Source organism: Sarcophilus harrisii, chromosome 6, assembly GCF_902635505.1.
Source record: "Sarcophilus harrisii chromosome 6, mSarHar1.11, whole genome shotgun sequence".
NCBI lineage: Eukaryota > Metazoa > Chordata > Mammalia > Dasyuromorphia > Dasyuridae > Sarcophilus > Sarcophilus harrisii.
Genome location: NC_045431.1, coordinates 51,574,533 through 51,636,183, shown reverse-complemented (window position 1 = coordinate 51,636,183; position 61,651 = coordinate 51,574,533). Strand labels below are relative to the sequence as shown.

Here is a 61,651-nt window from a genome sequence, read left to right as displayed (position 1 = left end):
GAAAACAAACTTCGACTGAACTTTACCCTTCAATATCAAAGCTAAATTCTTTGAGCCTTTGATAAGGAGCGAGATCTCCCCACACTGCCCAGGTCCTCCCAAGGGGTGTGTACAAGTATCTTATTTCCTCCTGCCTGAAAGCTGCCCTTCACTTTTGAAATTGTTCTTTTTGATTCTTAATTTCTTGCCAGCCTGCCAGTTTGGGTTCAGCCATCCACGCGGAACCAGTCTGCCTGGTTACCACTGGCAAGTGTCCGGTACTTTTTCCAGGACAACCGGAGGACACCTTGAAGGTAGCCATCTTGAGATGCAAGGCAAAGAGGTTTAAGATAATTAATTTATTTCAGAATAAAATCTGCATGTCTTTAAAGAATGAAATAGTATTAATATCTATATAGTGTTGATATTTAAAGTAGAGAAATTAAACTCTTCTATGATGTCTGGTTAAATTACTAAAAAACAATAAGGCTATTAGACTTTGTGCAAATGGGAGACTTTAATACCAGCTAAAGCTATGCCATATATTCATTGACTCCTTCTCTAGTCAAGGCTTCCTTATAACCTATCTTGAAACTAAAGGTTCCTTATTTGGATAAGGAATTTAGAGATATAAATTAAATTTTGAGCTCCTTATTGGTTATAAACAATATAACCAGGGATTCATATTGGAAAGAGATTAGTAGTTTGTAAAGCAGAAATAATCATGAGGTCTGGAGTGGTTTCAGCCTTTGCCGAAAGGTTTGCTTTAGCTGTTTTTGGCAAGGTCCTGGTATGCCAATGGGTATTATGGATAATTAAACCATCTTGGATGGCCCCAGAGGGGCCATGGGTGACGTGGCACCTTCAGCTACTATTTTGTTGATCCCTAATTCACCAGGTTTCAATTGAAATTTTCCCGTGAAATAAACTTTGGTTTTTCTTTTACACTTTGGACTTAAAGGAAAATTTCATTATTAATTATGGTGCAGCATGCAAGACTTTGTTTCAAGACCAAATAGAAACCCAGGTGAGAACGTCGCTGAAAAAAGACTTGGAGAAATTGAAAAGGAGATATGAAGTGGTTATTTCTGATGTTTTGTCTTTTGAGCCCAAGCAGAGTCTTAAATACCCTTCACATAGTCGCCCACATGGAATTACTAGAAAATACTGTGGAGGACCCACCCTCCTTCCTAGACCGTCCCCCAAGATTGACTGACAGATGACCTTTATGGAGAGGGTGAAAAAAGTTTTCTTTACTTTGACTTTTACTTCGGTTTTGATGGGGGATTGGGACCAGTTTTAAGCATGGGTAACCTGTGGTTTTTTATTGGTTTTTCGTCAAACCCTTAATAATGTCCTGAATCCTTAGCATCTCAGGTGAATGGGTAGAACTTTAATTTGAAAAAAATAGTTTTTTTTCAAACAGATATGGTGTTTTGTGACAAAATTATTCACTTGTCAAAGTATTATTAAAGGAATTAAAAGTTATAAATAATTAAGTTTGAACTAAGTGAAAAAGAAAAAGCCAAATAAAAGAAAGGGAAATCAATGAACCACATAAAAACTTTGAAGACATTGTATGTGCAAAACCGTCGGTTCTGGGAAATAGAAAAGCAACCCTTTTTTTTAATATATCAATAAAAATAACATAGTAAGTTTTGATTTGGGGCTTTGGGGAAGAAGGAAAAGAAATGAATTTATCCTTTAATGTTATTCAGATAAAAAATAAATTCATATTTTATATTAAACAATCTGATAGGACTTTGGGGATGAGATCTTATTTTTTGAGGTCCTCAGTAATTGTGACTCTTGAGGAGGCAGGGATTATTACTCTTTTGAAAGCAGTTCCTAGATTTATTGCTTACTCTTTACTTCATGTCCAACTCTTTGAGACCCCAGTTGGGATTTTCTTGGCAAAAATATCAAAATGGTTTGCTTTTTCCTTGTTCAGTTCATTTTACAGATGAGGAAACTGAGGTAAACAAAGTTAAGTGGCTTACCCAGGGTCCCACAGGTAGTAAGAGTCTGAGGCTAGATACTTCCCTTCTCTTCCTTTGCTTCCCTTCCTTTCCCTTCCCTTGTTTTTCCTTGGATAATGAAAAGAGATATCTTAATATTTAATGATCTTTAAAATAATCTGATCTGATTTGTTCATTCTAGTCATATTGAGTTGTAGATTCATAATGCAAACCCAGAATGCAAACTCTCTAATCTAAATTAGCATTCTGTTCACTGTACCTCATGAGCTCCAAGAAAGAGTATAATTTGAAAAACTTCAAGCAGTGGCTGGTGAGGGTTCCATATATACTGCTACATCCCAGCAACAATAGGATAAAAATGGATCAGTCAAGAGAGGTTTGAAAAGGTATATTTTTCAAGGTCAAAGAAGACAAAAAGAGCCTTCAGCTTATTAGGTTTGGCAAAAAGGAGGTCAGTGGACAGGGAGACTTTTTTCACTTCAGAAGTGAGCGGTAAGGAAGTTGCTATCAGGCAGAGTTAGGCCATGTTATACTAATCATCTGTGGAGACATATATGTTGTTCATGAAGTACCTTATATTCTTACTGATAGAGAGAAACTGGCCAGGCTATCCTAAACTACCCCAGATTACAGAATTCCTATTTCAAGTATTTCTTTAGATAGACCCTAAATGCTTTCCTAGAAACTGGCAGTAACTTCATAACAAACTGGGAAGTTTTAACCCTTCTTAGTACCTGAACATCCAAAAAGAAATGATGAAGAAATTGTTTTACAGGCTAAAAAACCTTTTGAGTCATATCAAACCTACATTCCCAAAACGTGTCCAAGTCAGAGAACACTTGGTGCTAGTCAGAGCCGTAAGGCTTTGTTATATGATACAGAGGAGTACAAAAGATTATTGCCAAGCTCAAAGCACGGACTGCCTGCTGGGCCTTGAATCTGGAAAACAGGATATCTCCTAATATTTTTAGAGTTCTGTGCAAAATTACTTACCAAACAGATGGGAAAAGATAAGGATTATTGAAGAACATGAAACTAGGAGAGATTCCTTATCCAGTAAAATTAGGTTGCCCAATTTTTCTATCTCAAGAAAGATAGATCAGTATTTTGGAGCAAGAATCCATCATCAAACAAATTCATCATTCCTCTATCCTCTAGAAGAAATGATTTAGATTAAGAAATCCATAAATTTTGATGCAGGTCATGTCAGCTGACAACCCATACCAAAGTTATGAAAAATAGGGCTTTATATGTCATCTCTTTGAATATCTGTTGCAGATCTTCAGATTATTTGTGTTATTATACTTCTATCATCTACAGACACAATATGGCTAGTAGAATGGGTCAATTGAATTCTCAAGACCATTCTGTGTGAGCATGCATTATTAGTAGATGCTTTTTGTGAATTTTTTAAAGACTCCTTGGCATTTTAAAGTATCTGGAAACATCACCTTAAATTTTTAGGCATACAACCCTAAACCCTAAAGGGGTTCTGGACTTCAGGGTAGGGGTAAATACAGTAGAATAAGAAATGTCAGCCAATATGATCATTTCCAACAGTATAAGTACCATTGAAAAGTATCTGAAAACTCAGTAACATTAAGCTAAATTGTAGAAATTTCTGCCAGAATATCAATTACTGCTAGAAGAAGAGATTATTGTTAATGAGATCATTTGGGATGTTCAGAAGAGCCTGTTCCTCTTTCTTTCAGTCATGGAAACTATTATATCCCAGGTCACAGTCAGTTGTCATAAACTCAAGACCATGGGCAGCATGATAATCACTAGGAAGAATATCAGACTCTGATTTGAAAAGTCACAAGAATTAGAGAGGTTTAGGAAGTTCTTCCAATGGAAACTCCTCAAATAGGATCTGAAATTGGACTCCTTGTGATCCCTACCACACAACTCAGCAAAACCAGCTGAGGGATGACCTGATGTTAAGATATTAAGAGATAGTCTGTTTTCCAGACCTAAGACCCAACAAGCAGTCCCTGTCCTGGGACTGGTATAACAACACTCCTTTGCATTCACCCTCAAAATGATCTTAAGTTCTGGGAAAATCAGATAATTATTGTATGACTTTGACTAGTACTAAGTGTTCTCTTAGCTTGGACAAGTTCTGGGGATGAAGCCTTGATACAACTCAAACTTGTCAGACTGTAACTGTTACCCCTCAATATCAAAGCTACAATTCATTGAGCAACCATTGAAATTGAAAAGTTGGGTCCCCAAATGATGAGGTTCGGCACAGGGTCCTCTCGATTCCCCTAGGATTTGGCACAGGGTAGGGAGTTGTGGGAAACCCTTTGGTTGGCGCAGAGGTCTTTTGCAAAGGAATTTCTGAACCTGAAAAGCTAGACTGGTTAAAAGAAGTTTATTATTGGCCTTGGGAAGTCAGCCTTTGCTGGAAAGACTCGGTGACAAGATCCCGACAGAGGGATATAATGTTTTTAGCAGAAAAATCCTATCCTAGCAGAGAAGTGAATAAGGTCTTATTAGAGAAATAGAGAGATAAAGATAAAGAGAGAATAACACTGAGAGAAAATATCATTTCAGCAGGCAGAGGGTTGCAGCTTATGCCAAGGGAAAAGAGAGGTTCCTTGGCATGGCACGTTAGATCCTGTGTGAGGAGTGAGTCCCATGTTGCCTCTTTTTATGATTGAAACCTTGGCTAGAAGCTAGGAGCAGCTATTGATGGGAGCTGGAAGCAGTTTGAACTGGAATCAGAATAGAAAATATTGGAATGGAATGAATGTCTCTGGGCTAATTTCCAACTCACTAGGGTTAGGAGAGGTCCCACCGAGATAACAGAATGAAAACTACTTTATCTTGATTCTCTGGAGCGGGTCTCTCAGGAGAGAGCTTAGTGTTCTCTCTTAAAATCAGAGAGAGACAAAGAGAAAGAGTTTCAGAGCTCCCCTTCTCAATATGAGTACAGAGATCTCCCCACACTGCCTCAGGTCCTCCCACAAGGGGCAGGGCTGTGGTACAAGTATCTTATTTCCCTCCTTGCCTGAAAGCTGTTTCCTTCACTTTGAAATTAAGCTTCTTTTTGATTCCTGACTGTTCTTGTCTCTAGCCTGCTCAGTTTGGGTTCAGCCATCCACAAGCTGGAGACCAGTCTGCTCTGGTTACCACTGGCAATTAGTCACTGAGTCACTTTTCCAGCGACAACTGGGAGGACACTGCTTGTAAGGTAGCTCATCTTGAAATGCAATGGAAAAGAGGTTTAAGATACATTGAATTTATTTCAGAATAAAATCTGCATGTCTTTAAAGAATGAAATAATATTAACATCTATATAGTGTTGATATTTAAAGCAGAGCAATTAAAGTCTTCTATGATCTCAAGTTAAATTACCAATAAAAAATAAGGCTATTAGACTTTGTGCAAATGGGAGATGTTAATACCAGCTAAAGCTCTGCCATAAATTCATTGACTCCTTACCTACTCAAGAGCTCCTTATATCCTATCTTGAAACTAAGGGTTCCTTTTTTTGATAATGAATTTAGAGAAATAAGTTAAAATTTAACCTCCTTATTGGTTATAAACAATATAACTGGGGATTCATACAGGAAAGAGACTAGTAGTTTGTAAAGCAGGAATAACCATGAGGTCTGAGAAGTGGGTTTCAGCTCTTTGGCTGCTGCAGCTGTCTTGCTTTAGCTCTGGGTTTTGTGGCAAGGTCCTGGTATGGCCAATGGAGTATAGTCACTGGATCAATCTAAAGGCCATCTTGGATGAGCTCCTAGAGAGGGGCCATGAGGTGACTGTGCTGACACCCTCAGCTACTGTTTTTGTTGATCCCAGTAATTCATCCAGGTTCCATGCTGAGGTTTTCCCTGTGAGGATAAATCAAGAGGATTTGGCAAAATTTTTTGAAAACTTTATCACACTTTGGACTTATGAATGGCAAAAACTTCCACCACTGGAGTATGGTGCAGCCATGCAAGACATGTTTTCCAGTATTCAAGGCTGATGAAACAGCAGTGTGAGAACGTCGTTCTGAACAAAGACCTTATGGAGAAATTGAAGAAAGGCAGATATGAAGTGGTTATTTCTGATGCTGTTTGTCTTTGTGCTGAGCTCATAGCAGAGATACTTGGAATACCCTTCATCTATAGTCTGCGCTTCAGCATGGGCAATTACTATGAAACATACTGTGGAGGACTCCCATCCCCTCCTTCCTATGTACCTGTCCCCATGACAAAATTGACTGACAAGATGACCTTTATGGAGAGGGTGAAAAATATGCTTTTCTACATTTACTTTGACTTTTGCTTCCAGAGTTTTGATGGGAAGGATTGGGACCAGTTTTACAGCGATGTGCTAGGTAAGCCTGTGGTTTCTTCATTGGTTTTCATGTCAAACCCGTTCAATAATGCCCTGACATCCTTATGCATCTTGGTGTGAATGGGCAGGACTTTAATGTCATGAAAAAAAAATCAGTTTGTTTTTATTGCAATCAGATATGGAATGTTTTGTGACAAAATTATTCACTTGTCCAAAGTATTATTAAAGTGACATCTAAAAGTTACTAAATAATCTTAAGTTTGAATCCTAAGTGAAAATAGAAAAGCCAAATAACAAGAATAGGAAATCAATGAACCAGCATAAAAACACTTGTGAAGCACATTGTATGTGCAAAACACCGTGCTGTGTTCTGGGGTATAAGTAGAAAAGTAATACCACTTTTTTCTTAATAGGAGCATATCTATGGGGGAAACAACACACATAGTAAGTTTTGATTGAGTGGGATTGAGGGTTAAGGAGGATAGTGACAAAGCAAATGATAATTTATCCTCTTTAATGTCATTGCTACTAATAAAAAAAATAAATTCATAACTCACATTAAACAAACTGATAGGACTTTGGGGATGAGATCTTATTTTTTGAGGTCCTTAGTAACTGTGACTCTTGAGGAGGCAGAGATTATAACTCTTCTGGAAGCAGTTCCTAGGTTTGTTGTTTAATCATTTCATTCATGTCCATCTCTTTGAGACCCCAGTTGGGATTTTCTTGGCAAAGATATCAAAGTGCTTTTTCCTTCCTCATTTTATAGATGAGGAAACTGAGGTAAACAGGGTTAAGTGATTTACCCAGAATCCTACAGTTAGTAAGTGTCTGAGGCTAAACACTTCCTTCCCTTCCCTTCCTTTTTTTTTCTCTTTCCTTCCTTTCCCTTCTCTTTTCTTGGATAATAAAAAGAGAGATCTTAATATTTGATAGTCTTTAAAATAATCAGATTTGATTTGCTCATTCCAGTCATATTGAGTTCTAGATTCAGAATGCAAACTCTCTAATCTAATTTAGGTTCTGTTCACTGCACCTCATGGGCTCCAAGAGAGAGTATAATTTGAAAAACTTCAAGCAGTCGCTGGTGAGGGTTCCAAATATGCTGCTGCAATCCAGCAACAATAGGATAAAAATGGATCAGTCAAGAGAAGTTTGAAAAGGCATATTTTTCAAAGTCAAAGAAGACAAAAAGAGCCTTCAGCTTAATATATGTGGCAAAAAGAAGGTCAGTAGACAGGAAGACCCTATTACTTTAGAAATGAGCAGTAAGTATAATACCAGAGAAACTGAGGCAGAAAAAGATTGATTTTTAAAAAATCTTTAATGTGAAGAGTTTAGGCTAGCCAAACACATGGGACTCTTGTTCAGAGCATTCAGTACAGATAAACTGAGGCAGGGAAGTTTGATAAGGTGTTAGCTAACTAGGGTTTGCAAACAGAATCCATAATCTGAGTATATAATCTTATAGGGGAAACAAAGGCAGATGCGGGGGCAAGAACAGTGGGGGGACAGAAAAGCCATAATTCCAAGAAAGGATCATAATTTACTCCTGACAGTCAAGATAAGAAGGTCAAGGGCAGGAGATGGTGAGAACAGAGGCAATACTCAAAAAGAGGGGGAATTATCCTAGCAAGGATCAAGATAGTACACCAGGAGTTTGTGATACAATGGTATGTAAAGTGGTTAAAGCTTCCAGATTTTTCCTGGGCTCTTTTCTTTCTTTTTTTCTTTTTTACTTAATTTCCAGTCCTAATGGCAAGAAAAGTGGGGGGGAGGGGTATGATTTTTTTTTTATTCAGGGTTCAACATAAGGAGATTGCTATCAGATAGAGCTAGACCACATTATACTAATCATCTGTGGAGATGTATGCGTATCTTATATTTCTACTGACAGAGAAGAAACTGCTCAGGCTGTCCCAAATTACCCCAGATTATAGAATTCCTGTTTCAAGAACTTCTTTAGATAGACCCTAAATGCTTTCACAAAAACTGGCAATTTCACTACACAATGGGGAGTTTTGACATACTTAGTACCTGAAAAAAAAAAAAAAATGATGAGGAAATTGGATTATGGGCTAAAAAACCATTTGAGTCATATCAAGGCTACATTCCCAGAACTTGTCCAAGGTTAGAGAACACTTGGTGCTAGTCAAAGCAATATAAGAGTTGTATGGTTTTCCCAGTGGTAAGATCATGCCAAGCTCAAAGTACCGACTGCTGGGTCTTAACTCTGGAAAAGAGGATATCTCCTAATATTTTAGAATTCTGTGCAAAATTACCTACCAAACAGATGAAAAACATAAGGGTTATTGAAGAAATGAAGCTAGGAGAGATTCCATATCCAGTAAAATTTGGTTACTCAACTTTCCTATCTCAAGAAAGAGATATCAGGATTTTGGAGTAAGAATCCATCATCAAACAAATCCATCATTCTTCTATCCCCTGGAAGAAGTGATTTAGATTAAGGAGTCCATACATTTTAACTCAGGTCATGTCAGCTGAGAACCCAGACCAAAGTAATCAAAAATAGGACTTTATATTCCACCTCTCTGAGTATCTATTGCAGATCTTCAGACTCGTTGTGTTATTATACTTCCATCTACCATCCACTGATACAAGCTGGCTAGTAGAATGTTTTAATTGCATTGTTAAGACCATTCTATGTGGGCATGCATTAGTAGAATGTTTTTGTGAGTTTTTTAAAGACTCCTTGTCATTTTGTAGAGCCTAGAAACATCATTTCAAGTCTTTAGGCATACAACCCTAAACCTAGATTTCAGAGTTGGGGTAAACACCAGAGAACTGTAATGCCGGAGAAACTGAGGCAAGATAGAGATCAGAGAGAGTTTTTAATATTTTATTTGAAAGGGAGAGATTTATTGGAACCAAATGGATCCACGGTTTGGTCCCAGGGCTGAATGAGACTATTGTCTCCAAGAATCCAGCAGCCAGCAGCCAATGTGAGTTCTTCGTGAATATTCATACACAGTAGCTAAACAAAGGCAGTGAGGTGGAGGAATTTCCTGGCAGGGACCATTAATCCAGTTCTGACAGATTGTGGGGGGGAAAGGGTGGGACCATAAATTCTTAGTAAGGGGGAGGTAAGGAAATGTCTGGCTACAGACAGAAAGTCTGGACTCCCCCTTTTTGAATTTACACATTGACAATTTATAACCTCTGAGTTATACCAGTCTTAATGAACCGGAGAGGGTGGGTGGGTTTGCAACTAAGGGGATTGAGGCAGAACAATTAAGGAAACTGAGGCAGGACCAATTAGGGGAAATGAGGCAGAAAATTTAGGGAAACTGAGTTAGGACAATAAAAGGGAACTGTGGCACAACAGAACAAGAAATGTGAGCCAATATGATCATTTCCAACAATATGAGTGCTTTGAAAAGTATCTGAAAACTCAGTAATAATAAGCTAAATTGTAGAAATTTCTAGGAGAATATCAATTACTACTGCTAGGACAAGAGATTATTGTTAATGAGATCATTTGGGTTATTCAGAAAAGCCTGTTCCTCTTTCATGCAGTCATGGAACCTATTATATGCTAAGTCATAGTCAATTGTCCATGAACTCAAGACCATGGTCCACATGATAATCACTAGGAAGAATATCAGATCCTTATCTGAAAAGCCACAAGATTTGGAGAGATTTAGGAAGTTCTTCCAACAGGAACTCCTCAAATAGGATCAGAAATTGGACTCCTTGTGATCCCTACCACACAACTCAAGACCAGCTGAGGGGTGACCTGATGTCAGGATATTAGGAGATAGTCTGTTTTCCAGACCTAAGGTCCAACAAGCAGTCCCTGTCCTGGGACTGGTATAACAACACTCCTTTGCATTCATCCTCAAAATGATCTTATGCTCTAAGAAAATCATATAATTATTGTATGACTTTGACTAGTACTAAGTGTTTCCTTAGCCTGGACAAGTTCTGGGGATAAAGCCTTGATACAATTCAAACTTGTCATGCTGTAGCTGTTACCCCTCAATATTAAGACTACATTTCACTGAGCAACCACTGATATGAGTATGGAGAGCTCCCCAACTGCCTCAGGTCCTCCCACAAGGGGCAGGGATGTGGTACAAGTGTATAATTTCCCTCCTTGCTGCTTCCTTCATTTTCAAATTAAGCTTCTTTTTGATTCCTGATTGTTCTTGTCTCTAGCCTGCTCAGTTTGGGTTCATCCATCCATAAATTGGAGACCTGTTTGCTCTGGTTACCACTGGCAATTAGTCACTGACTCACTTTTTCAGCTACTTCTTGGAGGACACTATTTGTAAGGTAGCTCATCTTGAGCTACCATTACATAATGGAAAAGAGGATTAAGATACATTGAATTTATTTCCAGAATAAAATCTGCATGTCTTTAAAGAATGCAATAGTATTAACAGCTATATAGTGTTAATACTTAAAGCAGAGAAATTAAAGTCTCCTATGATCTTTGATTAAATTACCAATAAACAATAAGGCTATTAGACTTTGTGCAAATGGGAGACTTTAATACCAGCTAAAACTATGTCATGTATTCATTGACTCCTTACCTACTCAAGACCTCCTTATACTCTGTCTTAAAACTAAAGATTCCTTATTTGGGTAAGGAATTTAGAGGTATAAGTTAAAATTTAACCTCCTTCTTGGTTATAAACAATATAACCAGGACTCATGCTGGAAAAAGACTAATAATTTGTAAAGCAGGAATAACCATGAGGTCTGAGAAGTGGGTTTCAGCTCTTTGGCTGCTGCAGCTGTCTTACTTTAGCTGTGGGTTTTGTGGCAAGATCCTGGTATGGCCAATGGAGTATAGTCACTGGATGAATCTAAAGGCCATCTTGGATGAGCTCCTAGAGAGGGGCCATGAGGTGACTGTGCTGACACCCTCAGCTACTATTCTTGTTGATGCCAGTAATTCATCCAGGCTCCATGCTGAGGTTTTCCCTGTGAAGATAAATCGAGAGGATTTGGCAACCTTTTTTGAAACCCTTATCACACTTTGGACTTATGAATGGCGAAAACTTTCACTACTGGAGTATGGTGCAGCCATGCAAGACATATTTTTCCAGTATTCAAGGCTGGTGAAACAGCAGTGTGAGAGTGTTGTTCTGAACAAAGACCTGATGGAGAAATTGAAGAAAGGCAGATATGAAGTGGTTATTTCTGATGCTATGTATCCTTGTGGTGAGCTCATAGCAGAGATACTTGGAATACCCTTCATCTATAGTTTACGCATCAGCATAGGCAATTACTATGAAACATATTGTGGAGGACTCTCATCCCCTCCTTCTTATGTGTCTATCCCCATGACAATATTGACTGACAAGATGACCTTTATGGAGAGGGTGAAAAATATGGTTTTCTACATTTACTTTGACTTTTGGTTCCGTACTTTTGATGAGAAGGATTGGGACCACTTTTTCAGTGATGTGCTAGGTAATGTGGTTTCTTCCTTGGTTTTCATGTCAAACCTGTTCAATAATTCCCTGACATCCTTATGCACCTCAGTGTGAATGGGCAGGAGCTTAATGTCTTGAGGAAATCATGTTGGTCAGCAGTCAATAGGATAAGAAAAAAAATTGTCAAAATGGCTTAATTTTCCATGAAATATATGTCACTGAGGTATATTTTTGCTCTATGATCTTAAACTTGAATCAATACAAAATAAGAGTGGGGGGAAGCAGATTTACAGGAAGTATATGGGGAAGGGTTTCTTAAGTATGAGTTCCTCTTGTTCTGGATGATGTTTCCAGAATCTACTTAATCTCCTTAGGCTGATTTTTATAGAAATTGCTTGTTTAAAGGCTGTTGGTTTTATTTTGTATGTGTATGTGTTTTTTTTAAAGGAGAATATTGACGCTGTTTTGTGTATCTGTGTGTAAATAAACTTATTAATCAATATGATTGCAAATCTTTTTGCTTACTAGTCCCTGACTAGTACAAATTCATTGCATGGTGATTTTTAGTAGATCTATGGAGATGACTAGCAGTAACAGAATGCATTGAATCCAATAATGACAGTTCTGTCAGTTAAGGTTCTGTTAGGCACCATGATACTTATCCCTTTTAGCTCTTTCTTATGATTAATTTGGAGGTTTAAAAAAAGTCTTTGAAAAAGGGAAATAACTCCTGGTGCCCATATTAGTTTCTAATGTTAACCAGCAATTACTATGTAAATTAGAGAGTTGTAATCAAGTGTGTGTATGTGTGTGTGTGTGCACGTGTGTGTGATGGATTCTTTAAAAACCTGGTAAAAATCACAGACTCCTTAGAATGATGTTGTTTCTGTTTTTAAATGTATAATTGAAGGAAATGATAAATTTCAATTAGAGGTTGAGGAAATAGAGATGTATTTTTCTCTGTCAAAGTTCACAAATCACCCTTCCCCTCCTCAAATCTGTTTCTGGAACCATGGTGGTCATGTATACCAAGTTAAGAAACCTTACTTTAAATAAATGATTTTAAGGCAGCTAGGTGGTAGAGGGGCTAGATCCCTCAGTCAAGTCATGAAAACCTAAATTCAAATATGACCTGAGATACTAAGCAGAAACTTAACCTCTGTCTGCCTCAGTTTCCTCAACTGAAAAACAAAGCTAATAATATCACCTACCCTGAAGAATCCTGTAAGAATCAAGTGAGATAATAATATTTGTATAGCTCTTAACAAGATGTTTAGCACATAACAGTGATATTGATGTTTTTTCCACATATTCTGACCATACCAAGGCGTAATAGTAATAATAAATAAATAAATATTTATATGGCATCAACTATATGTCAAGTACTGTACTAAATGCTTTACAGATACTATCTCATTTTTTCTTCACAATGACCCTGGGACATAGGTGCTACTATTACACCCATTTAATAGATGAAGAAACTGAGGTAGCTTGAGGTTAAGTGACTTGGCCAAGTTTATACAATTAGCAATTTTCTGAGACTTCATTTGATTGTAAATCTTTTGACCTCAGTTCTGTGCCTAAAGAAATAAAGACATTACAAGCACAGAATTTCACATTACTTAATAAGAATTTTTGAAAGATTTTTTTTTTTTTTGCAATAAGCAGAGCTCTTAGAGAAGAAGATATAATGTGAATTGTTCCTCCAGGCTCATTTCAGTTTGGCTCTCTACAACAGCTATCTGGATACAGCAAAAACTTATGGCCTCGCTCAGAACAGCTAGTGAGCAATGATAAATCTATGATGGACAATGAGTTTGAAATCTTGAAGATGGCTCCCCAAGCCTCTCATTTTACACAGAAAAGGTTCCGTTTTGGATAAATATCAGAAATATTTAGATTTTCTTGTGCCCAGACATTCAAGTTCAGTTATTAACCAAATGGTAGAACTACTGTAGAATCCTATACCTGATTTTTCTCTCTCTGCTTAGGATGCATAAAACTTGTTATCTATAGGAATGAGAGTCATTACAAAAAAAAAAAAAAGACATTTTCATTGAGGCTGAGATGATTATAATTATCATTTTGGAAAAAATACTTTACCAACAGTTTATGGGCATAACATAAAACAATATTGAAACTGCCAAAAAAAACTGTATGGGTAATGGGGGGGCATGGTTGGAGAGAAGACAAACTATCCTAGGATTATCATGGAAAATGGTTTAAGGCATTCATCCTAGAGTACAATAACCATTTTCCAGATTAACCCTAACCAAGTTGAAGAGAAAGCCAAGAAATTCAGTATATAAAAATTAGAGGGGAAAGACCTCCTCATTATAATACAGCTAGGAGTGGATGTTCTCTTACAACAAGAATTATCCATTCATCTAGATTGACAATGGAAGGAACTTGAACTGAAATTGCAACTAAAAAAATGTAAATAGCAAACATATCCATATATTGATATATGGACACATACATATACATATATCCTGATATGGATATGTTTGCTACTTAGGAAATATATGTATATGTTTATATACAGGCTGTTCTGAAAGTCTCAGTGAAATTTTAAGCTATTAAAATTTTCAACTTGCTTTAAACTATCAAAGCTTAATCTTACACTAAGATTTTTGAAATATTGTATACATAGATATATTTGTTATCTAGGAAACCTGTGTGTATATATATACATATGAATGTATACAGGTATATGTCTGCTACTTAGAATTTTAGGAGATATATACATATATTTACAAATGTGTAAAAGATGAGTATATATATATATATATATTTAAAAAAAACATGTGCATGTGTGTATATATACATAGACTATATTTTTATGTGTATATTGGGTATAAAATTATATATCAGATATTATGGAGATATAATATAGAAGAGGAAGTTTATTTCAATCATGTTGTTGAGTATTCATTTTCTGGAAATTTAATTCTTAGAAATATTTCTTTGTTTAAGGTCATAGAGTTAATTAATAAAATATCTCTATTATCTCCATCCCATATTCCTTCTACTTTTTTTTTCCATTTCCTATTACATTCTCAGGAGTAGTTTATTTATGATTTATCAGATGTCCTGATTTACAGGACATCTATGAAGGTATAGCATGTTTGTGAAGTTTCATATGTATTCTGGGGGGGAAAGAATAGCCCAAGCCAGAGAATACTTCCATTTAAAGGTTATCCTTTAAAATGTATTAAAGATATTTCCTGGCTGTATATGAATAATGGATGGACACAGTGGCAGGAACTGTGACTTCATTAGTGTAGGAAACTCCTGGAAACCCCCTCCATCAATGCCCCTTCTCTAGAACCTAAAGAGTTAAAGTCACCTATAATAAAGTGACTTTCAGGCTGAAGCAACCTGAAATGTGCAGCCTGTTTGTACCAGAGGAAGAGCTTGAGCCTTGGTCTTCCTATTTTCAAGGCTGACTCTCTCCATACCATGTAACTGCCTACACGATAAACTAGAAAAAGTTGATACTTGGTTCAAAAACCAAGAGAGAAAATAAGAATATGGGATGAAGATAGTAGGGATATTTATTCTACAAGTTATAGGATCAAATCGTCTTGGTTATTATGGGTTGTTCTTGGTTATTATTTTGCAAAGATACCTCCCAACCAGTTGGGAAAGTATGAAGGTTGTTGAAGACCACAAAACTAAAACAGATTGCTTCCTTGGGAGAAGTTGGGAGACTGGTAGCTTTCTCACCTGAAAGAATAGATTGGCATTTGGATTAAGAGTCACCATCAAAGAGAAAAAAAAAAAAAACTACTTCTTGGTGGGAGGAGTATGTACTCAGAATTTGCAGGGCATATTAATTGATAACCCAGAGCATGGTTCTCAAAGATGGAACTTCTTTTTTTTTTAATTTCACCTCTTTAAGCATTTATTGTAGATCTTCAATTTTTGGTATTGCCATAATTCCATCTACAATTCCCAAACAGAGGCTGTGGAATGATTCAACCAATTATTCAAGGCCATTCTGTGTATGCATGCATTAATAGAATGTATTTTTCAAACTCCCTGTCATATTGTAGCTCCTATATTACCCTTTACTCAACAATGCAACTCAAAAGGAGTGCATGAATTATTAGTTCCAGTGAAGGGGATGGATAGATCCAATGGAACAAGAAATATGAGCTAGTAATGAATGTTTCCAACAATGTGAGGAATAACTACAGAGACCATCCTATGTGTGAGGTCAAATCATACATGGAATCATGAAAAACTATTGGAAAGTCCAGTAACAGAAAGCCAAATTGCAAATCACTTTTGGCAGAATATCTAGTAATGCTAGAACAAGAGATTATAATTAATAAAATCATTTTTTGGAAGAGGCTGTTCCCAGTTTTTTTAGTCATTGAATTTATTATATGCCAGGTCACATTCCATGAACTCAAAAACATGATAATCACAGGAAGACTATCAGACCTAAATTTTAAAGGCCACAGAGATTGAAGTAATAGAGAGTTTCCAACAAGAACCTCCTCCCCCCAATAGGATCAGAAATTGGCCTTCACTGTGTCCCTTCCCCTCTAACTTAATAAGAACTACAAACGGATGTCTTTAAAATTCATCAGCAATTTTTCTCTGGCATACAGGGAGCCAATGCTAGTCCATCTGGACATTCAAGGACACAGAGAATCAAAACACATTCATCATTTATGCCCTTTCACTTTTTCTCCTGAAAAAAACAAAGTGAAGTTATTTTTTAAAGCCTTCGTAATTGAAACCATTCCAGTCCCTAAAGAAGCCTCTTGATTAGTGTGACAACAAAGAAAGTAATGTTCAACTTTGTTTGGACCAAAACCTTTTGTGAAACTAGCTAAATGTCCTCCCTTGACACTAAAGTCCATGAACTACCTTGACCTCATGCCATATCAGCCTACTGCCTAATTTTTTTTTTTTTACCACAAACAACTATGACTAAGTTTTTGTTTTTTTTTTTTGATAAGGACTTGACATATCTCAATTACACTTTAACTTCTTTATCAATACCTTTCATGATATAAATCATAACACATCATAAGAGGTAGCTAGTGGTTTTAAAATGAACAACCATGAGATCTGAAAAGTGGATTACAACTCTTTTGTTGCTGCAGCTGTGCTGCTTCAACTATGGATTCTGTAGGAAGGTCCTGGTATGGCCTATGGAATATAGTCACTGGATCAATTTAAAGACCATCCTGGATGGACTCATAGAGAGGGGCCATGAGGTGACTGCTGACATCTACAGCTTCCATTCTTATTGGTCCTGCCAAACCATCTGCTCTCAAATTTGAGATTTATCCTGTGTCATTGACTAAAGAAGATGTTGTTGCTTATTTTAACAAATGGATTGAGGAATGGGTGTATGAGTTGTCAAGACTTTCACCTTGGAAGTATGCTAAAAAGATGCAGGCCATATTTTTTGAATATTCAAAGGTTATCAAACAGTTTTGTGAGAGTGTTGTTTTGAACAAGAAGCTTATGAAAACATTGAGGGAAGCCAAATATGACGTTGTTATTTCAGATGCTTTAGCTCCTGGTGGTGAGCTCATAGCTGAGATGCTTGGAATACCTGTTGTCTATACTCTTAGCTTCACTGTTGGCAATGCATATGAAAAATACTGTGGAGGACTCCCTTCCCCCACTTCCTATGTGCCTGTGGTCTTGACAGAATTGACTGATAAAATGACATTCATGGAAAGAGTGAAAAATATGGTTTTCTTCCTCTGTTTTGACTTTTGGTTTCAGAATTTTGATGTGAAGGATTGGGATCAGTTTTACACTAATATGTTGGGTAAGCCTATAGTTCCTTTATGGCTTATTTATCAGGAATATATAGCCACTCCATAATTTTTTGTATATTTCAAGATAAATGGGTCAAGATAAAGTTATATCTCAAGATAAGTTATGAGGATCCTTGTTTAATTATTTCTGATGAGGCATGGAATTTGTTTAAACAATATGACTTAGTTAACTAAAATATCTGTAACTTCTATATAGCTGATACTTTATGAGCTAAATCTTTAGATATGGCATGAGGTCAAGGTAGTTCATGGACTTTAACGTCAAGGGAGGACATTTAGCTAGTTTCACAAAAGGTTTTGGTCCAAACAAAGTTGAACATTACTTTCTTTGCTGTCACACTAATCAAGAGGCTTATTTAGGAGACTGGAATGGTTTCAATTATGAAGGCTTTAAGAGCTAAATCTTTTAGGACCTAAAATAGGTTCATAAAAGTAAGAACTAACTAACATGATTTGGGGGAGAGCAACATTGTTTTTTTTTAATTTGATATTGAATATTCTTATGATATATGAATATTCAGTGGTAAACTGACATGGCCTCTCATGAGTCAGAGCCTTGGTTGATTGACAGAGAAGCTTTGTTTCTAATCTGAGCCAGTTCATCTTCCTCAAGTAGCCTGTGTCCCTTATTCCCTCTCAATCATAGAGACTCACCATATTGATGCTAGACTTAGTGAGGACACATAATCAGCTCTGGCCCAATTTTATCTCAGAATTCCTAAACTGAATTAATCCACCAGCCTCAACCTCCCCAGTAACAAGGACTACAGATATGTACCACTATACCTGGCTCACATATCTTGGGGTTTACAGGCTAGACTTTTTTCTTAAAGATAATGTCTTAAACTAAAACCAATCTGATTTTCACTGGCTACAACAGGTCCTAGGTCAAACCCCATTTGGTCATTGTTTGGGTCCTGTTTGACTCAGATTGAATGTAAATAGCAGTCATTTCTGTTTTGGCAAGAAATTCTGAGGGTTTTCCCCTCTCAGATTCATTCACTCATTCACTCATGAATGAGGGGGAGAGGGGAGTTTGGACTAGAAGTGGAGATTCTTTGTCTTAATTGCTATTTACTCTTAATCACTGAATGGATGCTGCTTCAGTCAAACTGAGACCTGTTGAAGATCTTAGTGTAAAAAAGGCCAAGATCTCCCATTTTATTCAGAGCTATCTCTAGTTATCTTGATCTATATCTTGCCATTAGACCCAGATGGCTCTGGACAGGAAAGTGAGACAGGTATCTTGCCCAGCTCTTCCTCACTTAAATCCAATTCACTTGCATGTCACAGCATCACCTCCTTGATGTCATGAAGGACAAACAATAATAACTACAATCTTCTACATTCCCCAAGTCAAGGTCACAGAAAGTGTTAGGAAAATAAGGATTGAGAAAAACCAATGGCCTATGGATTTGGAAACTACAGAATCATTAGTAACTTCACAGAAGGCAGACTTGGTGAAATTAACAAAAATTGGAAGCCAGATTATAAAGATAAGAAGAGAACAATGGAGAGAATGGAAGAATCTATTGTGAAAGGTACATTTTTAAGGAGTTTAGGTCCAAAAAAGAGAGAAGAGATACTGGATGATGGAACAAATGGAAAGATTAAAAGAAGGTTTTTTGAGAATGAGACATAAGTAGCTTGATATGCAAAAGAGAGTAAGTCAGTAGAGAAGTAGAGATTGAAAATAAGTGAAAGAATTAAGAAATCATGCAAGGGTTGATCTGTTAGGGTAGGTGGGATGACCTGGGATCAGTTGAACAAGTAGAGACATTAGCCTTGGTATGAGTAATAAGACTTCATCAAGTCAAATAAGGGTGAAAGAGAAGAGAGTGGTAGAAGATATTTGAGATAAAGAAGACAAGAGGGAGCCCATGGCAAATGGCCTTGACTTTTTCTGTAAAATATGAGATAAGGTAATCAGCTGAGGGAGTGGGGAGGAGAATCCATAAGTTTGAGAAGGAATGAAAATTTTGGGAAAATCACTGTGGAAAGAGGTATAGTGATTTAATAAGGGAGGATTGTCTAGCAGTATTGAGGCCCCAATTGAAGTTTTGTAATACATATTTGTAGAGCACCCAGTCAGAATGGGTTATGTGATTTTCTCCATCTTTGTTGAATAGAAGTAAAGATGACAAGTATAAGTAATCCAAGGCTGAGATATGACTGAGAGAAATCAGTGTTATGAAAAGAGAATAGAGGAATTAAAGACAGGAAGATAATGTAGAGTTTAATTGGTTCATTAAGGAGTTAAAAGGGGAAGGATAGAGTTTCTAGCATAGGGAATACAGCCTAGGCAATTATTGAAAGGTCATATGATTGAACATCAGTGTGTGAATGAAGAGTAGAATTTTGTAAGGGAAGGTAGAGGAAGAGGTAGAAAGCCATTAGACAAGGTCAGAGGAGAAGATTTTGAACTTCTTGAAAATAGAGGTGGTAAATTTGTGGCTGATGTCAAGGTTAAGCACATGACCTTTTTTTTGTATAACTGAGGTAGTCATGGGAAATGAGTAGTAGGTTGATGAACTAAATGGTTAGGGTGTTTAAGAGGAGTCAGAATGTGTGTCAAGTGCCCTATTTTGAGGGAAGGAGTTCAGAAGAAGAGAAAAGTTATGCACAATATATAGAACTAATTGAGGAAAAAAGGGTAGCGACCTGGGGATTTGTAGATAATAGCAACCAGAATTTTCATTGGGTGATAGATATGAACCTCAAAGGAAAAGGTATTACTGAATGATAAAGGTAGGGATGAGAGCCTGAAAGTAGCAATGGGGACGAAGGAGTATTTCAACTCTTCCACTTTGACCAGCAAACCAAGAAAAATGGGGATACAGCCATTACTAAAAAAAAAAAAAAAAAAAAAAAAAAAAGGGCCACAGAGACTGTCATCAGGGAAAAGCAGGTTTCAATAAGAGGTAGTAGATGGAAGAAGTAGGGAAGGAAATTATTTAAGATAAAGGGAAGTTTATTATCTGTGGAACAAGCATTCTAGAGGATAAATGGAAGAGCTGGGTGAAGTTGTTATAAAACTTTGTGGTAGAAGGGTTCAGGAAGAATGAGAATGAGGAACCAAAAAGGGAGTAAAGAATTTGAGTGATGATCCACAGGAATTCAGAGTATTGGAGTATAGAGGCTAGCTGTAAGAATATCCTGGAGGCCAAATAGAAAAAAATCTTGTCCAATGAACTTAATAAAAATCCCTAGAATCAGTCATTAGTATATATTTAGTTTAAGATGTCTATAAGACATCCATTTTGAAATGTCCAAGAGTAATTGGAGATAAGAGACTAGCAGTAGAGAGGGAGGTTAGGATTGCACAAATAGATGCAAGAATAGAACTATGAATCATCTGAATAAAGATGATAACCAAATTCATGGAAACTGATAAAATTACTGAGTGATACTGTATAGCAGAAGAAGAAAAGAGGGACCAAGACTGAGCTTTGGTTTAAAAGTCATAACCTGAATAAAGACCTACCCAAGAAGACAGAAGAAACAGTCAGATATGTAAAAGGAATACCCATCCATGTACCTAATTTTTTGATCATTGGCTATAGAAGCAAAATATGGACATCAGGAATTAGAGAAAAATAAAAGAGATGGAGGCCAGAAAATTGATTGTGCTAAGAAGAATCCAGGCTGCTGATGCCCAATTGCAGACAGGCTCCCTCCCCCCCAACCCCCACCCCCGGGTTTTGATCATTTTTTTGGTCATGTTATAAGAACTTTGGAGTTCAATAGTGTCAAACTCAAATAGAAATGGATTCCATTGATAACTTAGAAAATCACAAATTAGCATTATCTATGCTGTATAGTCTTTTTGTTTGTTTTGTTAAACCTTTCCCAATTACTTTTCATTTGATTTAACCCCACTCAGGAGATCTGTGAACTATAAATTTGATCAGATGGATTAGATTATTTGATGTTAGATTGATCAGATCATTTTCAAATATATGTGCTTTTCTACCAAAACAGGTAGTAGCAAATAACTGAAGAATTAAAGAATAATTTCAAGATAACTTAAAGGAAGTGCCTTATATTTGTTGCTGGATGACAAATACCTAGAGGATCTAATAAAAGGGGATGATAACTATGGAAAAGAACTAATCATGTTAGGCTACATGAGAGAAAACATTTCTTAATTGGACTTAAGTAGAATTGTAGCATGAATATTGATGGAAAATAGGGAACTGGACTAATTACTTAGGTCTGAGCCCTATCCTTGACATTTATAGACTGATTGCCTTGTGCTAACCATTTAGATTCATCAATAAATTGAGTATAAAAATGTTTGTACTACCTACTCTACCAAATTATTTTAAATATACAACAGCATCAATAAGGAGCTTAATTATCTCATAGAATCATTGTCCAATCCTCCTACTTCTCCAACTTCAGGAGAGTTGACATCTCTCCGGGTCTTAGTTTCCTCATCTGTAATTGGATAAAATAGCTTCTGAAGTGCCGCTCTCTCTAGAGCATAAAGGATGATCCTATTATTCCTAGATGACAGGAATAGCATGAATGAAAACTCAAAGATGAACAATGAGTGCATGAGGCAAATACTTCAGAGGAACAAAATCTGCTAAAGCAGAAGGTTAAAAAAGAAATATTTTGAGATGAATTAGGAAAGTTAAGGCAGAGACAATTAATTGAAGAGCTTGAATAATATGTGAGAATTATCTATAAGTTGACATGATTCCAATAGTTTGAGGTGAAAAAAATGTAGATTTATTTCAATAGTGACTATACATATTGATTTGGATTTTGCTACTTTTTCTTACCTTTTATGCAATATTCTTGCTTTCCATGATCTTAAGGAGCAAAATTATGCATTTTTATTTATGCATATGACCCTGACAAAAATTGCTTGGATGAGTACTTTGTTTCTCCCCTCCCTTACCCCCCCCCCACCAAGTGAAGTCAGTAAACACTTATGAAGGGTCCATATGCCAGCCACTGTGCTAAGGTCTAGAGGTACAAAGAAAGACAAAAACAGTCCCAGTGTTCAAGGAGCTAACAGTTTAATTGAGAAGACACGGCTAGCAAACAAGTATTTTCAGATATATTCAGCATAGATTGACCATAATCTCAGAGGGAGGTATTAGCATTAAAAAGGTTAAGAATGGTGTCTTTGAATACCATGAGTCCCTAGGTGTTTGGAGACTGTCCTAGAAATTGAAGATCCTCAGTTGAGCTTAGAGCAGGGGTTCTTAACCTGATTTGATAACAATTTTTTTCAATAATTGCTTTCCTTTATTTTCCTATGTATTTTGCTTTGTGCATTTAAATATTCTTCTGAGAAGGAATCCACATAATATTTCACCAGACTGCCAAAAGGGTTCATGGCACATCAAAGGTTAAGAATCCCTACCCTGGAGGTTGTAGCTACCCATGACAGAACTAACTCCTTTTTTATTTCTTCCCTTAGGAAGACCCACCACATTATGTGAAACTATGGGAAAAGCTGAAATGTGGCTGATTCGAACATACTGGGATTTTGAATTTCCTCGCCCATACTTGCCAAATTTTGAGTTTGTTGGAGGACTCCACTGCAAACCTGCCAAGCCTCTTCCTGAAGTAAGCCTATCATATGGTTTTACAAGTTTAATTTCCTACAAAGATGACCTGTTTTCTATGCACAGAAGCAAGGAGGGAAGAGAGATAACAAGCATTTTTTTTTTTTTTTTTTGGCTGAGGCAATTGGGGTTAAGTGACTTGCCCACAGTCATACAGCTAGGAAGTGTTAAGTGTCAAATTTGAACTCAGGTCCTCCTGACTTCAGGGCTGCTGCTCTAACCACTGTGCCACCTAGCTGCCCCAATAACAAGCATTTATTAAGTATCCACTGTATGCCAGATAATGTGCTAAGTGCTTTACAAATAATATCATATTTTATCCTCACAACTCTGGGGTTTGGTGCCAGTATTATTCTTATTTTACAGTGGAGGAAACTAAAGTGGATAGAGGTTTGATTTTCTTTGTATTGTATATGCATCACAGTTATGGAGACATTGAAAAAGAAAATTTAATTCCTCCCTTCTCCTAAATATAGAAGGGAAGGTTTGAGATTATAGATGTGATAAATGTGGACAGACATGGATATTTAATTGATTTTCCCCCTTACCAAGAGAGGTTTTAAAGGATTTTGGTGCAGATGGGAAGTGGAAAATTATCTGAAATATTTAAACTATCCTCATTTAAAAACTAAATGATAAAATGCTATACTCTGATATATTTATCAGAGTTCATTAAGTATGAATAAGATTTAGATACCTCCCTATGAACTCTCTTAAATAATACCTGGTATTTAACTATATAGAATCTACTATGTATCAGGATCTATGCTAAGTGCTTTACAAATATTAGCTCATTTGATTTTTACAACATCTCTGGGAAGTGGGTACTATTATTATACTCATTTTATAGATAAGGAAACTGAGGTAGACATGGATTAAATGATTTGTTCAAGATCATAGAACTAGTAAGTGCCCAAGTTAGGATTTGAACTTAGCTTTTCCTGACTTTAGGTTTATTATTCTACTCACTACACTACTTGTTTTGATTGGCTCAGAGACTTAGTCACATCATATGGGTCTTCTATGAAATATTAAACCAGTTCAGAAGTCAAGGCTTGAATGGTGGTAGAAAGAAGGGAGAGCCACACCTGGGAATTGATCTACTGAAGAGAAAAAAAAATGCCTTGCCATAAATCCACTCTTGTGAACACCCGAGGGTCCAAAGGATTTTGGACTTTCCTTGAGTGACCTGGCAAGGTCTCCAGAACAGGTCATGTACATTTCTACATTAAGAGTCAAGGACAGATTTCACAGAGATTGATGGTTCTACAGAAAGTTCAGGAGAAAAACAAATAGACAAAAAGCTGTACCATATCTAAGAAAGATATCTAAAGGGCTCCAAGAATAAAGGATTTCCAGGAAGTATGTGTAACCACATGTGTTTTTAAAGTTTTAGATCACTTTCTCTTTGACTTTGTATATAGTTGCTAAATTATAGAGTACATGAAAGAGAGAGATGAAGTCTGGTAAAATAGACCAAATTGTGAAAGTCTTTGAATATCAAAATGTAAAATTTTCATTTTATTTTAAAGAAACTAGGAAGCCACTTTTTAAACCGGGGAATGACATAGTCAGATCTCTCTTTTAGGAATATCATTTCCTTTTGTGGAAAATAGATCAATTAGAGAGAAAAGAGAGTAGAAAAGGGAACACTAGTTGCAGTAGTTAAGGTAAGAGGTGATAAAGATCTGAACTAGATTGGTGGATCTATGAGAGAAGAGAAGGGGACGGATAAAAAAACATGCTATCTACGTAGAATTGATGAGACTCGGCAACTGATTAAATAAGGTTAGGTGAGAGACAGTGAGAAATTAAGAAAAGAGGAAGCCATTCAAAGCAGCATAGGAATCAATTCAGATTTTTTTAAAAAAGAAATGTACAGAAGATAAAAGAAAAGCAGATAACAGGATAATAGGCTAAGTATAAAAAGACAGTACATTTGTGTAAGAATAATTTCAGAAGTGCTGAAACTCAAAATGAATTGAAGTTACCAGGATTCTCAAAGTTAACAAAAAGATGGAATTAGATAGATTGGAGAAAGAAAGAAAACATAACTTATTATTCTTTCATATTTTTTGTGAAGCAATTGGGGGTTAAATGACTACCCAGAATAATATTCCTGGTGTAAAATGTCTCAGGCTAGATTTAAACTCACATTCCCCTGATTCTCTATCAACTACACATCTAGCTGCCCCTTAGGGAATATAAAGAGGTATAGGACTACTAGTTAAAGTGGGTAGGACGAAAAGCAAAGATGATTGTTTAGTTTTAATTGTGCCCCCGTTTTCTCTGCCAAGAAGAATGATCTGTGGACTTTTTAAAATCACAAAATAAATATAAGCAATGGAGCTTAGTTCCTTGGGGGTAGAGATGATAAGGTAAATAATTTACCCAGGGTAATATGGTTAGGAAATAACAAAGGCAGAACTCAAGATGAAACTTTAACTCTTCAAATGGCTTTTTCTATTATATTCTTTTTACTATGCCATGCTGAAATGAAAACAACCATAACTAGTTTTGAACTCTGCCTCTGAGAAATCTTCATATAAGTGAAAACTCTCCACCATGATCTGGACATTTGACTAGTTCATTTGACTTTGCTCCTCATTCGAGGGTCCTATAAGTCCTGAAGTACAACTATACACCATACATAGAATCAGTATGTACAGGATATATTCAAAGACAAATTATCTTAAAGGTAACACAAACCAGAGAGAGAGAAAACAAAAAGTTAATATCCTAATCACTGGCCACTATGTATATTTAACTCCTGGCCACTATGTATATTTAAGACATGTACACAGTGAAACTATGAAGCAAGAAGATTGATTTTACAGACAAAAATAAAATGAACTTCTGTATCTTTCCTCTATAGGAGTTCTTTAATTTTTAAAAATATATATTTTAACTGAACAAAAATTTTTCTCTCCCATCTCCATTCCCCCATTATAAAAAAGAAGAGAAAAAAATCCTTTTTTAAAACAAATATGTGTAATCAATCAAAACAAATCCTCACTTTGACCATGTTCAGAAAGTATCTTTTTCTCTCTATACCTCGTGTCCCTCAGGATAAGGGCAGGAGGTTGGTAGCATGTTTAATCACTTGTCCTCTGGAATCCTGATTGGTGATCACATTAAGTAGAATACTTTGTCTTCACAAGGTATTATGCTTTCCCGACTCACTTTATTCTGCGTCAGTTCTTACAGGTCTTACCAAATTTCTCTGAAATCATCCTTTTCATCATTTATAATGGAACAACATTCCATTATATTAATATAACATAATTGTTCAGCCATTCTCCAATTGATGGTTACTTTGGTTTGCAATTCTTTGCACAAAAGAAATATATAGCAGGAGTTATTAAAGTTTTTTGGTATGGTGAGTCTTTTTGGCAGTCTGGTAAAATCAACGAATCCTTTCTCTCAACAATGTTTTTAAATACAAAAATAAATAAATAAATAGTTATAATGAACCAACTGTTATTGAAATACAGTTAATAGATGAGTATCATAGCACATGCCAGTAATCTCTGCTACAGGGAAAGCTGAACGAAGTCTAGGGAGTTATTTGAGTTCAAGAATTCTTGGCATCCATAATAAATTTGCTACCAATATGGGAGAGCCACCAGACTACCTAAGGAAGGACAAATTGGTCCAGATTAGAAACAGAGAATGTCAGTGCTCTCATACAGTAGTATGATGGGTAATTATTAGTGACCATTATTCCTTTAGCCTGAGCAAGAGAGGGAGAACTAGTCTGTCTCTTTTTCTCTATATATACAGAATTATCAAAAGACATTTTAAAATACAAGTTCATAGATTGTAGGTTAAACCCCTCTAAACAAGATAGCCCCAATCATAATTTTAATTCTATTGTTATAGTTTTTTAAATGTCAGGGTTTGGGTGTGTCATTGTTTAGTTTCAAGCTTACACTTTGCAAATACTATCTAATTCAATCCTCACAACAAACCTGAAAGTAGATGCTATTATCACCCCCATTTTACAGATTAGGAAACTGAAGCAAACAGAGGCTACTTGACTTGCCCAAGATCACCCTGCTAAGAAGTGTCTAAAACTGGATTTGAAATCCAAACTTTCCTGATTTCCTAACTCCAAGTCTACTATACCACCTAGTACATACATCTTAGAGAAAGGAAGCTGGATAACCATTTGACTTACCTGATTGGATTCCTTTTCAGATCCATATTGAATTAGATGATTTCTGAAGTTCCTTCCAACTCTGAGCTTTATGTTCCTAGAGTCTCCCACACTGCTTCTTATATAGTTTGTCGATACTTCCAATGAGGTATTAATGCTCCCTTTTACAAGCAGCTTCTCTATACCCAAATAGACTGGCAGATTGAATTGTTTTAATTAAATTGCCGTGGTTAATAATAATCACCAGTAGTTCAAGGTAGTAAACCCTCTGATAGTGAAACTCTGCAAACACAGCTAGACAAGCGTTTGAATGGCCGCATGAGGCCCTTATTTGAAGCCTTTTCAACAAGCTAGCATACTTTGAGAAGCCAGAGTACAGTCATAAAGCATCAGAGAAGGACTTAATGGAAAACAAAAAGAATATGCTCAATATAGACTTGTTACTGCATAAATGTTTCTTAGCTTGATTAGGTTGAATTGATTTTTTTTTTTTTATGGTGTTTTTCTCCATCTGATAGATCATAAATCTCTTCTTTACAGGATATGGAAAAATTCGTCCAGAGCTCTGGGGAACATGGTATTGTGGTGTTTTCTCTTGGGTCAATGGTCAAAAACCTAACTGATGAAAAGAGTAACCTGATTGCTGCAGCTCTTGCCCAGATTCCACAGAAGGTGAGAAAAAGAAGAAAACTCTTCTGTTGCCTTGTCTATTTGAAATTTAAAAGGAGGATTTGCTAAGCAAGATTTTCTTTTCTTTTCTTTTTTTAGTTTTTTATAGTATTTTTTTCCAAATACATGCAAAGATAGTTTTCAACATTCACCTTTGCATAACTTGTGTTCCAAATTTTATTCCCTTCTCTCCCTTCAAGATAATAAGCAATCTGATATAGGTTAAACACGTGCAATTCTTCTATATTTCCATGATTATCATACTCTTAGAGAGATTTTCTAAATAAATTGAGCAGATGCATGATAAATTTTACTTCTAATAGATCGAGTCCTCAAATATTTTCTAAAGTTTTAAACCTTAGAGAAAGAGGGTGAGGCATGCACCTACCAAATTTAGCTCTTGTTCTACTATTGCAAAGGATTATTGATGGGTTTTTTTTTTTTTAAATAGGACCTAAACCCCTATAGCTGATTTAGAGTATTTATCACTGTCCAGCTTGAGCTGCATTTTTTTTCAAGGATCCTGGACAATTTTTAGCTTATATAACCTGGAAACAAATGGGTGCTGACACAGCAGATGATAAAAGTAGGACATGATCATGAGAAAAACAATCCAGATTGTAGAGTCCACTTGTACCTTAGCCCCATGGGTCTCAGGAGCAAGATGGAACTAGACTTACACTGGTATCAGGCTTTTCTAAGCAGGGGCTTCTCCTCGTAAGTTTCTTCCCATTGTTATAATTAGGTAATTTGTATATTAGTTAATGTACTATAATCCTGTAATGTTGCCATCACCCCAATTCAGTCTCTGAACAGTATAAAAAAGAATAGCTTTTGAAATTATTCAAAATGTAGATTTCAAAGTTTTCAGACTTGAAATACTTCTCCTGCTTTTAATATGCACAAAATTGTAAAGGTAAGTTCCTGAGTATTGTGATAATTTCCTTGATCATACAGATAACCAATTCAACATTTCATTGTCAACTACTCTTGGACATCTTTTTCTTTTGTCTCATCACTGCTCATTTTTTGCCAAACAAAAGCCCTTAATTAGTCTCATTATCTATCTCTTCCCAGCTTCTACTCATGTGATATGAATAATGCTGAAGGGAAATCTCACATCTATACTGACTGGGAACACCATAAATTCATACTATCTAAATTCCACTGTAGCAAGTTAACCCTTTTATTCCTCCCTAATTAATTTTGGGTCGCATTGCCCAAAGAAAGTATTACAAACATTCTTTTCTTTCCTCAAACCTCCCATACCTGTCTACTCATAGGATCCTATTTCAGGCCCCATCACTTCTCTCATAAAACATGTCAGTAGTCTCCAAATTAGTCACTCTTCTTCATGACTCTTCTTTCTCCAAATTTTCTTACATTTAAAAGCTGCCAATAATGAATTTTCTTAACCATAGATCATATTAAATTTATTAATTCCTTAACCATATAATTCCTTTTATCATTAAACTGAACTGGTTCTTATCATCTCTAATGTAAAAATATAGATATTTGCTTACATTTAAACAGCCTTCACAATCTACCTCCAATCTATCTTTCCATCCTCTTTGTACATCAATCTTCATCCCACGTACCAACCATATTTCTCTTTTCTCTGCTCCTAACATAATAACACTTCATCTCTGATATTTGTGTTGGCTGTCCATCAAGCCTGGAATGCTCTGCTTCCTCACACTCACCTCATGGAGTTCCTTTTCTTCCTCCAGACACAATTCAAGTAACACCTTCTGTATTATCTCTTCATTGCCCTCCCTTCCTAATTACTTTGTGCTAACTGCTTTTTGTTTATTTGAATTTATTCTCTTCATATTAATTTTGTATGTATTTATCTTATTTATTTATTTTTGTTGTTTCCTCCACCCCATTAAAATGCAAGTTGCTTGGACATAAGGATGGTTTCATTCTTTTTATTTGTGCATGTGATAAGGTTGAGATAGCAATACCTAGTTTGAAATAAACATGTGACAAATTCACAATAGTCATTCTCTTTTACAGAAGACAGGTTTATTTAGGGGAACAGGTTACAGACAAAATAAAGGGATGAAATAGGCACTAGAAGTAGAACCAGAAAAAGGTAAACATGAAATAGAGTTGGGAGAGCAGATAGTTGGCAAGGAAAAAGACAAGTTCTTCAGGGGAACTCATGATTGACTTAAGAGAAAGGAAATACTCCATGAGGTGGGAGTAAGCCATCGACTGGAAGGTTAGACTGACCAGAGTTAGCCAGAGTTAAAAAAAAAAAAAAAAAAAAAAAAAGACACCATTAGAGGGAAGGCACTATGAAGAGGGAGAGAAAGTAATCTTATAATGGGTTTAGTCCTGAAAAAAACTTAGCAAAGATCTTCATCCTTAGCAGTACTTTTATATACAGCTGTGGGTTGTTTTTTTAGGGATACCAGAGAAGTAAAGTCAGGAACTCAGAGGACAGAGTGGAGAGCTAGATGGAATGCAACTGGCAGACCAGATTTGGACCTGTCTAAAGATATGCTCATCAATATCTCAAAAGGTTATTTGAAGATACCTATTTTGAAAATAAAAAGCCTAAAAAAAAAAAAAGAATATATTTTGTTACATTTCAGTAAAGGGAAACAGTTTCTAAAAACAAACATTTCCTCCTAATAGGTTTTTAGAAACTTGTTTCCCTTTACTGAAAACATTTTGTATCATTCCAAGAATTTTCACATACCATTTTCAGTGGCATAACAGAGACTTTCATCATATGTGGGTCCTACTAAACACATTATATAATATGCCAGAAAGAGGTTAGGTGGTTTACCTTAGTCATAGTGAGTCAGCATTTGCTGAAAACTGTGGTTCATGAAAATCAGCCAACGTGTTCCTTTTTTGCCAACTAAGCTAAGGATATTATCGTTCAAAGGTTTTTGTTGTTGTTGTTGTTGTTGTTTTAAGTAAATAGTTTAAAAGCATAGAAAGATAAGTGACAAAAATATTTTCTCCTCTACAAAAAAAAGGATGCTTTTCTACAGGTTACTATATCACTAAGAGGGAACGGAATCACCATAGAGAACTTAAATGACATGGGAAATATGTATAGCAGAGCACACACATAAGTAGCATCTACCTAGAGCATATGTGAGGAGAACATATGTACACACACATACATACACACACATAAGGAATAAGTGAAAGGACACATAGATTTTCAATTTGAGAGAATCTGAGAAGTTACATTTCTTACCCCAAGTCAAATAAGTATCAAGTTGCAGTCCTGGCTGAAATTCCCTGCATCTAAACCCAACACTGTTTCCCTGATGCATTATTATCCTACTTGAAGGGTTAGCACTTGTATAGCCAGATTACATTAAAGCTGAGGCAACACATAGCCTCAGCTCAGCAGAGCCCGTGATGTCATCAGAGGATTCATGGCTAAATTTTGTTCTCCACTGAGTTGGGATTCTTTGCTGCTCTGGTCTCTATCATACTGCTCTCTGCCAAGCATTAGCATACTGGTCTCTTAGGTCTTGTCTCTATGTTGCACATTCTCAGTCAATGTGGGAGAAAGAATTCTCAGGTGTGAATTCAAATCCTCATTCTGTCATTTACTAAAACTGTGACTTTGGCAAGTCCTTGATCTATATCCTGGGCCCCCAGTTTCTCATCTGCAAAACAAATCAATCTGTTAACCTCAGATCTATGATCCTGTGAACTGGAGAGTCTCTATGGCTCCCTTCGGACTCTGCATAGAACATCAGGTACTCTTTCCTACCATCTCCTGCTCTTTCCTGGTATTATGACCAGATTGTAGCTGCTAGATTGCCAGCTCTGAAAAACTTATAGCAGTAGGTAATTTTTTTTTAATTGAGACTAATCGATTATACCCAGCCCTCTAGTTTGCTAGGGAAAGTCCTAAAGATATTTTAATTATGTCTTTAAAAAGTTACTCTTCTATTCTTTCCTCAGTTACTCAATAGTTATTTTGTTATAACACAATAAAGTTGCCCAAATGTCTGCTATGTATCAGACACTCTGCTAAGGATACAAAGAAACACACACACACAAAGACGGTGCATTCTAGGAATTCACAGTTCATTGGGAAGCACAACATTCAAATAATTATGTACAAACCAGATACACACACACATGATTTATATGTATGTGTATATACACACACATTTATGTATGTCTATATTTTTTCAGCCATTTTTCAGTTGTGTCCAGTTCTCTGTGACTCCATTTTGAGGTTTTCTTAGCAAAGATACTGGAGTAGTTTGTCATTTCCTTCTTTACCTCATTTTAAGATGAGGAGCTCATTCTCAATGCAGTCATGGTGGGAAAAGTTCTCAGGTGTGAGTTCAAATCTTCAAGCTGTCATTTACTAAAACTATTAACCATTTAATCAATAGGGTTAGGTGACTCACCCAGTATCACACACTAGTAAGTGTTTAAGGTCAAATTTGAACTCATAACAATGAGATTTCCTTATTCCAAGCCCAGTGCTCTATTCATTGCCATGTATATAAATATAATCAATTGTGGATAACCTCAAGATATTATGGATAATTGAAATTAGAGAGAACTGGGTCACATAACTAGTACATTGGTGTCCCCTGGTTCCAAAGTAAATAGAGAATCCAGAACTTGGGATTGGCCATAGTGTGGGTAATGTCACAGAGAGGACCAAGTCTATAAATGTGGTAATGAAATCTCAAAGCTGGATGATTAGTTTCTCACTGGAAAAAACAGTGGGGATGGCAAGGAATGTAAATGAGTGTGGAACAACAGATATATGAGGAACAGAGAAAGAGTAGGGGAACAAGGAGAAGAAGGAAGATGACAGAGGAAAGAAAGAAAGAGCAGAAGATCCTGGAAAAGAGCAAGAAAGTAGAAAGAAGGCCAGATGAAGATGAGAGATTTCAGGAGGCCAGAAGAAGAAGGAAGAGCCTAAGGGAAGAGACCAAGGAAAGACTGAATGTGCAGGAAAGTAAAGATCACAAATCACAAACTTAGAGCTAGAAAAGGCCTCATTTAGTCCAGCTCCCTCATTTTACACTTGAAGAGACTGGGGGAAAAAAATAAGAGAAAAGACATGGCAAATTTACATAGAAAATAAGTAACTGAGTAAGAGTTTGAACCCAGTACTCTATGATGGAGTAGCAGGGAAGAGGAAATGGAGATCAACAAAAAAGGAGTTTGAAGTACAAGTGAATGGGAAGAAGGTTTGAGTGAGAGGGGAAAAAAAGATGGAGGGAGAAGATGGCAGATAGAGCAGGAAAGAATCTGGGAGAACAAGGAGCCTGATGAGATACTTCCTCATTTAACTATCATTAGAGTTATGGTCAGAAAATGCCTTCAAATTCTTGTCATATCCCTAATCAAAAGTCTGTATTATTTAAAATCATTCTCCTCTTAGCAATATTACAGAGTAACTGTAAATCTACTTAATTTCCTTTTAGCAGTCATATTGACTGCTATGTTGATCAACTTAATATAAGACTTAAAGGCCTGAGTATAGCTGGTGAGCAGTTTTGTACGTTTCTGCCTTTGTAATGCCTTGCTGCAAGCAACAAAATACTTATCTTCTTAATACTAGCAACAAAGACTCGCTGGAAAAATATCATTATACTATTTTCCTTTGATGTTATTTAATAGTGGATTTGGGGTTGTTGATTTGGGGTTCAATTTTATTTTGTTCTCTCAGTGAGTTGTGTGTTTCTCTCCTTCACTCAGCAATAAACATTTAGTTTGTGAGAACTGAGCAAATTTTATAATTAAAGTTTTTATAATTTAAAAGAAAATTTATAAATTTTATAAATAAAATTATAATATAAAATAAAAATAAATATAAAAAAATTAAAATGGAGTGAAACTGAAATATAAAGATTTAATTGTCCTTATTTCTAAAGGATCATTTCCACTAGCTTTTTTACCCTAATATTTTAAAAGTTCATTATACATAATTATAGATACTAATATATATGAAATCAGACTGCAAAGCTCTATACACAGAAAGAGGGTGACTAGAGAGTCACTTGGAGTGGTTTCAAAGATTTGGACTCCATATCACTTGGGTTCAAGTTTTTACTCTGATGGATGCTGTTTGACCTTAAAAACTGGGAGGCATAGCAGGTAGAACTGGGCCTGGAGTCAGGACATCACTTCCTAGTTTATGACCCCAAGTAAGGTACTTCATCCAGGAAGTATTGCATATAATGTGAGATTTTTTTCAATGTATTAATTAGTTTCCCCCTTTATTTCTTTATTTTTTAATTGTTGTTAGAAGAAATGGTTTTCTGAGAGACAGAGGGAAAAGAATATGGGAGAAAATATAGGTGATATAAAAATATTTTTTAAAAAACTCTACAAATGCAAAATGTTGGAATCAATCAGATGTCTGATTAGTTTTACCTACCCACTTTTTCTAAGACACAATGGAATGGAGAATCAATTGGTGCTGAATTCTATTCTGCCCTAATCAAAATGGCCCATGTATAATTTTCATAAATATTACTTTTATTGATATCTTTTCATTTGATATTATTGCCTGCACTTGACTTGTGGCCCTGCCATGTAATAAACGAAGATTTAAAGAATTAGGGCCTCCTTTTTCTCTTCTGTAATATGAAAGGGATTGACTAGATGACTTCTAAGATTCTTTCCAGATCTAAAATTCTATAGTTTTTAGATATAGCAATATCTTAATTCTGTCTGATCCAGATGATAAGACTAAGATCTCAAAAGGGAAATGGATGCTTAAAGTAAGAAATATATATATATATATATATATATCATAACTAATAATTAGAGCCAAAATTGGAAAGAATAGTTTTGGAGGGTGGAAGAATCAGAGTACTTCAAGCAAAGGTGGGCTGACCAGTGTCAGGAAAACTGGAGAGAAGACAGATTAAGATAAAAATTGAACTAAATGATCACCGAGGTCCCTTCTAAATCTGAGATTTTAGAACTTTGTGATCCCTTTTGACATTATAACAGGAATCCTGAAATTGGCTGTCAGATATAATACAATTTCTACAAAGAATGAATTTTTTCCCAATATTTCTCACAGCAGGAGATTGTGCAAGGATTACTCTCATTTCATAGGAATCATGTTCACAGTCACACAACACCAGTTCAACATTCTTCAATTAATTCAATATTTTTCCATTGCACCCCATTTTATCCCTTTATTTTTCTTGTTTCTATTTATCCCTCTTCAATTCATCTACATAGATACCAAAATAATCTTCCTAAGGCACACTTCTGATTATGTTACTCCCCAGCTCAAAATTCTTCACTAGCTCCCTATTGCTTCTAAAATACTAATTCTTAAGTCTGGCATTTAAAGCTGTCCATGATTTAGCTGTAGCCTATTTTTCTATCTTCCCATATGTTAAATTTCAGCCAAACTAAATTTCTAACTTTTCCCTGAACTAGGAATTCTGTCTTGCTATTTTTTATGATTTCAGATAAGCCATCTCCTATATCTTTTCCCATCATCTCCTTTTTAAATCCTTATTTTCTTTGAAGGTTCAGTTCAGGGACTCCCTTCTCTGTGAAGCCTTTCCTGATCTCCCCTAGTAAAATAGTGTTTCTTTTTTTTCTCTAATTCCTTGTCTTTACTTATTTGGATATATATTGCACCCACTAGTAAATTTCTGTAGGATCCTGTTTTTTCCTTTTCTTCAACAGCACCTAAACACGTTTTACACACATATAACATGTTTGCTGAATTAGATAAAGTTAATAAAACATTTCTGGGGCAGCTAGGTGTCCCAGTGAATAGAGCACCAGCCCAGAAGTTAGAAGGACCCGAGTTCAAATCTGGCCTCTTAGCTGTATAACCATGGGCAAGTCACTTAGCCCCAATTGCCTCAGAAAAAAAAAAAGTTAATAAAACATTTCCTGAAAAAGTAACTATAACTAAACCTCTCAATAAACATTAAAACAAAATATATATCCTAAGCAGCTCTGAATTTAAATTGAGAGCTAGAATGGTTCACAGAACACATTTCTATAAAATAAATTTTACTGTATATTCTAAACCAGTATCTTAAATTCTGTGTTGGTTCCCCACCCCCATCCCATCAGTTTTTTTTTTTTCATTTGTTAAATGGGAATGGAATAATAGTAGTAATCTTAATAGGATGTCTATGAAGTTTCTTTAAAAGGATAGATACAACTTATATTGTATTTAATTTATACTTTAACATATTTAACATGTATTGGTCAACCTGCCATCAGGGGGAGGGAATGGGGAGAAGAAGGGAAAAATTGGAATAAAAGGTTTGGCAATTGTCAATGCTGTAAAATTACTCATGCATATAACTTGTAAAAAAAAGCTATAATAAAAAATGAGAATATTAAAAGGATAGATACAAAGTAGCTTTGCTATTTCATGTTTTGAAAGTACTTGTTACATACTGTCTCTGGGGCCCATTTCTTTTAATTACAGAAATGATAGAGTTGGACTAGATTCTCATTAAAGGTCCTTCTTATTTTAGAGTTTTATGATTTTACTCATATTACATTTTCCCCTCTTTTACTGTGAAAGGTTCTATGGAGATACAAAGGAAAGAAGCCAGACACATTAGGTCCAAATACCAAAACCTTTGACTGGATTCCCCAGAATGATCTTCTTGGTAAGACTATCAACTTCTTATGTGCCAGATTTTGGCCTTGATAAGTCATTTAAGTTTTGGGGGGCTTCATCTTCCTTATGTATGAAATAAGAGAGGGTAGGACTAAATGATTTCTGACATCCCTTCTACCTAAATCTGTGAGTCTATGAACAAGTCAAAATTGTAGAGCATTTTGGTAAAGAGTTAAGCACTTTTAACTTCTTTTTTAAGTATTTGATAATTGTGATTAAAAATAACTGGTGTCTTTTGTAATCCTCTGTCTGATATTTGATGCTTTTAAAAACATTATTCTGATAAGTGGGCCATAGGATTAACAATACTGCCAAAGAGATTCATGACACAAAAAAATTAAGAACCTCTGTTATGAGAGGTTCCATTCCTTTAAAAAATATATATTCTAAGGATTAAATCCATGAATTCTTTAAACATTCTAAGTCAACCAAAATGGGGAGAGGAAACGGAGAAAGAAATAAAATAAGAGTGGTTCACAACAAAGAGAAACAGGATCTGGTAAAATCTCAAATTAGCTACATAGGTTTGAGATGAAAACTAAAAATTGAGTTGATTAAAGTGAGAGAAAATTGAAAGTGACCTGTTTTGTGTGTTCTTGTTGTAATCAGAAATAGAGGAGAGTGGGTGTCCACAAAAATATTCTATTAGACAAATGCATACATAGGAAGAGCAATTGTTTGGGGGCTCTGCTAAAGAAGAGACTTCTCTGATTCTTTCTGCATACATTCTTTAAACATTAATTAAATGGCTCAATGCAAGATTTTTTTTATTCACCTTTAGTTTCTTTATTTATTACCCATAACTGTTGCCAGAGATCAGTATGTAGACACTACATTACCTTGTGTTCTTTCCTAACATATTCAGTGTTCCAAATGATCCCATTTTTATACCAGTTTTAATTATACTGCCTCATTCAATGACTTATATTTTCCATTCCTTCTTTATTTCTAAATCCATCATAATTTACTTAAATAGATCCCTTTTCCTTCCATTTCTAACCTAGGTCACCCTAAAACCAAGGCTTTTATTACTCATGGTGGAACCAATGGAATCTATGAAGCTATCTATCATGGAATTCCCATGATAGGTGTACCCATGTTTGCAGATCAGCCTGATAACATTGCTCACATGAAGGCCAAGGGAGCAGCTGTTGAGGTCGACTTTAACTCGATGACAACTGAAGACATGCTTAATGCTTTAAAGACAGTCATCAATGACCCCTCGTGAGTATTATAATTCACTGCTTTCTTACCACTGATAACTTTATCTGCCATTACAAAGAACTAGTATCATGAAACAAATCTCTAGATGTGCAATCAAAGGACCAGAGTTTGAATCCTTATAGAATGCAAACCCTGGAATCAAGGAAAACATATCTTCATGAGTTCAAACCTGGCCTCAGTCACTTACTAGCTGTGTGACCCTGTCACTTCACTTTGTTTGCCTCAATTTCCTCATCTGTAAAAGGAGGAGGAAATGGTAAATCACTCCACTATCTCTGTTAAGAAATGGGGTCACAAAGAATTAGACATGATTTAAATGATGGAACAACAACTTGTGACATTGGGCAAATCGCTTTACCTCTCTCTGGATGTTGGATTAAATAGTCTCTAAAATTTGGGAGGAGAAGGGTTAAATTTTGATTCTATAATCTTTATCAATTAAATGTCATGTGTACTTTTAAAAACACTTCCTTTCTTTTTTTCTTTTCTTATTTTTCTCTGTCTTTTTCCTTTCTTCCTTTCTTTCTTCCTTCCTTTTTTTTTTTTTTTTTTTTTGAAGCAATTGGGGATAAGTAACTTGTCCAGGATCACACAGCTAGTAAGCATATGAGGACAAATTTGAACTGACGTCTTCCTGACTTCAGGACCAGGGCTATCCACTGTGCCTTTTAGCTTCCCCTCTCTTTCTTTTCTGAGACTGTCTCTCTATCTTGGAAGTATAGTGGCCACTCAAGGATCAACCCCATTGCTAATTAGCATGGAATTTTTGACACAATCTATATCCACTCTTGTCCAGTTCTTCCCTTCACTAAATGTGACTGGTTTTGTTGCTTGAAGTTTGATAAAACAGGAAGCAAAAGAAGGCCCAATCTCTTCTAATACTTAATAGATACATCTGATTGACTTTAATCCTCCTGTAGCTCAGAACTCCTGAATTCAAGTGATCCACCAGTCTAAACTTCTCCTGTATTAGAGATTAAAGGTGTCCCCTGCTATACTTGGCTTAAAAGAGCTTATTTTCAGTGAATGAATGTGATATCTGAAATGCAATTGTTATATTTGGGCACCTACTTCTCTCTATAACATGCTAGTGAACTTCTCTGTGTTTATAGAACATTACACATAATGGTTGCTTAATGAGTGATGAATTGAATTAATGAAAATATTAGTGAGTCAGAATTTTTTAAAACGTCCCTTGGGGGGGGGGGGGGAGTGGACAACTAGGTGGCATAGTAGATAGAGCACAGCTTTGAAATCAGGAGAATCTGAGTTCAAATCTAGCCTCAAGCACTTAACACTTCCTAGCTGTGTGGCAAGACCAATTGCCTTAGCAAAACAACAACAACAACAAAACAACAAAAACAAGCAAACAAAAAACAGCCCTTTGGAACAAAAGTTTCCAAATGCAATAGTTGCTTGAATAATGTAATTTCTTATCATCCCTTTATAAGTGCTATTCACAACACTAATAATTTTTCTTTACTATTCACATCTTTCTATATATATCCACAGAAGATCTAACCTGGCAAATATAAGAGTCCTACTAAGTCTTTTGACATTTTGTGGATGCTTGTGAAGGACTGATGTTGTCTCTTTTGCCTGACCCTCTTAATCCTTATAATGTTTCCCATATGATTAGATAAGGAGATTGACCATGGTGATTTTTCACATCTGATTCATAAAACATATGCCATATTAAAAAAAAAACTTCATTAAACATTAAGAATTTTATTTTCTGTTTTGCTATTTAAGAAAGAAGAATTAGACAAAGGTGGAAAAAGATTATGTCAATGTTCCATGCTAATTAGCAATGGGGTTAATCCTTGAGTAGGTCACTATACTTCTAACCTAAGCAAAATAGGGAGACAGTGTCAGAAAATAAAGACATATAGAGAAAGGCAGAAAAGGAAAAGTAAGAAAAGAAGTGTTTTTAAAGTTCATGTGACCTTTAATTGATATGACATTTGATGAAGGAGAAAAAAAGAATTCTTTCAGAGTTTCAGATAATAAGTAATATGACTCACAGTTCATCTCCCTGGTTTCTTTTTAGTCAAGGATAATTATGGGATGGGAATCAGACAGGTAAGAAAGATGCTCATTTCCCTTGACCAGCTCAAACAGAACTATCTACAGGATGACTCTTTTGTAGATACTCTAAGGAAAAAAAAGTGATTTATTCTCTTCTGTTTTGTTTATGTGTTTCCATTTTAGATACAAAGAGAATGCTATGAGATTATCAAGAATTCACCATGATCAACCTGTGAAACCCCTAGACCGAGCTGTCTTCTGGATAGAATTTGTGATGCGTCACAAAGGTGCTAAGCACCTTAGACCTGCCGCCCACGACCTTACCTGGTATCAGTACCACTCCTTGGATGTGATTGGCTTCCTACTTGCCTGTGTAGCAACTGTTGTCTTTATAGTCACCAAATGCTGTTTATTTTGCTGCCGGAAGTTGGGTAAAACAGGAAAAAAACAAAAGAGGGCATAATTTCCTCTGATACCTAAGGCTGAGGATGGGGAGTTGAGGTGAAAAAAGGAGCTTTAGTATGATTTAGTCTAGCTGCTATGAGATTTGAACAAAGTCCTCCTTTTTCCAATTCAACAATATTTATATAACTATTATAATTTCCAAAGCATTGTACATGAGCCCTGAAGGAGATTCAAAGGCAAATAAGATAGTTCTTATCTTTGCTGAGTTTACAACCAATTTAGAAAGATAAGACACGTACACCAATAATCAGAGTAATAATTGTATGAGAAGAAATGCACCAAAAGGAGCATTTTTAAGAGTTTTTTCCTTTTTATTCTTTAGTCTCTGTTACTAAAGATTTTCCCAGGAAGATTATAAAAACTATAGTATAAAAGTCATTGAAAATAACATGGAGGTATAACAACAACAACAAAAATTCAAATGGAATTATTCCTCAATCTTTTACTGGGTTTTGATCATCTGATTTCTTTCTTTTGATTTCCTGTCTTTCCTTTCTACATCCACAATTGTTATTTCACAATGAAAATATAATTTCCAAGAGTCATTCAAGCACCCTTTAATCCTGATCTATCTATGAATGCAACTTGTCCCAAATGGTTTGTGACCATAGCTTGATGCTCTAGTACTGATAAGTCAAAGTCTACCTGAACTCTACTACCAAATTTTCTGAGTGACCATGAGATTTCATAGTCTCTGGGATTCAGTTTCCTCATTTGTTCATGCTCACTTTCTAATAATCAAATTGCAATTCACATGTGCCTTAAGCATCGTTGAACTGAACTTTACTACTATAACCCTTTGATTCAGCATTTCCCTATTCAGAGCTCATTGTTATCTTCTTTCCAAAGGGGCAGTGGAATTTTTCATTTGTTATGGCAGGAAATATGTTTTGTATCAACTATCTGAAAAGAAAGCATATTCCCATTTAGCCCCCCCTACAAATTTTTTTTTTTGAAAAGTGAGCAACTTGTTATAGACTCCCAAGTATAGTTGACTGGAAAATAAGCATGATTCCACCTAACTGTAAAATGTTTGAGCTTATTCTGACCTTCCGTGTTTTCTCCTCCTGTTCTTTTTATCCTTACTTCCATCTTCCTGATAGCCACAAGATCTTGGAACATTGAATACCTCAAGGTATTCACTCAGTCATCAGATTACTACCAAACTCAGTAAAATAAAAAACTGAAATTCACTGAAGAAAAGAACTTAGTTAATTGGGATTTCCAAGACCCTGCATTGCTTGAGAATAAAACAGAAATAAATGGTTCTGGGCTTCAAAAAGAAACTCAAATTTCTCTCTTTCTAGAGAGCATCCATTCAAAATCATTACCAAATATTTCTAAGCTCATAGGAAATTGTTAGAAAAATAAATAGTGATCATAGTACCTATTAAGAAAGAATTGCTAAAGGATTTCTTCCACATTTCATCTTAATTAGTAATACCTAAATTCAGAACAGAGTAAAATTACTCCTATGGCTTGTAAAAGCAAGAATAACAGAATGCTTTTCTTTTCTCAGGGAGAGAGATTATCTCCAATATGCTAATGAGAAAAATGTGGATGTCTTAGAGTAAAGGAAACTATAAAGGAATACAGGAGTAAACATTATTGTTCACTAGTAGTACAAACAAAATAGTAACAAAATAAAAATCTTGTGAGTATTATGAATTTTTATTTTAAAAGGTCACTTAAAAAAATCATTTGTATTGATCAATTCTTAGGTTATAATCAAAATAAGATATCCCTGTGGAAAAGCATTGAATTTAATTCTTTAGAAATTGAGCCTTACTGTCTCATCTAGACTGCTAGAGTTTAGTGTTCTATAAATCCTCTCTTCAAAATAAAGGGGTTTGTTAACATTCTAGTTTAATCTTTTGATAGCGTTTGTAGCTAAGTTCAATCTTTTAAATTTTCTTTTAATTTTGAAAAAGTTAAAGATGAACATGATCCAAGGCCTTTCAGCTTACCGTGGATTTCTAAACATCATTCAGACCATATCTAATTAGGAATCAAGTATACTATGTTTGACTCTTAAGCGTTCTACTTATGGACAGATATTTACATAATGCTTCTTAAATTGTCTATCATTATGTGAATTGTGTTAATTAAACATTAGATACTTGTAGGTCTTGGAATAAAGTATACATATTGCTGCTAGAATTTTTACCATTATAGTATCTATGTCTAACTTAGTAGGAGTTAATGGTTACACGATACATTTTCAGAGGACAAGTGCCCTCTACTGGCCTAATTAAAAACTGTAAATTCCTATATAACTCAAGTTCATTTTCAAAATTCATATGATTGACTGTGAAATTACTAATGTTACTTCTTGAATTTGATTGAAAATATCAATATATGACTGCAAACTCTTTGTATGCTTATTTTAGCTTAAATTCATTTTCCAAAGATTTCTAAATTAAAAAAAAAATTGTTATGGTGTGTATATTTTTGATTTCATTTATTTAAAACTGAAATACAAAATATATAAAAAAAAAATTGCCATGTGGAAAGCAAAACATGAGAGAACTCAAAATATATAGCACTAAATTTCCATTTCAAGAAAACCTCTATAATAAATATTGCACATTGTGTTCAGAACTATCCATCTTTTCTTTGTTTCCTTATAGGTTTTCTTTTGTTCTCTGCTGTACAATTTTTACTTTATTCTTTTTCCCTCATCTTCCCCCTTCCTCAACTTTCCCAAAAAGGTTATGGTTAAACACAGATGTATATATACATACATATACATGTATTCATGTATGTATGTGTATGTGTATATACCTATTTGCATACATATATATACATAAGTATTTAATCATATATATACATACATACACATATATATACATTCACATATGTGAGGGATGTAGAAGACCCTTACCTGAAATGACTACTCAGAGATCACTCAGTAGAAGGCAGAAAAGTTGTTTATTGAAAACCTCCGGAGGATGAGCCGTCCCATTGTGAGATAAGAAAGAGAAAGCTCGTGGTAGGAGGGCTAAAGAAGTAGTAAAGATACATAGCTTTTATACAAGAAATTACATCACAAGTAAGAGAGCACTGAGAAGGGGAGGGGGAAGCATCTAATTGGTTGTTGCTATTTGGGGAGATTGGAATGGAAGGTTTCTGTTTCCCCGAAATCTCCTGATTTCAAGGAAACAGAAAGTCAGTCCTTCAGGCTTAATCAAGCAGATAGTGGATTAGTTAATAGACTAAATATCGATAAATGTCAAATACCAATAAATGTCATCAGCTCAAGTTAAGTAAATATGTTTCTAGCTGGCCAAGGCTCAAGTAGATATGAGCCTGCACATATTATACAGGTCATAGGGGAAACACAGAAATAATAAAATACAGAAAAAGAATTCATACATCCCTGTAAGTTCTTCACCTTATCTCTCACTATTCCATACAATTCCCCCCTTCTAATATGTAAATGATTTTTATCATAGTTCTATGGAGAACTTACACACTGTTCAAAATCGGTTAACATATCTCTACATTGTTTATCAAGTTCACAATCAAGATCATTTCTAATACATTCCAGCCTTTTCTCTGAAGAATCATCATTTTAATAGCATCTCCTGTATGCAATATTTTGATAGGGACCGTTGAACTATTCTGGTTACTAATGTAATTATACAGGGTAGACATAGTGGCAACAGGATAATACCACTGATTGCAATAAGTTCATAACATAAAAATTGCTTCCACCAATTATTTTAGAAACAGTTATCACAGAACAGATTGGCATTTGGCAAACATAAAAATACAAAGATAGATAAACAAAGATGAGAATCTAGGGAAACTGAGGCACAGCATTACACACTCTCCTTCTGAATATTTGAATTATTGAATGATCTCCCCTAGATACCTGGGAGGTCTCAGCACCATAATTTTGGCCAATCCAATGTGAGGCAAATAAATCAAAATGAAACTAGAAAATGCTAGGACTTATGGCAAGGGCAAGTCTCTTCCTGACAAACCCAGAGTTATCAGCAGTACAAAGGCCCTCATCTCAGCCAGAGAATCCAGTTTGAGATGGACAGTTCACTGTGTTAGGTGGTCTTCAGTCATTTGTGCACTTAACTCAGCTTCTGATTATATAGGGAGTAGCAGGGCTCAAAACAGTCATGCTGCCCATTCAGAGGGGCATCTCACTCCAGGGAAGAAGGGTGAGGCTTGGAGTAGCTCCACCTGTCACCACCCAGAGGGACAGATAGGGCTGCTACTAGAATACAGATTTCTGAGCAGAGCTATCAGAGCATTCACAGTTAAACCACGAAGGCAGGCAAACCCCGTACTTTAGAGGCTTGATCTCAAAACTACAATGTTATTAAAAATGATGAGATATCAATTAAGAAACTGGGGTTACAGGGTTGGAGACTGCCAGTCTCAAGACAGGTGTCTTTGTCTAGGAGATTTCCTAAAAACAGGCAATCAGAAAATAGTCTGCCAGAGCAATTCCAACAGAGTAAGGGGTATCAAAGCTAAAGCATAGTAAAAAAACAAAAAAAAAAACAAAAAGGACTGCTTAAAGACTTCCAATTCGATCTGAATTTTTCTCAAAATATCTAAAAGATATAAAAATTTGAAAAAAAATTTGAGAAAAATCCACCAGTTTCCCTAGTTCCTCATCTCTTCCTCGCCTTTTTTTTTTTCTCATGGAAAGGAATCATCCAAAAAAAAAAAAAAAAAAAAAGTAAATAGTCAAAAAGCCATCCATATATAAATCCCAAAAGTGAATTAAAGTTCCTATACATAACAGACTAGTACAGGAAGAGTTTCCTAAAAACAAAAATCAAATCAAATCAAATCCCTCAAACAATTACATATTCTGAAGTGAACATAGATATTATAAACATATTATAACAGCAACAGTTACCAATTCTAACAATTTCCATCTCAAATCTTAAACACACAGTAATATTTGCATTTTTTTCTAACTCTAGTAATAGAGTTGTAATTTTAACAATAATTCATCAACCACTTTTCCACTTCCCTCATATCAGTCCAAGCTACATCAGGAGCATGGGTGATAGTCTCCATCTTAGCTGCTTCGGCTGAGAAATGGGCAAAGGCTCTCAATCCATGCGGGGGTGTGGGTGTGGTGTCAATCTAAGTTTCAGATGAGCCGATCCATGTCTCAGAAGAGATTCAATAATCTGTAATTTGACCAAAATCTAGAATAACAAAAAAACCCAAATCTAACAAGGTTAGAACAGTCTGGAGCTGCAACAATTGGGGAGGCCAGTATAGATTGGCCAGCAGTTCCTATGTGAAGGAATAAGTTTGCTTCACAGGACAAGCAAGCGGCTATAGTCCCAATAAATAGCCATTAGGTTTCACAGACCATTGTAAATTGTCCTCTTATCATAAAAAAAAAAAAAAAAAAAAAACATTTTAAAAATAAAATACAAATATCCAGTAACAGACAGATGACCAGGCTAAATACTTATTTGCCTAAGTATTTAGGATATAATGATTACATATAACCAAATTGGAAACATCAAGGTATGACATATTTGAATTGCATTAATAGTTCTTATTAACTATTGTTCTGATCATAGAAATCAGTCACAGGAGGAAAAAATGCAAGAACATAACTATAACATAATATAAGCAGTTAAAACTCAATCTTCAGCACAGCAGAGAGTAGAGCTTTAAAACTCCCAAATAATATTAATTACAAGCCCAAAGAATTTTATCTCCAAAGTTTCAGATAAATCCCAAACAGTTATTTACCATGACCTTATATCAGTAACAATAAGAAATTTATTCCAGAAAATTCACACAATTCTAATATACCCAAGTAGATGTTGCATCTTGAATAAATTGAATATAGTACCAATCATTTTGCTTTTAAAATACCCAATACACAGAAAAATCCCAAACTACATATTGTTCACAACAAAAACATTTTCAAAAGGTAGAAGGCAAAAACTATTATCCTTGGAGTCCCTTTCAGATAATTGGCATCAATACAGTTCATTAAAACTTTCTATTTTCACATAAAAAAAAATCTGAAAAGTTCTTAAAAACATCAAGCTTTTTGAAATAACCCTTTCAAACTGCAGATCACACTTCTGATCATATTCTTTAATATTCATAACCATTATATATTTAAAGAAACAAACATTCAATCAATTAACATCTTGCAAGAGCAGTTTGTCCTTTTAAATAACTGTTTGTTTTCTTCAGCTAAAGGAATCAAGAGGCTGCCACTTTCCACTGCCATTCTGCTGCTCTCCCCTGGCAAAAACAAATCCCATCTCACAGCCATCTTTCTGTGACTACCCTTTCCAATCAGTTCCTTCTTTTTCCCACTGATTTCTTCTTGAAATCATTTGCTTCTACTAATCAATCCTTCTTAAATCATCTTCATTCTCCTGTCCCATCTCTCTGTCTCTCTCTCCAATGCTTATTTGCTCAAACCTTCTCTGAAATACTTCTGACTAAATGCTCTATTTAAACTATTAATTGCTTTTGTAAATCAATCTCTTTTCTCTTGTCTTTAAATCACCTTTTTTTTTAAACTTTAAACTTCAAGATTCACAATTAATTCTGAACCAAATTTCATAAAACTCATAATATAGTTTACAAATTACCCAATACTTTTAAAAAGCAATATACCATTTAAGTAGGGAGATACAAACATGAGCCCCCCCTTAAGGTAAGCTACTGACATTTTGTTTAATAACCTATATTTCAATTTGAAGTCCAACCAAATAATAAAAAAAAAGAAAAGTTTTTCTCTTCAGTTGTGAAGGTCACAATATTCAAACAATTCTTAAGATTTTACACTCAGAATAAATCTAACATGTGCAAATAAAATTATTTCCCCCAATTTCAATTTTATTTCAATTTCAAAATTATAGTACCTCTTTAAAATATAGTAAATTTCCAAAACTCCTAATCAAATATTTCAGACAAACAATTTCCAGTTTAGTCTTCTTAAACTTTCTGTTCTCTAATTCCATGAAGGAAAACTTACTAATAATGATTTTCCTTTCTTCTTCTGGAAAATTTTCTTTTTTAGAAGTATGCCTAGTTTTCCCATAGGTCCAACAGGTCAGAACGCCCCTGTGTTCAAGTATTTACTTCTTTTACTCTATTTTTATTCTTCCCTTCCAATATCTGCAATTTCTTATTTCCAATCTTAAATTTTCCAATTTTAACACACACAGCAATTTAAAATTATTTTAAAATTAACCAGTACTTTAGTTTGTGAAATTTCCTAAAATCTACCTAGATACTTTATTCCCATGTCTTTTCTTTAGTAACCAGCAAAGAGTTAAGCACCAATCCTTGCTTTACCTTGAGAATTCTTTTCTCTGGCTGAGTCCTGATAACAGACTCCTTGTTTACAAGAGTGATAGCCACTGTTCTTCTATTTTCTCAAAACTTTCCAAACTTTCAATCTATGTTTTTATTTTTTCCTCTTCTTTCCCCTATCCTGCAAAGTCACTGCCAGAGACAGAGGGAGAGAAAGAGAAAAAAAGATATTCTTTTTTTTTTTTCCTGAGAAGCCCAAAACTAGTTCCCAAATTCTAAGACCAACACATTCTGAGCCACTCTGAAAGAATTACTACTCTGAATGAATTCCAACTCCCAACAATTCAGTCTGATATTTTTCTAAGCCTGTAACACAGAGGCTGAATTCTTATCTCTTATGAGCTTTCTAACTTTTAACACAGAACAAAAGGCAATGCAAAGCAGAAATACACACAGACATTCACAAAACTCCATTTTCACCTTTTACATACAGATTTAAGTCTGATATACCCAAATAGTCCTGGGATATACATCCTCCCAGTTTTCTTCCCTTTTATATCTGGGAAGTTCATTCCAGTCTTGAATTCCCTAGCTAATGTTCTGATTCAAATTTTTGGACTGCTTCTATACCACCTGGACCCGATCCAGGTGTCGGCGGAGGCCCTATGTTACCCTCACGCCCCCACAGGCACCCGAGAGCTTCCTTAGGAAAAGTCCTTTATCATTGGGGTCAACAGCAGTCCACACCAAAAATAAATTTAAGAGGGCTAATCCCTCAGGGTCTTCCTCAACCCAGCCAATAAACCCCCAGACTTCCCAAGAGCTTTACCTTGAGAACATATGTTTCTTTTCAGGCTGCAAATGCCAGACATCAGGACTCTACTTCCTTCAATCTTCAATTCTGCGTTCCACTGAGTATCCCTGCCTCAGGTCGTTGTTTAAGAGGGAGGGAGGCTGCACACCCAGAGTCAGAGACCATGGAGAAAACTACTCCGTGGGCACCTGTCCCTGTTCGGGGTGCACATAGCCGTCTCCCCCAAAGACCCCATCCCGGACGAGCCCCCAACTGTGAGGGATGTAGAAGACCCTTACCCAAAATGACTACTCAGAGATCACTCAGTAGAAGGCAGAAAAGTTGTTTATTGAAAACCTCCGGAGGATGAGCCATCCCATCGTGAGATAAGAAAGAGAAAGCTCGTGGTAGGAGGGCTAAAGAAGTAGTAAAGATACATAGCTTTCATACAAGAAATTACATCACAAGTAAGAGAGCATTGAGAAGGGGAGGGGGAAGCATCTAATTGGTTGTTGCTATTTGGGGAGATTGGAATGGAAGGTTTCTGTTTCCCCGAAATCTCCTGATTTCAAGGAAACAGAAAGTCAGGCCTTCAGGTTTAATCAAGCAGACAGTGGTCTAGCTAATAGACTAAATATCGATAAATGTCAAATACCAATAAATGTCGTCAGCTCAAGTTAAGTAAACATGTTTCTAGCTGGCCAAGGCTCAAGTAGATATGAGCCTGCACATATTATACAGGTCATAGGGGAAACACAGAAATAATAAAATACAGAAAAAGAATTCATACATTCCTGTAAGTTCTTCACCTTATCTCTCTCTATTCCATACACATATATCTACATAAGACCATACTTTGCTTGTTTGTCCTCTGTTTGTCTGAAAATGGATAACACTTTCCTTCATAAGTACAAATCTTTCCATATTTTTCTAAATCCAAATCATTTCCTATACCCCAGAAATACTTTATACTTCCTAGCTATTTTATATAATCTAAAACTATATTGATTAATATGGCTTACATATAATGTAGTTTTTTCCTTTTGATTAAATCTACTTTGGATTTAATTTTGTCATCATCATTATTCCTACTACTACATTTTTTTTCTTACCTATTACAGTCTGCTCTTGCTCTTTATTATGCTTATGTACCTCTTATTTCCTATTCCTGGAGTCTCCTCTGTTTTAATTCTACCCACCACCTTGCTCTCTCATTACTTAACCTACCCCACCTCCAAGGATCCCTTTTTTTTTTTTTTTTTTTTTTTTTTTTTTTTTCATAGCCTTTTCTTTCCTGGATGGCAGGATGACCAGTAGATGTTAAATATATTAAAATATAACTTAGATACACAATAAGTATACATGACCAAAACATTATTTTGCTGTACAAAAAGAATCAGACTCTGAATTATTGTACAATTAGCTTGTGAAGGAAATCAAAAATGCAGGTGTGCATAAATATAGGGATTGGGAATTCAATGTAATGGTTTTTAGTCATCTCCCAGAGTTCTTTTTCTGGGTATAGCTAGTTCAGTTCATTACTGCTCCATTAGAAATGATTTGGTTCAAGGATCCCTCTTTTATCTTCTCCCCCCAACCCCTTCTCTCTGCCCTCTTGTATTTATCTGAATTTAGAAGACTTTTACAGCCTTTCAAATGTATATATATTGTCCCCTCTTTATTTCATCCCCATTAATCTACACACCTTTTTCTCTCCCTTTATCTCATTCCTTCACCCTCTTATTTCTTTATAAATTTAGAAGACCTTTATTCCCTTCTAAATATATATATATGTTATTCACTTTAATCTAAATCTGATGTGAGTGGGGCTTCCTCTAAAAGTCCTTTCCCTATTCTCTCCTTCCTCCCAAACCCCCTTATCCTCCTATTTCTTTCTGAATTTAGAAGACTTTTATACTCTTCTAATGTATATATTTTCCCCTCTTTAATGCGTTTTCAATAAGAGTAGGGTTCCAGAATCACCAGGCTTCTTCCCTCATCTAATTCCTCTGTGCTAGTTTTTCCTCTTGCACCTCATTTGTGTAATTATACTTTTTACCTTTTCCTATAAGATTCTGTTTTGTAGAATAACTCCTACTCAATTCAACTCTACTTTAATCTTTAATCTTTCTTTTGAACTACCCAATCAATAGTGACAATCTTAGACATACAGCTTACATTTCCACATATAAAAAATAAAGTTTGTCCTTACTGAGACCCTTGTCATACTGGTCTTTAATATTTATCTTATATTTCTCTTGAATCCTATATGTCATATTTTCTATTAAGTCCAGATTTTTTCACAACAAAATTCTGAAAGTCTGGCAATTTACTGAATATTCTTTTTCCCCCCTTCAGAATTATGCTTAACTTTGCTGGGGATGATATTTTCGATCATAACTCTAGTTCTTTTGCTTTTAGATATGTAATGTTCCAAGACCTGTGGTCTTTTAGTATACCTCTGGCTAGGTCTTGTATGATTCTAAATGTGGCTCTACCAGCTTTGAATGATCTTTTCCTTGTTGCTCTTATTTTCTCCTTGAGCTGAGAACTTTAGAATTTGGCTATAATATTCCTGTAGGTTTTCATTGTAGGATCTCTTTCAGGTGATGATTGGATTTTTTTCCAATTTTTGTTTCTCTGCAGATCTCTCCCATAAACAACAAAAAATAGCACCTGAGAGCAAATGTAGAGCAGAAAAAAATAAACAAGAGTTAGGGCAGAACTTTTCCTCTTATTCTAATACTTTAGGACAATTTAATTATTTCTTGTATTATTGTATGAAGATTTTTTTTTTTTGATTGTACCTTTCAGGTAGTCTGATTATTATTTTTTGTCTTCTTGATCTGTTCTCCAAATCTTTTGTTTTTCTTCTAAGATATTTTGCATTCTCTTCTATTTTTTTCATTCTTTATATTTTGTTTTATTATCTCTTGGTCTCTCGTAACTTGTCTGACTTCTTCTTGCTCAACTCTAATCTCTTAAAGAATAGTTTTCCTCCTTGAGATTGTGGATCTGCTTTTACAATTGGTTGACTCTTTTCATAATCTTCTTGTTTTTTGTGGATTCTTTTTTTAAAAAAAAATTTTCCTCAGTCTCTCTCATTTGATTTTTAAATCTTATTTAAGTTTTTGTAAGAAATATTTTGTAAGAATTTGTAAGAATTATTTTATAATTTATATTATCAAAGACCCCTTTGGGGTTGATGAGGCTTTTTTTTTTTTTTTGCTTCAATATTTTCCTCTGAAGATGAATCCCAGTCTTCTCTATTCCCACAGTAACTTTCTATAGTTAGATTCTTTTTCTTTTATTTGCTCTTAAAAAAAAAAAAAAAAAAAAAAAAAAGCTTGTTAGTGTAATCACCTCTAGTCCTGGGGTATGGAAGGATGGTATTTCTGGCTTCATGTTCTTCAGTTCTCCCCTCTTACCTGGAATCAAAACAAGAACTTTGCCCTCCTACACATTCTTGTAGCCAGCAGCAACCCCATCCCACTGCCTCTTCACTCAGTAGGCATGTGCTAGTTCCTTCTTATCCAGGCTGCATCTTGGCAGGACAGTTAGACCTGGTATGCCCTTCTCAGCAGTGATTTCTTTAGTCTTCTCTAGCTCAGATGCCAGACTCCCCATACCCATCTGGGGGGTGAAAATTCCTGTGACTGGGGCTGAAACTATCTTCTGACCCAGATAACCCCAGTGTCCTTTCAGCCTAGCCTAGAGGTGTTTATATTTCCCTGGAGCTAAACTTCAGTCTTGATATCTTTCTTCAGACCTTCTCTGGTTGTCCCAGGAGGAATACGGTTTTCCCCCAGCTCTTATTTATTTTTACCTGCTGTACATTTACTCTCAGGTGCTATTTTTGTGTTGTTTGTGTGAGAAATCTGGAGCAGCTTGGAATTTTCTGACCTACTTCAACCATCTTCCCAGAATCTTCTCTCTAATGTATATATTTTTTGAAAAATATTTGTTTTATGTTGGGGAGTGGGGAATCCTAAAATTCATGGGAACGTTAACAGTCAATGGCCCAGATTTTTGCCCATTTTGCTAATGAGTTTCTACTTAAAACCAGCAGAAAATAGATTAATTCCATAAAACATGCTGGTAGTCAGAAGTTTCACTATCTGAATGGTTTGAAATATATAGTTATCAAAGATACTTAATGCAGATCACATTTGGTTCTTCTGTGCCAAGACAATCCTTTTACACCTCCCTAATCTAGCCACTATGTTACAGCAGATCTTCCATACTTTTTCATTTCTAAAACCTATGTATTTCCCTCTGATGAGAACCTCACCTTATATTTCACTAAAAACATTGAGGCCAGTAAAGAGTTCTTTTTTCCTCTCCTCCTTAATTCATATCCCTCTGATGCCTTCACCCACTATCTCCTCTACCCCTGTCTCACAAAAATAAATGGTCTTTCTTATCAAGGAAAACCTTTCCACATATATAAGAAATTCTAATCTATCCTGTCTTCTCATCTATCTTCAATATAGCTTTATATACTGTAAAGTTGCCTGGTACCTAAAAACAAGACTTATCAAGACCCCATGGAACTTAGCAGGATCAGGAAGTAAACCAGGACTGAGCTGCCATCCTATTTTGAAAATATACTTTACCAATTCTATCTAGGCATTGATGTCTATCATTTGTCTTAAATCTTTGATGTAGTGTCCAGACTAGCTTTCTGGAGAATCTCTGGACAAGCCTTGGTCTTAAGTGGAGAAGTGATGAAGGCAGGAGAGCCACTATGAGGCTGAAGTCTTCTCTGTGTCTGTGGCTGAAACGCCCAGATCCTAGTCCTCTCAACCCTTAAATACCTCAGAACGATTATATCACTACAGCAACTGAGCATGTGCCAAATAGAACCATTATATCACACAAGCATATAGTAATATCACACTAAGTATATTCCAACTAGAGTGATTACATCATTATATCATATTAAGCATATGTTTAACTACAGCATTATTATCCCATCAATCACACTGAGTAGGTGATTAATTATAAGCACCTTGTTGTCCTTGATGCAAGTACACCTTTTCAGAGTTCTGGCCCTCTACATCTCCTGCTTTCTTTTGTTTTAGAACACAGGTGGTCACACCCTCCCTGACTTCTCAGAAAAGGAGATGAAAACACCAAAGGGAAATGGGAAGTCAAACCAGATATTGTTAGCCGGTTTCCTCTGGGCTGGAGGGTAATTGAAACGGGTACACATAAATCCATCATCATGGGAGGTATTACATAAGCATATAGTAATATAACACAGGCTAGTACTAATGTAACAAACAACATGAATCAATATGAGGAATTATACATGTCCATAAGTTCTAGGAGGGAATATAAATAACAATCACACATATACCTCCTTCAGCAGCCAAAAGATAGTCCAAAACCAAACTATTGCCCATTATTTCACGTGTCAAGGAACCCAATGATTTCTGCAAGTTTTGAAGTCCTGCAACAATCTCATCATGTCTTCAGGGAATCCAATGATTCCTGTTGGTTTTAAGGTCCTGCAACAGTCTCATTGATAATTTTTTATGTTTATGAGTCAATTGCCATAACTGCCATGCTCTTTCAGTGGTGGGCATAGTCAGCAATGGAACCATCTGATGTTCCTTGGGTTTTCTCCTTTGTTTTAAGGGTCTTCTCTTTTTCCATCTCTCAGATGGACAAGGAGAATATGGCTCGTTGGCACCCATCTGATTCCTTCTCCATCTGTAGAGACACAAGCAAATCCTCTCCCCCAAGCAGCTACTTGCTCACTAACTGCTCACACTGGACACCGACCTTCTGGTGGTTATAAAACCTGTCTGCTGAAGCCAGTGCTTCTTTATCAAAAATCAAAAAATGAATAGTGTAAAGAGCTAAATTTAAAAGTTTTCTAGGGTTATCTGTGGTTCCCCCTTTCTTTTGTTTTTGGACAAGAATCTTGAGGTCTCTGTTTCTCCTTTCTACTGTTGTCTGTCCTTGAAGATTAAAGGGTAAGCCAGTGGTGTGTAAAATCTGATACTGTGCACAAAAGTGTGCAAAATGTTTAGAAGTGTATGCAGGTCCATTATCTATTTTTATTGCTTGTGTCACACCCATAATTGCAAAAGCTTATATAAAGAATTCAGTGACTACTCAGGCAGCCTCTTGCTGCTGATATTGCAAAAGTAAATCCTGAAAAGGTATCTACTACAACATGGATAAAAGACAGACAACCAAAAGATTTATAATGGCTCACATCTATTTGCCAAATTTCATTGGGTTTGAAACCACAAGGGTTCTTCCCTGGAGGGAGCGTAGGAGTGTGGAAAGGAAGGCAAGCTGTACAGGCTTTTACTATACTCCTAGCTTCCTCTTTTGTTATCCCAAATTGCAAACATAAAGCTCAAGCAGCCTGATGATATTTAGAATGAGATTCTTGGGCTTCTTGAAATAAAGGAACATTGGCTAATGTAGTGTTCTCTTCTTTTCTAAAATATGACCGTTCTCTGGGAGCAGGTTTCTTGGGGAGGTAGCCTTAGTTTCAGTTCAGAGTAATAATCACCTCAAATACAGCCAGCTGATAAAATCGAAAAGTTTATTTTCTCCTTCCAAGTCTTGTCTCTTTCCTTGGGCCCAGTTAGCTTTCTTAGAGGCCTTTCTCCCTCCTTGGTTCCAAGAGCTTTTGCAGCTTGTCTTTTGTTGCCTCCAGCTCCCTCTGAATCTTGATTCTTCTCCTCTCCACTGACTCCAGAATCTCCTTATATATGATCTCTTAAAGGTGTGAACCCAAAGGTTGACTCCTCCTCCGAGAGAGTGAGATTGTGGGTTTCTGACTTGTGAATCTCCCGAATTTGTGAACTCCAATGTGTGAACTAATGTGTGAACTCTCAAAGGTGTGAGCTCTAATGTGTGAATTCTCCCAAAGGTGTGAACTCAAGCATTGTTTCTATCAACTCTAATGACTTAACACTTTGTAAGGATTCCAACAGGCTAACATGGTTAGAAGGCGATCTGCCTTTGAAATTCCATTAAAAATAGGACCTGGAAGTCCACTATGAGAGTGGACATGCAACATATAAATTTTTTTTTTTTTTTTTAATTTAATAGCCTTTTATTTACAGGATATATACATGGGTAACTTTACAGCATTAACAATTGCCAAACCTCTTGTTCCAATTTTTCACCTCTTACCCCCCCACCCCCTCCCCTAGATGGCAGGATGACCAGTAGATGTTAAATATATTAAAATATAAATTAGATACACAATAAGTATACATGACCAAAACGTTATTTTGCTGTACAAAAAGAATCAGACTCTGAAATATTGTACAATTAGCTTGTGAAGGAAAATCAAAAATGCAGGTGTGCATAAATATAGGGATTGGGAATTCAATGTAATGGTTTTTAGTCATCTCCCAGAGTTCTTTTTCTGGGCATAGCTAGTTCAGTTCATTACTGCTCCATTAGAAATGATTTGGCAACATATAAATCTTACCTGGATGCTTTCTCACTTGCTTTTGAAGCTCCTTAAAGAGCTGATATACATTAGAGGCTACAAATTTTATTTGGGCTGTGGCAATTCTTTGTACCACACTTATTGAATAGGCTGAATCAGATATTATATTTATATCTCCTGGATAATAAGTAAGAGCTAGAATGATTGCATACAATTCATTCTGCTGAGTGGATTAAAAAGAAGTTCTGACTATTTTCTTTATAGTTGTCACAAGAGTATACAGCACAAATGTTTGGATGCATCTGTAAAGATAGTTGATCCTTAATAAGAGTAACCTTAGAAACCTTTTCTTCAAAAATCCACTGCCAATTATGTAATAGCCAAGTTATCTTTAAAGGAGATCCATCTGTAAAATTTGGAGTTGTGGCCAATAAAATTTGCCACTCTGGGATGGTTTCACAGCATACATTAGTTAGTACATTGTATACAATATATACATATAAAAAATGTCAGGTCTTATCCCAGATAATTGTACTGTTCGCTTAATAACCTTTAATAAAATTCTAGCCACAAGTACTGAGTAAGGAGTGAGGCTTTGTTCTGGTTGTGTTGGGAAGTTCACCCACTCTATCACACTGTCTCCTTGATGAAGGACTGTTGTGGGTGCCTCTTTTATAGCAAAAACTGATATTTCCAAAGGTTTTTTAGTAACTCTTTCAACCACATTGAATAAAGATTCAAATTCAATCTCTCTCAAAGCCTCTTGAGTTTCTTTTGTAAGCTGGCATGGTGAGTTTAAAGCAGTGTCTCCCCTTAAAATGTCATATAATGGTTGTAATTGATAGGGAGTTAAGCCTAACACTGGATATCTTCTATTAATTTCTGAAAGTCATTTAAAGTGTTTAGCTTCTCTGTTCTTAAAGAAAGTTTTTGTACTGTGAGCACCTTAGAATATACTTCATATCCTAAATATTGAAAAGGAGCATGTCTTTGAATTTTTTCTGGAGCTATATGCATTTTGTAGTTCCTTTGTGTTTCTATGGTCTTTTTTAGACATGCTTCTAACATTTGCTCCTCAGGTGCACATCCCAATATGGATGCACATCCCATGGATGACAATCCATGTAATATAACAACATAACTTTTGGAAATGCTTTTCTTACTGGAGTAAGAGCAGCAGCCACATACATTTGACAAATAGTAGGGCTATTTTTCATTCCCTGTGGCAAAATTGTCCATTCAAATCTTTTATAAGACTCAGCTAAGTTAACACTGGGCACTGAAAAGGCAAATCTTTTCATATCCTCCTTATCCAGAGGGATAGAATAGAAACAATCCTTATTGTCTATAACCCAAAGAGGCCATTCTCTAGGCAATTGAGTAGGAGATGGAAGTCCAGGCTGAAGAGTTCCCATTGTTTTTATTTGTTCATTTACTTTTTTTAGATCAGTCAACATCCTCCATTTTCCAGATTTCTTTTTTATAGCAAATACAGAGAAATTTCAAGGGCTTAGATAAGGTTCTAAGTGTCCTTACTATATCTAATAAGGCCTGAATTTTTTCACTAGTTAAGGGCTACTCTTCCAGCCATACCAGTGTATCAGTTTTCCATTGAATGGGAACAAATAAGAGTGGAGAGAGAGAGAGAGAGAACAAGAACTTAGATGTAGGTATAGTTATATCTTCTCTAAAGATTCTTCAAATAGCAAGTTAAGCATCAATCTCTTAATAGAAACTACATTATCTGCAAGGTGAAACCTTGCTCTCATTTGATAAAGAAAGTAACAATTAAAACAATTAAAAGGAAGGATAGGGTGGAGTCTCCAGATATCTTGGTTTCTAGGACCTCCATCAAAAGCCTATTTAAGAACAAAAGACACACTTAATGTTGGGATGTTGATTAGAAGTGAGGGATTAAGCAAAGAGAATAATTCAAGACCCCCATTAAGGAGACTCCTTTAGGGAATTGAAGTTCTATTAAACCCTAAAACAATTTTCAGGAAGAAGGGTCCCACCAGACTCACAGAGGCATTCAATCCTTCCTTAACAACAATCTGAGAGTAATCCCCTGGAAAAAAAACAGTATGTTGAGATAGTTTAACCCAAATTTGTACATGAAATATTTGTGAAAAGTCTGTCAGTCTTTTCCTAGACAAGTATTCCTCCTCTGAACATGTTTTAGAAGAGGAGATTTAAAGGCACTTTTAGGAGTCACTTGGGCAAGGCATAATCAAAACCAGGAGCAGGACCATCAGGTTAAAATCCTGCTTTTAGGTATTTTAAGAAAGCTGTAGATCATATTTGCCATCATATTCATTAAACAATGAGACCATGATGCAATTAATATTAAATAATTTGCTGAAGACAGCTGGAAACCATGGTATAAATAATGGGTTTTGAAATAATCATTTTCAGAAATTTTAGTTAACCAGAAATCTTGGTTAGTTCTCTTGGAAGTTCCTTGCATTACTAAGCATTAGATTTCTTGATACAGCAGCTTATCTAAGTAGATGTTCACCAAACTTGAGATAAGAGCTATCCCTTTAAATAATGTTAACAATTTCACTTAACCAGAAGAGGGGGTTCAGGGGTAGAGTGGGTTTGAGCACTAGTGAAATGGTAGGTCTTTTCCACTTCATTTCCCTCTCTTCCCCCCAGGGTTAAGGTTCAGGCCAGAACTAAGGAGCAGCCACATCCAGTGGGGAAAAGATGGACTATGCCCTCACCTTCTACAGTCAATGGATCTAAAATAAAACCATGGAAATAACTATTTTAGAATTTTTAATCCTAAATTTAAGGATTAGGAAATCCTAAATTTTAATTCCACAAAATCCTAATCAAGAATTTTCAGCAATTCAAAAGTGGAGAGATTTCAAAACTATTTCACCTGCACAAGGGAATTTTATATTGCACAAGCTTTTTTCCTGGGGCTGATGAGATAACCTTGCTAGAAAAATGGTTAAGAAACCAGTCAATTTTTTATAAATTATAAATTTATAAATTAGGGGAAAGGGACCTCAGTCTGATTCTCCTTGAATGGGACTGACAGGGCGAAGATTTCTCAAAGTCTATGAAACTAAGCCTAAATCACGTGATCCCTATTCCCAGAGGTCTGCAGACTGAAGATCAGGTGTTGGGCCCAGGTTGCAGGAAGTCACATGATCTCAAGGCCTAGAAGTCACGAAAGGCTAAAACCCTAGGTTAATGACAGGAAGTAAGAGGAAGCAGACAACACTGGTGACCATTGGTCAGTGATGATTACTTCCTTTTAGTCTATCCAATGAAAAGACTTGGATCTTTTGTATTTAACTAGCTTTACTGCTTCTGGCTTGTCATGTCAAGGAGCACATATTGGGAGCTCAGATGTCTCCCAGGTGTACTTGGGCCTCTACCTGCAGGGACTAAATAAATGTTTCTCTTTGTGCCTGAAGATGTCTCTGCTTAGTTAATTTGAGGAAGGGGGGTCTAGTACCTATCCTACGCAGCCTACTTATCCAACTCCACCTTTTCTACTTTTAGAGTTGTTGTGGGCTTTCTCCCTCACACATATACACAGACTAATTGACCAACTTTGTGTTTCAATATTATGAAAATAATCCCAAATAACTTAATTAACAAACTCACAATTTTCATAAGTGATAGTCTTAAAATTCAGATATAAAATGTCACAAAAATGAATAAGAATCTCATCTAATTTACAGTCAATTTTCTAATTTTAACACACATATCAATGAGAAAAATTATTTTGAAATCAGCAAATATGCTAGTTTGTGAGATTCCCTAAATTCTAACTGGATATTCCATTCAAACTCAGTTACCTTTTGGTTGTTTCCCAATTCAAACAAAACTTATACTAGATATCCAGCAGAGCTGACAGAATTTTAAAGTATAGCTCATCCAATCTGTACAATATGCAAACATGTGACCTCTTGAGGAAAATTACCGGAGAACTTTGTTTTAATATCCTAATTTTTTTGACTTAAAATCAAATCAACTACAGATTTAAATTTCTAGTAGTAATAATTCAATATTAATGCACACATATTTGTAAAATCATGTTCTCAAATGCATCAATTGAAAGCAATTCTAATCATATGCAACTTAAATTTAAACACCAAGATAAGGTTATTTTGGGGGAGAAAAGTTCTCTTCCCCCTCAAAAACTCCACTCTCCTAGACTACCCAAAATTTTTGAAATGGCAGTAACTATTTGAGACCTGAAATAGAGACACAGGCCCCTGGAAACAAAATGGCAGTAGCTCCCATCTTCCTTTCAAACTTTATACTCTCCCCCAAACTCATGTGGATGGTTTGTATTTTACTGCTTATATAGGAAAGGGGGAGATATTTTAAAGTGTATAGTGGAGTTCCTTAAATTTCCCCAGGCCATGTGCAGTAAGACTGCACTCTTCTATAGCGTCTCACCCCAGTCATGAGAATGATTTTAGGCCTCTTGGCAACCCAGGGACTCATCTACAGAGAAACTGAAGCTGACTTCAGGACATGGAGTGAAGGTTTTGGGGAGCCTACTGTTCTTTGGAAAGGCTGGATTGGACGTACCATCTCCAGTGATGACCCTGGTCTTTCCCCAATCCCGGCAAGGGAGAGAAATTTAGAGGCTGTTTTTATCTCCTGAGAGCTTAACTTTTAAGAAAAATTCAATTTAGTTTGAAACACAAAGAGAAAGAATTTTCACATATTGAGAGAGAGAGAGAGAAGAGAAAAGAGAAAGAAAGAAGAGAGAGAGAGAGAGGAGAAAGAAAGAGAGAAAGAGAGAGAGAGAGAGAGAGAGAGAGAGAGAGAGGCAAACCTTAGAGAGCTCATAGAAGCAAGAAATATTTAAGTACTCATTGGAGTTCACATGTTTGGGAGATTTCAGGATTTAGAAAGAGATATCTGAATTCATACCTCCCTTGAAGTTCTTAGGGCCAGAGAGCACTCTGGGAGATAACCCAGAATCCCATTCTCTCAGAGGAGGAGTTAACCTTTGAGAGATCATATATATATATATATAGAGGAAGCTCTTAGAGCATCAAGAGAGTTACTTGGGAACATTCCCAGGGGTCGGAGGCTTTTCCACTGAAATCCACTGAGAGGCCTGTCAGCCCCTATTTGGGCGCCAAAATATTATGTTCTTGTTCTTTAAAATATGAGTTCTCTCTAGGAGAAAGCAGGTTTCTCGGGGAGGTTTTCTGGAGGCAGCTTTAGTTTCAGTTACAAGTAAATAATCACCCAAAATCGCAGCCAGCTGATAAAAGTTCAGATCTTTTATTGTGTCCTTCAATATAGCCCGGTTAGCTCAGACTTATCTCTCTGCTTGGTTCCAAGAGCTCTTGCAGCTTTGTCCTTTGCCTCTGCTTTCTTCAGCCTCCAGCCAGCACCAAGGTGGAAGATGCAATGAATCTCTCTCATCTCGGAGAGAGGGTTTGTGGGCTTCCTCCCAGAGTGCTCCTCTCCGACCCCAGTCAATGTTTTGAAGTAAGACTGTCCAGTGGCTCAATGAAGCTCTATTTATGCTGAGTGTAAAAGACTGACTCCGCCTTCTGGAGGCAGGGATTAAAGGAGGTGTGAATTCAGATATCTCTTTCTAAACCCTGAAATCTCCCAAAAATGTGCACTCCAATGAATACTTAAATATTTCTTGCTTCTATGAGCTCTCTAAAGGTATGAACACAAGCATTGTTTCTATCAGTTGTACATAGTACCTTGTTTCAAGTTCTGGCCCAAAATATCTCCTTCTAAGATCAAATCAATCATATTGAACCATGCTATATTAGATAATTATTGTCTCTATCAACTCTAATGGCTTAACAATTTGTAAAGATTCCAACAGTTTCTTGCTCTGACTATGTCCTTGCCTTAATCTACCCTGGTAAGTTGGAGCCAAGTGAAATATATACATATATATTTCATGAGA

The 61,651-nt window shown here is 35.8% G+C and overlaps 1 protein-coding gene and 1 pseudogene across 1 annotated transcript; both read left to right on the top strand.

Annotated features, from left to right (window-relative positions):
- Positions 1-5,507: 5,507 nt before the first annotated feature.
- Positions 5,508-42,680, top strand: LOC100916465 (UDP-glucuronosyltransferase 2B17-like). Its single transcript, XM_031943175.1, is given in 7 exon segments — positions 5,508-5,920; positions 5,923-6,294; positions 22,910-23,058; positions 27,757-27,888; positions 36,419-36,506; positions 37,522-37,741; positions 39,953-42,680. Coding segments are annotated over 7 exon segments (1,590 nt in total). The 5' UTR covers positions 5,508-5,571; the 3' UTR covers positions 40,233-42,680.
- LOC116420014 lies at positions 14,528-18,427 on the top strand (annotated as a pseudogene).
- Positions 42,681-61,651: the final 18,971 nt, after the last annotated feature.